Source organism: Ylistrum balloti, unplaced genomic scaffold (assembly GCF_031769215.1).
Source record: "Ylistrum balloti isolate Yb309-2 unplaced genomic scaffold, AGI_CSIRO_Ybal_v1 Utg371770, whole genome shotgun sequence".
NCBI lineage: Eukaryota > Metazoa > Mollusca > Bivalvia > Pectinida > Pectinidae > Ylistrum > Ylistrum balloti.
This window is the reverse complement of record NW_026782886.1, coordinates 429,461-495,049: the sequence shown is the minus strand read 5'-3', so window position 1 is coordinate 495,049 and position 65,589 is coordinate 429,461. Positions and strand designations below refer to the sequence as shown.

General features: G+C 35.5%; 1 protein-coding gene across 1 annotated transcript; it reads right to left on the bottom strand.

Annotated features, from left to right (window-relative positions):
• Window positions 1-6,421: 6,421 nt before the first annotated feature.
• LOC132563570 (uncharacterized) lies at window positions 6,422-27,126 on the bottom strand (the record flags this gene model as incomplete). Its single annotated transcript, XM_060228312.1, has 7 exons — window positions 27,059-27,126; window positions 25,063-25,264; window positions 14,440-14,507; window positions 14,170-14,295; window positions 13,343-13,426; window positions 7,253-7,322; window positions 6,422-6,694 (listed from the first exon to the last, which is right to left on the bottom strand). Coding segments are annotated over exons 2-7 (798 nt in total), but the record flags the coding sequence as incomplete, so codon positions are not given.
• Between the last annotated feature and the right edge of the window lie 38,463 nt (window positions 27,127-65,589).

Below are 65,589 nucleotides of genomic sequence, written 5' to 3'. Positions count from 1 at the left end.
TGGTAAAATCCCTCTATCATCTTGTTTAATCATTATAATATTGAATCTGGAGCTATCACTATATCATCTTGTTTAATCATTATAAAATTGAATCTGGTAAAATCACTATATCATCTTGTTTAATCATTATAATATTGAATCTGGTAAAATCCCTCCATCATCTTGTTTAATCATTATAATATTGAATCTGGTAAAATCACTATATCATCTTGTTTAATAATTATAATATTGAATCTGGTAAAATCCCTCCATCATCTTGTTTAATCATTATAATATTGAATCTGGTAAAATCCCTCCATCATCTTGTTTAATCATTATAATATTGAATCTGGTAAAATCCCTCCCTCATCTTGTTTAATCATTATAATATTGAATCTGGTAAAATCCCTCCATCATCTTGTTTAATCATTATAATATTGAATCTGGAGCTATCACTATATCATCTTGTTTAATCATTATAATATTGAATCTGGTAAAATCACTATATCATCTTGTTTAATCATTATAATATTGAATCTGGTAAAATCCCTCCATCATCTTGTTTAATCATTATAATATTGAATCTGGTAAAATCCCTCCATCATCTTGTTTAATCATTATAATATTGAATCTGGTAAAATCCCTCCATCATCTTATTTAATCATTATAATATTGAATCTGGTAAAATCCCTCCATCATCTTGTTTAATCATTATAATATTGAATCTGGTAAAATCACTATATCATCTTGTTTAATCATTATAATATTGAATCTGGTAAAATCACTATAACATCTTGATAAATCATTATAATATTTAATCTGGTAAAATCCCTCCATCATCTTGTTTAATCATTATAATATTGAATTTGGTAAAATCATCATCTTGTTTAATCATTATAATATTGAATCTGGTAAAATCCCTCCATCATCTTGTTTAATCATTATAATATTGAATCTGGAGCGATCAACATATCCTCTTGTGAAATCATTATAATATTGAATCTCCATCATCTTGTTTAATCATTATAATATTGAATCTGGTAAAATCCCTCCATCATCTTGTTTAATCATTATAATATTGAATCTGGTAAAATCCCTATCTTGTTTAATCATTATATCATCTTGTTTAATCATTATAATATTGAATCTGGTAAAATCACTATATCATCTTGTTTAATCATTATAATATTGAATCTGGTAAAATCCCTCCATCTTGTTTAATCATTATAATATTGAATCTTATAATATTGAATCTGGTAAAATCCCTCCATCATCTTGTTTAATCATTATAATATTGAATCTGGTAAAATCCCTCCATCATCTTGTTTAATCATTATAATATTGAATCTGGTAAAATCCCTCCATCATCTTGTTTAATCATTATAATATTGAATCTGGAGCTATCACTATATCATCTTGTTTAATCATTATAATATTGAATCTGGTAAAATCCCTCTATCATCTTGTTTAATCATTATAATATTGAATCTGGTAAAATCCCTCCATCATCTTGTTTAATCATTATAATATTGAATCTGGTAAAATCCCTATATCATCTTGTTTAATCATTATAATATTGAATCTGGTAAAATCCCTCCATCATCTTGTTTAATCATTATAATATTGAATCTGGTATCATCATCTTGTTTAATCATTATAATATTGAATCTGGTAAAATCCCTCCATCATCTTGTTTAATCATTATAATATTGAATCTGGTAAATCATTATAATATTGAATCTGGTAAAATCCCTCCATCATCTTGTTTAATCATTATAATATTGCTATCAATCATCATCTTGTTTAATCATTATAATATTGAATCTGGTAAAATCCCTCCATCATCTTGTTTAATCATTATAATATTGAATCTGGTAAAATCCTATCATCTTGTTTAATCATTATAATATTGAATCTGGTAAAATCCTTGTTTAATCATTATAATATTGAATCTGGTAAAATCACTATATCATCTTGTTTAATCATTATAATATTGAATCTGGTAAAATCCCTATATCATCTTGTTTAATCATTATAATATTGAATCTGGTAAAATCCCTCCATCATCTTGTTTAATCATTATAATATTGAATCTGGTAAAATCCCTCCATCATCTTGTTTAATCATTATAATATTGAATCTGGTAAAATCACTATATCATCTTGTTTAATCATTATAATATTGAATCTGGTAAAATCCCTATAATCATTATAATATTGAATCTGATAAAATCCCTCCATCATCTTGTTTAATCATTATAATATTGAATCTGGAGCTATCACTATATCATCTTGTTTAATCATTACAATATTGAATCTGGTAAAATCCCTCCATCATCTTGTTTAATCATTATAATATTGAATCTGGTAAAATCCCTCCATCATCTTGTTTAATCATTATAATATTGAATCTGGTAAAATCCCTCCATCATCTTGTTTAATCATTATAATATTGAATCTGGTAAAATCCCTCCATCATCTTGTTTAATCATTATAATATTGAATCTGGTAAAATCACTAAATCATCTTGTTTAATCATTATAATATTGAATCTGGTAAAATCACTATATCATATTGTTTAATCATTATAATATTGAATCTGGTAAAATCCCTCCATCATCTTGTTTAATCATTATAATATTGAATCTGGTAAAATCCCTCCATCATCTTGTTTAATCATTATAATATTGAATCTGGTAAAATCCCTCTATCATCTTGTTTAATCATTATAATATTGAATCTGGTATCAATTGTTTATCATCTTGTTTAATCATTATAATATTGAATCATCTTGTTTAATCATTATAATATTGAATCTGGTAAAATCACTATATCATCTTGTTTAATCATTATAATATTGAATCTGGTAAAATCCCTATCTTGTTTAATCATTATAATATTGAATCTGGTAAAATCACTATATCATCTTGTTTAATCATTATAATATTGAATCTGGTAAAATCACTATATCATCTTGTTTAATCATTATAATATTGAATCTGGTAAAATCCCTATATCATCTTGTTTAATCATTATAATATTGAATCTGGTAAAATCACTATATCATCTTGTTTAATCATTATAATATTGAATCTGGTAAAATCACTATATCATCTTGTTTAATCATTATAATATTGAATCTGGTAAAATCACTATATCATCTTGTTTAATCATTATAATATTGAATCTGGTAAAATCCCTCCATCATCTTGTTTAATCATTATAATATTGAATCTGGTAAAATCCCTCCATCATCTTGTTTAATCATTATAATATTGAATCTGGTAAAATCCCTCCATCATCTTGTTTAATCATTATAATATTGAATCTGGTAAAATCCCTCCATCATCTTGTTTAATCATTATAATATTGAATCTGGTAAAATCACTATATCATCTTGTTTAATCATTATAATATTGAATCTGGTAAAATCCCTCCATCATCTTGTTTAATCATTATAATATTGAATCTGGTAAAATCCCTCCATCATCTTGTTTAATCATTATAATATTGAATCTGGTAAAATCCCTCCATCATCTTGTTTAATCATTATAATATTGAATCTGGTAAAATCCCTCTATCATCTTGTTTAATCATTATAATATTGAATCTGGTAAAATCCCTCTATCATCTTGTTTAATCATTATAATATTGAATTTGGAGCTATCACTATATCATCTTGTTTAATCATTATAATATTGAATCTGGTAAAATCACTATATCATCTTGTTTAATCATTATAATATTGAATCTGGTAAAATCCCTCCATCATCTTGTTTAATCATTATAATATTGAATCTGGTAAAATCCCTCCATCATCTTGTTTAATCATTATAATATTGAATCTGGAGCTATCACTATATCATCTTGTTTAATCATTACAATATTGAATCTGGTAAAATCCCTCATCTTGTTTAATCATTATAATATTGAATCTTGTTTAATCATTATAATATTGAATCTGGTAAAATCCCTCCATCATCTTGTTTAATCATTATAATATTGAATCTGGTAAAATCTGGTTTAATCATTATAATATTGAATCTGGTAAAATCACTATATCCCTTATATCATCTTGTTTAATCATTATAATATTGAATCTGGTAAAATCACTATATCATCTTGTTTAATCATTATAATTTGAATCTGGTAAAATCACTATATCATCTTGTTTAATCATTATAATATTGAATCTGGTAAAATCACTATATCATCTTGTTTAATCATTATAATATTGAATCTGGACCTATCAGTATATCATCTTGTTAATCATTATAATATTGAATCTGGTAAAATCCCTCTATCATCTTGTTTAATCATTATAATATTGAATCTGGTAAAATCCCTCCATCATCTTGTTTAATCATTATAATATTGAATCTGGTAAAATCCCTCCATCTTGTTTAATCATCTGGTATCACTATATCATCTTGTTTAATCATTATAATATTGAATCTGGTAAAATCCCTATATCATCTTGTTTAATCATTATAATATTGAATCTGGTAAAATCCCTCCATCATCTTGTTTAATCATTATAATATTGAATCTGGTAAAATCCCTCCATCATCTTGTTTAATCATTATAATATTGAATCTGGTAAAATCCCTCCATCATCTTGTTTAATCATTATAATATTGAATCTGGTAAAATCCCTCCATCATCTTGTTTAATCATTATAAAATTGAATCTGGTAAAATCACTATATCATCTTGTTTAATCATTATAATATTGAATCTGGAGATATCACTATATCATCTTGTTTAATCATTATAAAATTGAATCTGGTAAAATCACAATATCACCTTGTTTAATCATTATAATATTGAATCTGGTAAAATCCCTCCATCATCTTGTTTAATCATTATAATATTGAATCTGGTAAAATCCCTCTATCATCTTGTTTAATCATTATAATATTGAATCTGGAGCTGCTATCACTATATCATCTTGTTTAATCATTATAATATTGAATCTGGTAAAATCCCTCCATCATCTTGTTTAATCATTATAATATTGAATCTGGTAAAATCCCTCTATCATCTTGTTTAATCATTATAATATTGAATCTGGTAAAATCCCTCCATCATCTTGTTTAATCATTATAATATTGAATCTGGTAAAATCCCTCCATCATCTTGTTTAATCATTATAAAATTGAATCTGGTAAAATCACTATATCATCTTGTTTAATCATTATAATATTGAATCTGGAGCGATCAACATATCATCTTGTGAAATCATTATAAAATTGAATCTGATAAAATCCCTCCATCATCTTGTTTAATCATTATAATATTGAATCTGGTAAAATCCCTCTATCATCTTGTTATATCATTATAATATTGAATCTGGTAAAATCCCTCTATCATCTTGTTTAATCATTATAATATTGAATCTGGAGCTATCACTATATCATCTTGTTTAATCATTATAATATTGAATCTGGTAAAATCCCTCCATCATCTTGTTTAATCATTATAAAATTGAATCTGGTAAAATCACTATATCATCTTGTTTAATCATTATAATATTGAATCTGGTAAAATCCCTCCATCATCTTGTTTAATCATTATAATATTGAATCTGGTAAAATCACTATATCATCTTGTTTAATCATTATAATATTGCTGGTAAAATCCCTCCATCATCTTGTTTAATCATTATAATATTGAATCTGGAGCGATCAACATATCATCTTGTTTAATCATTATAATATTGAATCTGGTAAAATCCCTCCATCATCTTGTTTAATCATTATAATATTGAATCTGGTAAAATCCCTCTATCATCTTGTTTAATCTTAATAATATTGAATCTGGTAAAATCCCTATATTATCTTGTTTAATCATTATAATATTGAACCTTGTAATATCCCTATATTATCTTGTTTAATCATTATAATATTGAATCTGGAGCTATCACTATATCATCTGACAATTCGCGCATCTAAAATAAAAAATTCCATTAAAATCAAGTCCTTTGTATAATATTCATTATCGTTTATGTGGAAACATATCAGTTTTTTTTGCTTCTTTTTTCATTTCGTAAATTTATTCCAGTGACATACATTACTATGAAATACGAATGAACTAAGCACGCAACGTGTTACGTCAATCATATCAAACATGACTTAAAAAGAAACAATAACAATATCAACATGTCAACATAATCATAATTCTAATTCGGGCAAAATATGATAAAAAGAAAGATTTACACGGAGACTACTGACAAAATAAAAGGAAAATAAGACAACGTGTTCAAGAAGAGTAAGCGTCTTCTGCTTCGTTGATGAGACTAGACATGTAAATATTGCTCAATCCAAGTAATTAATGTCACGTTCTCAAATGAGAACAAGTTCTAAAACAACTCAAAGTTCATGATGTAGACATCATAACATATCACATATAAAATCAACTGTTATAGATAAAACTACATAATACCATGTAAAGTGTATAACAGCCAGTCTTTCCCGCGTTTCCTTTGAATAAGCATTGAATATTCCTGGCAAAGTGAAACGTTCTGAAACCCTCAGCAAAGAGAGCTCGTAGGATCTGAAGATGTTCCAGGTAATCGGACGTCTTACTGTCAGCACTGATCCGGTGAAAACTGACAAAGAGCTGATGTACATTCTTCAGTAGACCATTCGTTAACATCCATGACAACAATAACGTCTCGCCTCCTCCTACGTCAACAGCCATGTAGTCAACATTTCCCTGAAAATTCAGTGTCCATCTATCAAATATGATAATTTGTATACCTGATGTGACAATCAGTGTCTATCTATTAAATATGATAATTTTTATACCTGATATGGCAATCAGTGTCTACCTATTAAATATAATAATTTATGTACCTGATGTGACAATCAGTGTCTATCTATTAAATATAATATTTTTATACCTGATGTGACAATCGGTGTCTATCTATTAAATATAATAATTTTATACCTGATGTGACAATCAGTGTCTATCTATTAAATATAATATTTTTATACCTGATAAGGCAATAAGTGTCTATCAAATCTAATCATTTATATACCTAATGTAGACATATCAGACGAATACCTACAAACCATTCGACTATTACAAACCTCATGTAGACACAAATAGCAAATAGCATAACAGACCAGATGTAGCCACAATCAAAGAATATCAATACCGGTAATGCACACTTATCCAAACATAACACAAAAGTACCCTTCGGTTATCCATACACACTAAATACTTGAATAAATAAAGATACACGGTATTGTAACAATAAAGTTAACATACCTTTGATTTCAGTGTCCCGACCGGAGAATTACCTCCTATCTCAGTAGAGCTTTGAGCAGCTGCCATTGTGCTACAAAATATATAACGAATCCATTTGAACAGGTGTGATCAAACATTGGTCTAAATTTCAGGGTTGCAACAAAATCACTCAATACACATTACATATATCAAAATACGTGAGCAAGAAATGAGCAGATAAAAGAAGACCACAACGCCAAAAACTCAATAATAACAACGGTATCGCACATCCATACGTTATACAGATACTCACAACAGTATCGCACGTCCATACGTTATACAGATACTCACAACATTATCGCATGTCCATAAGTTATACGGATACTCACAAGAGTATCGCACGTCCATACGTTATACAGATACTCACAACATTATCGCACGTCCATACGTTATACAGATACTCACAACATTATCGCATGTCCATACGTTATACGGATACTCACAACAGTATCGCACGTCCATACGTTATACAGATACTCACAACAGTATCGCACGTCCATACGTTATACAGATACTCACTACAGTATCGCACGTCCATACGTTATACAGATACTCACAACAGTATCGCACATCCATACGTTATACAGATACTCACAACAGTATCGCACGTCCATACGTTATACAGATATTCACAACATTATCGCATGTCCATACGTTATACGGATACTCACAACAGTATCGCACGTCCATACGTTATACAGATACTCACTACAGTATCGCACGTCCATACGTAATATAGATACTCACGACAGTATCGCACGTCCATACGTTATACAGATACTCATAACAGTATCGCACGTCCATACGTCATACTGATACACAAGACAAGGACACATGTATGTATGTACATAATAAACTAAGTGACATATTAAACTTTCAATTAAGTAAGGATTTACGACGTGTTGCGACAGCTTTTCGACACTTTTTTGTTCAAAGATGTGTTTTGTTACACTAGGAATGGTCTTTATTTATATTTCGTAATCGTTACTCGATAGTCTACCCATCAAATTCAAAATGTATGTTTTGAGAAATATTGTCCTCGTATTATGTGGATTTTTGAAACTTTATTTATCATTATCGTTATTACTACAACTTAACCACTAATACGTATTTATATATTACTGTATTCAAAATGCAGATATGTCTCAGAAATGAGGGGTTTCAAGTATCCTAATATTGGCCAAGGGGTCGGGTGACACATAATACGGAAGTCGTGAAAAAAAAACACAAACAAACAAACAAATGTTTTCTGGGAAACGATTTTTGTAACTTATTTAATATTCACCAGTTCCATCGAAAAAATGTTAGACTCGATGAAAAAAAGGTCTATAAATTGTCCCAGCTGAGCTTCGAACCTACTGCCATAACGGAGTCCCTTGTTAATTTATCAACCGTTTACAAAAGCAGGTAACCTGTAAAGAATCCGGTATTGGGATCTGCACTTGTGAAAAGTCAAAATTTTCTGATGAATAATTTTTTGAAAGTCATATCTAATTTTTTAAGGGGAGAATATAGAGATATCAAAAATGAATAGAAAACGACAGGTCAGTGTGCTTATTTTCTCATCGCATATTGCTGGTCCTTGTTAGTATTCTTGCTGTATTTTAAAGCTTTTTTAATCTAAAACATCGTCGTTTTTCTTATCATTAAAACTATGTGATAATTTATGGTATCCATCATTATCTGTTCCCTTCTGTTTTGATTTCTTAAATAAACAAGCAAAACTCTTTTTTCATCATGAAAGGTTGCATTTTTTTTTAATTAACATCACATAGCTACAATAATTACTGACTTATTTTTCTATACTCAACATCTATAGACATCAAACTTAACTGAAATAAAAACGACGGGTCAGTGATCTACTTTGTTTTACTATTTTAGTTTGATTTACCTCCCTTCAACTAAAAATTAAATTATCAATGTTTTTAGTTTCTCTTTGGTTTAAATCTGACAACCAAAGTTAACAAAGTTATTTGAATGTATAATATAAAATCACAAAATAATCAATAAATGACGAGCATTTGTGATACTCTAAATTTTATCTGCCTAAAAATCATTAAAACACATAATATTTACATAGAGAAGAGTAAAATCACAAAAACATTTTCTGTTAAAAAAGTGTGAATTCTCCTACAAAAGATAATATCTGTATGGTTGAATAAAAAACTACATTGACATTTCAGATGCGATAAGATAAAAATGATAAATTATGTTAATGAAAATAAAATGAATCAAAAGCACATTCACAGGTGTCATTATAAAACTGCTTAAATGCTGAAATGATATCATGAATCCCCTGCCATGAGACAAGCTATAAAAACATTGTTGATGTATGCACAACCTATGGAAATTAAACAATGGAAATTATACTATGGAAATTAAACTATGGAAATTATATACAATAGAAATTATATACAATGGAAATTAAACCATGGAAATTATACAATGGAAATTATATACAATTATATACAATGGAAATTCAATATGCCTGGTTTGCTGGTTTTAACAAACAATGCTTTTAAACAAAAATTTGGGTTTCATGTCTAGCAACCTTGAAATATGGTTGATTTTTTATTTATGAATTCATCGATTAAGTTCAATAAAATTCTACACTGCACTGGATACACAGTAGGCCTAGTTGGGCTGACACTCTATCCGTTTGTAACAAGATGCCAGATAATGTATGGTGATGCTGGTGATATCTTTGATGCAGCAGTCGATATTAGGTATAACATTCCATCGTTCAACTCTGTTTGTGGTTTGTGGTGTCCGAGCTGAAATTAGCAAGAATTGGGGAACTATTGATAATGAAATTATTATAAACCTGATATGTAAAAAGAGAATGCTAAATAACTGGATCACTGACAAGCAATTTCAATGTTTCCAATAAGAATCTATTTCCCTTGTACCTACATTGTATCTTACTAATTTGCTGATATACGATGTACACTCTAGATTTCAATTCCATTTAATTGGTCAGTCAAATAAAGACAACTGCTGTGGGTGAAATAATATGTGCTGTACTTTGAGATTTCTTGACAGTATATATCAATAATGCATCCAGAGATCGATTTAATCTTTTAAAATCAGATTACACAATAAGTGATGATATCTGATGTAAGCTTTATGTATGAGAACCACATCAACATGGGGATAATCCAAGACTAAAGGGTTGGGGCATTACATGTACTAGCTGGCCCAAACAATGAAACGTTGAGAACTTAAATAGTATATATATGTATGTATACTATGCAGATTAGGATGGATGGTTTTGAAGGACCCCACTATATAATCAATTCATACAACAGTATCGTTATATAGAACAAACCAAAGTACTCGTTTAGTCAGTGTTATGCATACAATGTACAACAAATTTTGAAAATAAAATGGGAGAGTGCTTGGCATCATGGCAAATATGTCAATCATATTCTTATTTTATTTACTTATTTTCTAATCAACACGTGTGAATTTGACTACAGGTGATGCAAACATGCTCCTGCATGTTACAGGTAGTATTTCATATAAATTTATGTTTCTCTATAATTAGATAGTAGGCCTACTAATAGGAGGGGGTGAATTTGTGTACCCATAGCCGAAACCCGTACCAGGACTTCAAGATATAATCTATATCTTTTTTTTCTGAGGTTAAAACTTGTACGCCGCACTCAACCGTGAAATTTTCTAACTTTTCGCATATTACAGCTTATTTACGGTTTTGAAATTCGAAACAATAATTGTACCAATTTGACCCAGAAAAGAGGCGTAATTTATATCTTATCTTGCATTTATTCTGACCCCAAGCTAGGAGGAGATCACTCCTTCAGTCTGTACAGAAGAGACTGATTTGTTCTCATCTAAATTAGTGAACAATCTTCATTTTCAGTAGAAATGAACTTGAAATAAAATACTGCAATACCATGTATAGCAAATCTAAGTAAGTCTAGCAAGTCTTGTACACGTGTACTTCTTCTCTTATCTCAATTTTATGATATATTTTACAACAGATAATGTACATTAAACACAGTGTCAATTACCATCACACTTTAATTAGTATTTATTGTATTGCATGGTCACTTGTGTTGTCCGTCTGTTTGATTTTCGGTCTAATAAAAATATATTTTAGTGAAAAAAATCTTTGTTGAATACTGAAAAAAACACTTCTATGGTGATATGATGCTTACTCAAAGCAGAAAAACGATGAAATATTTTTGACAGTCCAAAATTATATTAAACTAACTAAGCGTTTTATCAAACTTTTGCCAGCTACCTGATACATACCTTTATACATACAGGACGTAAGGCGGTATGCCTGTCGGATCGATCTAGACGGCAAACATCTCTCTCCTTTCCATGCTTGGTCAATTTTGTTGTTATTTCTTCTGTATAGTCGCTACATTGAATTGATCTTTAATTGTTGTACAAATGGTCAGATCGATAATATTGACAGTAACCATGGGAATCACGTCGCCATATAAACATTCGACCGGTAATCGCGAGTCTCCAACTGAATAAAGAGGCCAGGACGGTTTCCAGTTCTATAGAACATTGTCAAATGTTCATTTGCATTTCGGACACATATTTCGATATGCTGAAACTGGTATTGGTTATTAACACCTAATTATAGTTTGCGTGTACCCAATTCTTGTAGACATGCCATAGACAGCACTAGCGTGGTTCTGTTTACAGTCGTTGTCTTCCGGTCAAAGGGTGGCTTATGTTGTAAAAATCAATATTTTCCATTATCAAATAGAAAAGGACATTTACTCAGGTAGAGTGATGACTTTAAACATAAAACAAACTTTAAATCAACTTCGCGTTTATGTAACTTGGCTCCTTTGACCCGTCACACCCAAGTTGTTTAGAAACTTTCCAATACAGAACCTTTCTAACGCGCAAATGTTCTAGTTCGTGACGCAACATTGAAATCAAATGGTTGCAAATATGACACACGGACAGCACACATTTTTTGGAATTCAAATGCAACTAATTTGACAAGTAAACCTTGTACAATGCTCACCGGTGGTCAGATCATCTAATTTAGTCAATATGTGTTGGGATCAGTTGTTGTGCATTCTCTGAGGTCATAAACATATAAAGAAGTATTATTATACAAAAAGGCTATCTATCATTTTGTTTTCACAACTTTAATTGTGAAAGGAAACAATCTGCCACGTTTGGATGACTTATTTAAACATTAACCCCTTCATGGCTTACGCGCTTTGTTGAATATACTCATAATGTCCAGGAATGCCAACTAAATATGACAAAATAACATGAGATTTGTACACACACAAGACTTCTGAGAGTTTTATCGCAATTTTTCGAGTCGTAAGTCATATAAGATTGGTGATATATCTTTATCTGATTTTTAAAGATTTGGCAGGTGAAGCTGATGACAATAATTTTATGAAAGACAAAAATACTGATTGTGTGTATCCTGAACTGGATGTAGATTTTGACATCAATGGATTATTGACTGTAATTAAGAGTTTATCTCGGGATAAATCTGCTGGTATTGATATGATTCTCAATGAATATTTCATTGAATATAAAGACATATTTTCACCTATTCTATTAAGGTTATTTAATTCAATGTTATAAACAGGATATTTTCCAGAGTCTTGGGCTCAGAGCGTTATTATTCCTTTACATAAAAAGGGTGATAAAATAATGTTAATAATTACAGGGGAATCACATTAATTAGTCAAACTATTCACGTCATTGTTAAATAATCGTCTATTAAAATGGGGTACACGAGGAAATCTTGTTTCTGATGCTCATTAATGTTAGATTAAAACAATTAATGAGTCAATTTCGCACGCAAGGACACAATCTTAACATTGAATCAGGTCGTTATAATAACATTCCCAGAGAGAATTTGTATTTCTGTCATACTATAATGAATGAAACGTCTGTACATAATTATGTCTTCGAATAGACTTGTCCTCCGCCATCTTGTACATTACTTAAGAATTTGACACGATTAATTATGTATATTTGTATCCTATATGCTGTATTGCATTTGGAATAAATAAACATGTAAACTTGAGAGACATTCAGAACTTGTCTTACCTGTTCATTATTATGTTCCTCTCGCATTGGTAGTCCTGGTTGAGCTCTTTGAAAAAGTTGTTGTTAATACTCTTTTCATTGGATCTGTACAGAATAACAAAAGAAAGCATTATCGTAGAATAGGATATGTATTTAATTTGTTACATTTTAGATAAGATCAAGCTTCATTACCAATTTGTGTATCACATCTTTAAATAACCTCCTTTATTTGCTGACTGTTCAGATTTGTTCTATTGTGAAGAAATAGCTTCCTGGGCCATTGCAACTCGTGACTTGAGAGTGTCAACACTTTAGATTTTAATCTATTTTATAAAATATTGTTTTCACAGGCATTAGAAAAGGTATTTGATTTCTGCGAAAAGCAGAAACTTTGATTCGTTTCCGTTTCATAACCTCCGCAAAGGCTTGATAGAACGGAAAAAACTCAGACTCACTTTATGATTTCTCACTTTATGAATCTCAAATGAATGGAAACTCATATAAGATCCTCTTTTTACAGGACATGTGCAATGAATTATGAAAACAACATATATTACTCATTATTGTTGACTCGAATAAAAGCGCTCAAAGGAGATTCCTGTGGGAGTGTCCCGGGAAACCCACTTAGTTAAGCACGTGACCTCTACACCTTACCATGGTTGCCAATTCCGGAAACAGAAACTACTCCAATTATCTGACAGAAAAAATACTGAGATGTGCAGTGATACTGCAATATATTTGATAATCATCACTTCTGAATAATTTCAAACGAACCACAAATGCAGGTGTATATTCTGGACCATATCACTATTTAGCTATGAATATTCACCAGTGCATGATGTACTCACGCTATCACATAAGACACACATGGTTTAGAGTTGGTTTCCCTCATCACATCACATGTGTACCAACCCGTCTTCACCCCTCCGTAGACCTTTTTCACGGGACAAAATACTTGCAGTGTGTTCACATACCTGTAATTGCAAATAAATACTTCGAAATTATAGTCCTTCCAATAATCAAATCAATTGCTACATTAAGATCATATTTCAAAACTAAAATAAAAACATTTATTTGCTTTATAGTTCAAAGTTAATGTCATTTTTTCGTTTACATACTTGAAGTACAGATCTGATAATTGGTCAAGCGTCCATTGCTGAAGAGTGGATGTGTCTGGTATAGTGTTCTGTAAAGGGAAAATAACAGTTATCGGTTTTATGCTGCAATTCTGTAATTGAACATAAAGACAAACTGAAATGACGATATTACGTTTAAAGTATTGAAAACAAACCGATCTCAAAAATAAGCATTTTCTGAAAATAAGTCTTTAGTTTATTACTTAAATGAACCTTGATGTTTATTGAATTAAGGGCTAGTGTTCCACATTTATCATCCTTTCACTGTGAGTTTTCCTCGGTCGGCTCCTGGGTTTCAAAAATAGGCCATAAGCACACCTGACGGGTCCTAATTGGACGAAACAGCTGTACAATGTAGTTAAACTGTTTTTATTCCTTTTATTGTATTGTAATTTGTGATTAATGGAGCTATTCACTCGTGTGCCTTTTGAATAATCTGATCATTATGATACAACATGAATGAAATAAGAAGAAGTAATAAACAGATATTCCTGTACGCCATAATTACGACTTTGTTGATAAAATGATATAATTTCTAGACGTTATAATTATGATTTAATTGATATGTAACCAGGTGTTCCAGGTTCCTATTGTGCAGTTTTGTGATATCACATGTATTTTTCATGCAAGTGTCTTGCGTACTGAACCGTACTAATTTGAATAAAATGCATTTCTATGCGCATGCTAAACTCCATCGCGGCACGCACTTTAGCGCGGTTTTCAATCAGTTCATATATCGTCGTCGACCAGACTTGACTTACAGAACTCGACAAATCATACACTGCCTTGCCTGGTATGTTCAGTTTGTTTTCTTATTTAAACGTTATTAGTCTGATACGTTTGCATGTATTCAGTTTAGTTATTTTACATCATTATGCACGTGCATTATCACTTGTATTAAGTTCAGTACTTTAGTTTCGTTTTGTTTATCGTTTAGTCACTTGAGTTATGTTCCGTTTTATTGTCTTTGTAGGGTGTCTTTATTCTACGTGTATTTGTTAATACAACTCTGAACTGAACCCAAGCTGCATTGTTTTAATTTCTACAACACCCCAAGTACAGATAGACTGAGATAATTACTAGCCGTTATAATTAGGATCTGTTGATAAACTGATATAATTACTAGTAGTTATAATGAGGACTTTGTTGATAAACTTATTTATCACTAGGCATAAAAACACTAAACAGATTGTTTGTAGTCTGTGTTTTTGTTTAAGTCACTGAATTTAAACGATCCACACAAGTGTGTACATATAAACAGATGTTCCGAACCTAAGTATAATGAAGATTGATCCCCCGAAATGTAGAGTGTTGTCATTGGCTCAGTTATAATCATTGTTAAGTGAGCGAAGCAAGATTTCTTTATTTCCTTCGTAAAATGAAAAGAGAAAATTGATAAATCGAAAAGCTTCATTTTGCGTACAATGAAACAAAATTATATGATTATGAACCAATTAACTCATATGCAACTGATACATTCAATGTTTATCGTCATTAAGATATTCCCTTCGATGATAAACGGATAAAATCACTGTATATGAATGCAAATTAGAATAAAACATGCCAACATATTGTTAATAAAGAGTGAAACTCTAAAATTTATGTCAGAAAAAAGGTATGATAGCACGTATAACATGTATTCAGTGATCACACAACACCCAACAATCTGAGTGTCACATGTAACATGTATTCAGTGATCACACAACACCCCACAATCTGAGTGTCACATGTAACATGTATTCAGTGATCACACAACACCCCACAATCTGAGTGTCACATGTAACATGTATTCAGTGATCACACAACACCCCACAATCTGGGTATCACATGTAACATGTATTCAGTGATCACACAACACCCCACAATCTGAGTGAAACATGTATCATATATTCAGTGATCACACAGCACCCCACAATCTGAGTGTCACGTGTAATATGTATTCAGTGATCACACAACACCCCACAATCTGAGTGTCACATGTAACATGTATTCAGTGATCACACAACACCCCACAATCTGAGTGTCACGTATAACATGTATTCAGTGATCACACAACACCCAACAATCTGTGTGTCACATGTAACATGTATTCAGTGATCACACAACACCCCACAATCTGAGTGTCACATGTAACATGTATTCAGTGATCACACAACACCCCACAATCTGGGTATCACATGTAACATGTATTCAGTGATCACACAACACCCCACAATCTGAGTGAAACATGTATCATATATTCAGTGATCACACAGCACCCCACAATCTGAGTGTCACGTGTAATATGTATTCAGTGATCACACAACACCCCACAATCTGAGTGTCACATGTAACATGTATTCAGTGATCACACAACACCCCACAATCTGAGTGTCACGTATAACATGTATTCAGTGATCACACAACACCCAACAATCTGTGTGTCACATGTAACATGTATTCAGTGATCACACAACACCCCACAATCTGAGGGTCACGTGTAACATGTATTCAGTGATCACACAGCACCCCACAATCTGAGTGTCACGTGTAACATGTATGCAGTAATCACTGAATATCTTAGTGTGCTAGTGTCATATTTAGCAAACAATTATCACAAAGTATCCCAGGGTGTAGTTGTCACAAGAAACATAGTGATTGTATAGTACCTCAGAGTGTAGTTATCACAGGTGACATACAGTGATCACAGGTAACATACAGTAATCATACGGTATCTCAGGGTGTATTTATCACAGGTAACATACAGTAATCATACGGTATCTCAGGGTGTAGTTGTCACAGGTGACATACAGTGATCACAGGTAACATACAGTAATCATACGGTATCTCAGGGTGTATTTATCACAGGTAACATACAGTGATCATAAGGTATCCAAGGGTGTAGTTATCACAGGTAACATACAGTGATCATACGGTATCCAAGGGTGTAGTTATCACAGGTAACATACAGTGACCATACGGTATCCAAGGGTGTAATTATCACAGGTAACATACAGTGACCATACGGTATCCAAGGGTGTATTTATCACAGGTAACATACAGTGATCATACGGTATCCAAGGGTGTAGTTATCACAGGTAACATACAGTGATCATACGGTATCCAAGGGTGTAGTTATCACAGGTAACATACAGTGATCATATGATATCTCCGGGTGTATTTATCACCGGTTACATACAGTAATCATACGGTATCTCAGGGTGTATTTATCACAGGTAACATACAGTGACCATACGGTATCCAAGGGTGTAATTATCACAGGTAACATACAGTGACCATACGGTATCTCAGGGTGTATTTTTCACAGGTAACATACAGTAATCATACGGTATCCAAGGGTGTAGTTATCACAGGTAACATACAGTGATCATACGGTATCCAAGGGTGTAGTTATCACAGGTAACATAGTGATCATACGGTATCCAAGGGTGTAGTTATCACAGGTAACATACAGTAATCATACGGTATCCAAGGGTGTAGTTATCACAGGTAACATATAGTGACCATACGGTATCCAAGGGTGTAGTTATCACAGGTAACATACAGTGATCATACGGTATTCAAGGGTGTAGTTATCACAGGTAACACACAGTGATCATACGATATCTCAGGGTGTATTTATCACTGGTAACATACAGTATTCATACGGTATCTCAGGGTGTATTTATCACAGGTAACATACAGTGACCATACGGTACCCAAGGGTGTAATTATCACAGGTAACATACAGTGACCATACGGTATCCAAGGGTGTATTTATCACAGGTAACATACAGTAATCATACGGTATCCAAGGGTATAGTTATCACAGGTAACATACAGTGACCATACGGTATCTCAGGGTGTATTTATCACAGGTAACATACAGTAATCATACGGTACCTCAGAGTGTAGTTATCACAGGTAACACACAGTGATCATACGGTATCCAAGGCTGTAGTTATCACAGGTAACATACAGTGACCATACGGTATCCAAGGATGTAGTTATCACAGGTAACATACAGTAATCATACGGTATCCAAGGGTGTAGTTATCACAGGTAACACACAGTGATCATACGGTATCCAAGGGTGTTATTATCACAGGTAAGATACAGTGATCATACGGTATCTCAGGGTGTAGTTATCACAGGTGACATACAGTGAGCATACGGTATCTCAGGGTGTAGTTATCACAGGTGACATACAGTGATCACAGGTAACATACAGTAATCATACGGTATCTCAGGGTGTATTTATCACAGGTAACATACAGTAATCATACGGTATCTCAGGGTGTAGTTGTCACAGGTAACATACAGTGATCACAGGTAACATACAGTAATCATACGGTATCTCAGGGTGTATTTATCACAGGTAACATACAGTGATCATACGGTATCCAAGGGTGTAGTTATCACAGGTAACATACAGTGATCATAAGGTATCCAAGGGTGTAGTTATCACAGGTAACATACAGTGATCATACGGTATCCAAGGGTGTAGTTATCACAGGTAACATACAGTGACCATACGGTATCCAAGGGTGTAATTATCACAGGTAACATACAGTGACCATACGGTATCCAAGGGTGTATTTTTCACAGGTAACATACAGTGATCATACGGTATCCAAGGGTGTAGTTATCACAGGTTACATACAGTAATCATACGGTATCCAAGGGTGTAGTTATCACAGGTAACACACAGTGATCATACGGTATCCAAGGGTGTAGTTATCACAGGTAACATACAGTGACCATACGGTATCCAAGGGTGTAGTTATCACAGGTAACATACAGTAATCATACGGTATCCAAGGGTGTAGTTATCACAGGTAACACACAGTGATCATACGGTATCCAAGGGTGTTATTATCACAGGTAACATACAGTGATCATACGGTATCCAAGGGTGTAGTTATCACAGGTAACATACAGTAATCATACGGTATCCAAGGGTGTAGTTATCACAGGTAACATACAGTGATCATACGTTATCCAAGGGTGTAGTTATCACAGGTAACATACAGTAATCATACGGTACCTCAGAGTGTAGTTATCACAGGTAACACACAGTGATCATACGGTATCTCAGGGTGTAGTTATCACAGGTAACATACAGCACATGGCATCCAAGGGTGTAGTTATCACAGGTAACATACAGTGACCATACGGTATCTCAGGGTGTATTTATCACAGGTAACATACAGTAATCATACGGTATCCAAGGGTGTAGTTATCACAGGTAACACACAGTTATCATACGGTATCCAAGGGTGTAGTTATCACAGGTAACATACAGTGACCATACGGTATCCAAGGGTGTAGTTATCACAGGTAAGATACAGTAATCATACGGTACCTCAGAGTGTAGTTATCACAGGTAACACACAGTGATCATACGGTATCTCAGGGTGTAGTTATCACAGGTAACATACAGTGATCACATGGCATCCAAGGGTGTAGTTATCACAGGTAACATACAGTGATCATACGGTATCCAAGGGTGTAGTTATCACAGGTATTATACAGTGTACCAAGGCGTGAGTGTCACTAAGCATCCAAGACTGTGTCACGTGTCAACAGGTATAAGGTTATGAACAGGAATAGATGGGAGGCCTGTATTTTATATTATATATTCTAAACCAGTATTGTATGACCAGTACATACATAGAGGCGGTAATATATGTTGAGTCATCTCCCTGTTTACATATATGTATATATTTGTCAATATAACCAAAAAAATCTATCTACTGTACGATCACCAAGCTTTATCAGTGGTCACATCACCTTAATTTGTGGCTTCTTTGTAAATAACAATAATGCATTTCCGGTGAACTACCTATTAGTTTCCTCGACACCTGAATTCATCATATATGATATGTATCATAAGCTATCAATACTGTTACGTAAGAAACAGAATCCTTTATTTTGTTATTTTGTATGGTAAATATTTTGATGAAAATCCTTGAATGATTAACTGCAAAACATCTTTAAACTCGCAATATATATATGTGTGTGTATATAATGGAAGCCCGGTTGTCATCATACTGGATTGCTGTCATTAAAATTCTTCGGTAATTTCTTATGAAACACAGGAAGTCTGCATGTTTTTTACTTTCAGGAAATGAAGCCTAAGTTTGGAGCGACCTGTGAAGTTGGTGCACGAGAGGAATTCCAATCGCAGTTCACCTACAGACAGTACATATTGAAAATAAAGTTGGTGATGAAATCGGTGACCTGACAGAAACTGTATTTAGCATGATAAAAGAGACTGCTAAGAAAAGATTGACATATATACATCCCTGAAAGACAGACCCGAACATATTTCTCTGCGTCGGAAAAGGCTGACGAAGTGTGTGACTAACGGTGCAGAAGAGTTTCTCCCTTATTCACGTCTCGGTGCACTTGTCCCAATCATGAAATGTGCAAATGCGGGTCTTTGTTGCGTTACAAGAAGTTTTATTTTGAGCAAATCGTCAAATGGTGGTCTCTTAAAAAAAGTAGACGCAATATTCTCTTGATGCAGTAACAAGCATGAAGTCAAAATACATATGAGCAGGACATTTCACAAATGATTGTCCCTGCCAAGTGCGATTAGCACACTTCATGTAGCAGTATAACACCTGATCTTCTTGGCGTGCTTTGTATAAATTCTTTAACGTTACGTTTTGTCACGATAAAGCAGTCTATGTAAAACATAAATTAGAAATTTGATCGAACAAGTGTTGTCGGTAGAGACACCAATGTCGATCTACTTACAACAACCATGCTGTGTTATGACTATAAGGCTGAGGGATTGACTGTAAATTTGTAATCATATCATGCATGTCGGTATATAGGGCTCAAATAAAGTTTTACCGTACAACGCAATATTTTCAGTTTAGCATTTCATAATCAATAGATGTTCTGTAGACATACGTGGATCTAATTTTAGCTGTCGCTGTGAAGTTTGCTGCTATGATAACTCATCTTCCAGTAAGATACAGAATTATATAATACAGAGTATACTATAGTTAATGTCTCAAACTGATTAATCTACAGTCACCAAACTTTATCAGAGTTCAAGTCAGCTTAATGTTTGTTTTCCTACACAACTTCAACCTTCAACAAGGACACAATGACATGTAGAATTACTTTGTAATGAGAGGCTGTAGTTGTGTAAATGTCGCTATGTAAAGGGAAATTTCTGTTTTATTCTGGGTATCATTCAGACAATTCACACACGTGTACAATACCCTTACAGACCAAGCACACATACATCATATTTTTTACGGTATGACAATAAAACGAAATTAAAATTTGCTTCTGATACGATACAAGAAACAGTGTATAAAGCTACAGATCATATCATTATGACTTTATTACGAAAGATTAAGCATTTGAAACACGCGGCGCTTGAAAGTTTTAACTTGTTCAGGAAAAACATAATTATCATTAGTTTCTCTCGGAATTGTGGGGATCAGATTTCGTCAAAAAGTTCGTACTGGTTAGATTTCGTTTACATCGTTCCTGAAGATGCACGCAACCAAGCTAAATGTTTACATAGTTTGTGTAAACGCGCCACTTTTTTTAACTTACAGGTAAGTCACAGCTACAGGATGTTGACACTAATTTAAAAGCCGCACTTTAATTGGATAATTAAATTGTAATTAATAGCCAGAGACCAAGTGTTGGGTGTACGATGAACTACCGATACGTCGTAATTAACTCTGGGTATGTATTAGCCGATTTCGTCAGAAGACGTGCCGATGTTATGACAAAAATTAATTTCGAGACAACGAATGACTTTTCCATTGTTTTCCAATTGAAGGGACTGAAAAATCGCTTCAACTCAACCGATATTTCGACTCAATGAAATTCGAGTCATCCGAACTAAAATTACACAGATATATAAGGAAAAAATCCGGGACTTGAAAATTAATTCGACTCAAACGGAATTTCGATTCAAGCGATTTCGAGACAGCGAGTTTCAACTATTGAGGACATACAGTGTCGCGCATACGCGGATTTCTCGCTCCAGGTGAACGATTTTAACTATAGATTATATAGCAGCATTTCAGAAAAATATTTATATATCGTTTTGTAGATAACATTTCTAAAATGTATACCTCTAATTAGTGAATTTAACATTTCTTCATTACAAATATATATATATTTTTATAAATTTTAAGATGAAAATCAGTTGTGTCATTTTTTTAGTTGAAACTTACACATTAATCTCCTTCAAAGTCTCACCAAATTTTTAACAAAACGATGACTATGACAACTTCAATTTTTGTTAGTCCCATCGCTGTACAAGTAAATAGTACATCAATGTACATGTATCCATGAGTCTTTAAGACGGACTGCTGTTTATATACATAGTAAATACTTATATTGTTTTCTGATCAAAGTACATTTGATATCGTCGAAATAAATTCATACGTCATTAATGAAATGAACAATAAGATATATAAACGAACTTTCCACATAGCGGCAAACCTACAATCACTGGAGTTTATTTCAATGTCTCGATTGTTTTTTCTTCATTTAGTTATCTTTCAGCTTATCACTCTATACATTCCGTTCGTGTATATATATAATGCAATTTTAAAGGCATATGTACAGTTTACGACTGACATTTGTAACCATTGGTGTGAATACATAATGACCGATTCATTTAAAGTAAAAAAAAACAAAACAATAATGACGAATCATGTTAGCATTGTTTAAAAAGTGTACAATGTATATACCTGTGCAAGTTTATAAAAAAAATTGTTTAAGAAATTCTTTTTGTCCTCCTATACAATTCGTTGAATGTTGTATACATGTTTTCTCTGTACATAACCTTTGTAAAGAGAATTATTGTTGACGTTGATACTTACATGTACAATCATATTTAACGAGAGGTTTACGATGATTATACCTCTGTGAAGGGCTTCAACTTCAGTTTTCAACTTTATTTGCATAATTCTCTTTACCTATCAAAGACATTCATTCTTGATTTTGTTTTATATGGGTTTTTTGTTATCCCCTCCCATGAACACAGAGCGTGGACGTACCTGACACAGAGTAATTATTTTTCTCACGACATTGCCATCGTCTGTGCACGGCTGAAGTTTCAGACGTTCGTATACACCACCCCAAAATGGCCCACGTACTACTTAGCTCGTCATCATTAAGTTTACCCGTGTCCTAGACATACGTACTAATTGCTATACGCCCCTGGGCAGTTAACTTTCACGCCGCCTGCAAACTTTTTTATACCCCGCTCCACATCTGTCCTATCAGAAATGACATGATAATGAATGGGCATTTATGAATTCACTAGTAAGGGGGCTGTTACATGTGAAAATTTCCTAATGTCATTATTGCCACATTGTTTCAATCATTTAAGTAAATCACGAATTACCAAGTGGTAAATTTTCCTTCCCAATCAAACCTGGTCAAACAGAGACATATTCAAAATTATAAACAGGCATTTTGCCCACAGACTTTTCAATTTCTGAGGGTAGTGGACACTTCTCTGGTGTTAGTTTAAGTGTTTGTTCATTGAGCCGTGAGTTACCCGTGTCCCGTTCACTACAAAAATTGAATTTTGTTGGCGTCTAGTATCGCATTTAGTACACTGGATATCATTATATCGGCTTGCAAAATAATTAAAAAAAAAAAAACAAAAACAAAAACAAAAAAAACGGACTTGAAAATCAAGAACATGGTTTGATGACTGCTATTTATAAACGAGATTTGCTCTGTACTATGTATTTGATTAGAATAGAAGCATGACCACAGAAGATAAATGTGTCTTTCTGAAAATGCGGTGGTTAATCAATTTCTAATCATTGTCCTTCTTTTCATTAGTTTAATGGGTTACTTTAATCTTCAAATTTTATCGTCAGATTAGAGTCAGTGATGAGAAATCATCCCAAAGAAAGAGATGGTTATAGTTCACACTGTCCAAGTAAACCACAGGGGTTCTTTTTGGGTTGTTTACTGGCGCGTCCTTCGAAATAGCTGACCATGTGCACTCATATAATACATTGTTATGTTTTTATTCAACAGATACCGTTGAACTGCATTGTAACACTCTGATTTTTATAATAATCAATGAAGGTGGTCATTTTTTCTGATTTTGAACATGGATATTTATGCTACCACGGATTTAATTTCGAAATAAATCCGACATGTTATAATGTGAAACCTCTGTGAAGGGCTTCAACTTCAGTTTTCAACTTTATTTGCATAATTCTCTTTACAAAGGTTATGTACAGAGAAAACATGTATACAACATTCAACGAATTGTATAGGAGGACAAATCACAAGACTTTCTTAAACTAAATTTTTATAAACTTGCATATGTTTCGTGAGATTTTGATGTTTGTAGTATTCTAGTAGGCTACAACTGATACCTATATAATCCTGTCTGTACGGGTCTCCGAATAAAATGGTTCCTACTTAGTCTGTAATATAATTTGACCAGATAACTCATCCATGACTGGCCCTATTCTACCCGTGAGCTTTCGTGCCCACGACGCGATAAACGCTAAGGGACGTAACCCATGGTATCCCGTAGAAATAGCTGCATATGCTTCCTCCGTCTGTACAATCGATATAATTGTAAATAATTTATAACATACTCACCTCGTTAGGCCACATCAGGTACTGGACCTTCTTTGGTATGAAGTGGATCACATTCTTTACTGAATCGACAGTACTTTGCTTGAATTTATATACTTGACTGTTGTGCAATATCACCAGGGTGCAGGCCACAATGACGACAGCGAGGATGATAGTTCTCTTTTGAGCGGTGGAAGGCATCGCGTGTATCTTTCAGAATAACGTTCTGTAAAAAGAGTCATGATAAATGTCAAAACGTTACGAATCAGCCAGATATAAATGTACCTGATGGGTTTCATTAACTAAATCGTTAAGGCTTTACTATTGTACAGTGACGATATTTCCAGCTGCATGCAATTGAAAATTCGAATCCCCGATAATTCTCCAGGGAATATTTCGATAGAAGAATTTTCGTCTGAAACGAAAGAGTGAAGACACGAAGTGACTCATAATTCATGTATTCAGGGACGTAAATAACTGTTATCTACGTCACTGGTGTATTGAATGGTCGTCCTTTTACTACATCAATTCAATTACATATGGCTCCTAGTGACAAAGTCATCTTCATGCAAATATAACAAACTTGGCGCATATACAAATTAATCATGGTACTCAAGTTCATCTACAGAAAAGTTATAATACACAAGTTCATCAACAGAATAGTTATGATACACTAGTTCATCAACAGAATAGTTACAGTACACTAGTTCATCAACAGAATAGTTACAGTACACTAGTTCATCAACATAATAGTTACAGTACACTAGTTCACCAACAAAATAGTTACAGTACACTAGTTCACCAACAAAATAGTTACAGTACACTAGTTCATCAACAGAATAGTTACAGTACACTAGTTCATCAACATAATAGTTACAGTACACTAGTTCACCAACACTAGTTCATCAACAGAATAGTTACAGTACACTAGTTCATCAACAGAATAGTTACAGTACACTAGTTCATCAACAAAATAGTTACAGTACACTAGTTCATCAACAGAATAGTTACAATACACTAGTTCATCAACAGAATAGTTACAATACACTAGTTCATCAACAGAATAGTTACAGTACACTAGTTCACCAACAGAATAGTTACAGTACACTAGTTCATCAACAGAATAGTTACAGTACACTAGTTCATCAACAGAATAGTTATAATACACTAGTTCATCAACAGAATAGTTACAGTACACTAGTTCATCAACAGAATAGTTACAGTACACTAGTTCATCAACAGAATAGTTACAGTACACTAGTTCATCAACAGAATAGTTATAATACACTAGTTCATCAACAGAATAGTTACAGTACACTAGTTCATCAACAGAATAAGTACAGTACACTAGTTCATCAACAGAATAGTTACAGTACACTAGTTCATCAACAGAATAGTTACAGTACACTAGTTCACCAACAGAATAGTTACAGTACACTAGTTCATCAACAGAATAGTTATAATACACTAGTTCATCAACAGAATAGTTACAGTACACTAGTTCATCAACAGAATAGTTACAGTACACTAGTTCATCAACAGAATAGTTACAGTACACTAGTTCATCAACAGAATAGTTACAGTACACTAGTTCACCAACAGAATAGTTACAGTACACTAGTCCATCAACAGAATAGTTACAGTATACTAGTTCATCAACAGAATAGTTACAGTACACTAGTTCATCAACGGAATAGTTATATACATTGCACTCTGTCTAAACCGGTCATCAATGGGATCAGATGATTTGTTCGGTTTAGACAAAATCCGGATTGGTCAGAACACATGGTTTTGCGTTGTATTTTTCATTGTGTCGCTTAAAATACCACGTTGTCATTGTGCAGCAGTATATATTGATTTTTGCAATTACATGAATAAATAAATATGGAAATTAAAATATTAACAAATGTCTATTCTATTTACACAAAGAATTAAAAACACAAATACGTATTTCGGTTTGTTGAAGTTGTCATGACTCACAAATCTCAATGAAAGTTAAGGTTACAAAAGTTCTACTTACAGTGATAAAAATCAGTTGTGGTTTTCTGTTTATTTTTGTTTTATAAGTGTCTCTGCGGTGATATGTTTCAAGTCACAAACGTGTTGCAAATACCGGTCATCTTTTTGAACAGTAAATGTGGTCAGTTTTTCAACATGTCATTAACGTCCAAGTATTTCAGTACACTCAACTCAATGGGTTCGTGTTCGTCTTCGATGTCGCTATTGTTGTCATTTGTGTCCGTTAAAAAATATGCACTGAAGAACTTCCCCTATCACCCGAATGCGTGTCTCCTGTCTCCACTAATTCATCGATTTCACTGGCATCGTGAATGTCATCGTATGTGATAAGAACTAACTGTGCAAGTGGTAGCACAGAATCCACATCATTTATGGCCGTTTCCGTTTCTCATGCCTTGTCACAACTGTCCACGTCACAAGACGTCGCCTGTGGTGTTAAAAAGCTTAGGTAATTACCCCGTTTGGAACCCCACGCAACATGTTGCTGTTTTAAGATAACAAGCTTATACAAAGATCAACTGATATGACTGCCCCGACGTAGACGGATCGTATTTAGAATAGGCAAAATACGTATTCTACAAAATGAACACTGGGGTAATTTATAAAGAAAATGCCGGACCCAAATGATTTCGCCGGTATTGACAAACATCCAGATTCATCAATGGCCGGCATTGACAAATTTCATTGTACATGTACATGTATACTTAACCAGAGACGTATATATACGTCTCTGACTTAACCATTACTTAAGGACTGTCGATTTCAGTACAGGCATTTAGTTAGGCTCATTCCCCGAACACCAACTCTGCCAACTTGAAAGGAGGGTGTTTATGAAAGGAATCCTTTGATGTTAAAGTTATAGTCTGTTTCAACTAAGAATGTCAACTTGTCCTTGTAAATAGGATACTTACATATCAATAAGGAAATAGGTAGTTTTTTTTGTTTTACATATATAAATGTAACACATTTTTGTAGTATATGAAGTATTACAAAATAGTTATTAGTATTTAAAATTGTTATTTATGATTTTAATGATTATCATATAAGATTATATTTAATTGATAAATAAAATTAAGTATGTCACAATGATACACTGATGTCTGTTATTAAATTGTATTTGTATTACATATATAATATTGAAACATTATCCACATTTTAGCATTAAATAAATTATTATCTAATATAAATAGTAAACCCCTAAATGAAGCTGAATTAGCACTATGTATGACAATCTAGATATTATGTCCTTTTACAACCTGTAATAATCAAGTAATCCATAAGTCCAGAAAACACAATACACTCTATCCAAGATGCAGAAGCTCGGATGCTGAATCAGCATAGGTCATCAGGTCGATTGTCCCAGTCTGGTAACGGTCCTTCAGTGTGGCCAGGCGTCTGTCAATGTTGGCGTATTTCTTCTTCCGGAGTTGAATGGTGCCTCCTGCGTCTCTCTGAATCCGGCTGATGTCGTTCATGTTCTGTATGTCCTTAAACGTCTGGATGATGGTGTAGATGTTGGGGTGGGCATGCAGTACATTTTCCTTCAGTTTCCCGTGCTAAGCTTCCAGATGGTTGGTAGTCCGGGGTCCTTCGGTTGAGAAGTGGTTCCAGGTGGTACGATCTCCCTCTATCCATTGCTCCGTGACGATATCGGTGAATGGCAACACGGGATGTGGAATGTCAGCATCATCAGCTTCTTGGAGGGTTTGGAACCAGACGTCCTCGATGCGGTCTAAGGGGATCAGTGGTAGAACAGCAGCTTGTCGTACAAGTAGCTTGACGTCGTCGTTGTCACGGTACAGTGTCTGGAGTCCGGTAGACTGGGCCTTTCGCCAAATGCACTGGGTGAAGTGGAAAAAACATCCCTTAATGGTGATACCGTGGAAAACATGTCGGTTTATGTGCAGCTACCACAAAATCGACGAAGGCTGTAGTGGGTCGGAATGGAATGTCGAAGTGTGCCATGTGATCCTGGAGAAGGGTGAAGAAACGGCTGTAGATTGCCTGGCTCTTTCCGGGAAGTAATGCGTATACGACTGGTGTCATGATGCCTTCATTCTGTACATAGACGCTGTAAATCTGATGAAACATTGTCGGACAGGTGTAGAAAGTTCCGTCACAGAAAAAGGTTTTCTGAACAGTTATCAGAATCAGAACTTAATTATATAATTTACCTGTTTTCTGAACAGTTATCAGAATTTACCTGTGCAAGTTACCTGTACTGTAGTACAGGTAACTTGCACAGCCTTTAATCCACTATCATCGCAGTTGACCTCCTATGTAAACATGTTGTCATATACATAGTTGGTGTTCGGGGAAGACCCCTGATAAATCTTATTGCACCTCGGACTAGAATGCATTGATCTGATTGGACGTTGCTTGCCCCCTATAAATCTATAGGGGACAGCTGAATATATAGGGGGCAATGGCCGCCATCCATTATCTCTGAAAGGCGTCACTTCGTAATTTCAAATCACAGATTGGCGATATTCACATTCTGTTCCGTGTCGGAATATTGGCTAGAGTGAATCCTAGAAGTTGCTATTATCTAGTACGAGTTGTTTCCCCTACACGAAGCACCTATTTGACTCGGATCAAAAATGGCTGGGCGGTTCGGGCAGACGACAGCTGCAGACAAGGAAAAAAACGCCTGGCACTTAACGCTGATAAGACGTTAAAAGCTAATAAGTTGGCCGCTAAAGTGTTCAAAGATTATTTGGTGGAAAAGCAGCAAAACCCAGATTTTGAAGATTACGATGTAGTCCGACTGGACGAATGTCTTGGCCATTTTTACATGGATGCCAGGAAATGTGATGGGACGTATTATATATATATTTAAATGGGTCCTTGGTGCAATAAATTCGTTATGTAGTTTGCTAGTGACCCCCTACAGGAATATAGGGGTTCAGTCAGATTGGTAGGGGGTGAGGGCGAAGGGGGTGAGGGCGAAGGGGGTGAGGGCGAAGCCCGAATCCCGAATCCCCCTACCAATCTGACTGAACCCCTATATTCCTGTAGGGGGTCACTAGCAAACTACATAACTAATAATATCGAATCTATGTTTCCTTGTCGATATTACAGTATTACATTCTTTGCAAAACTCCACCATTTAACAATGATAGTAAGTACAAACTATTGGACGTTGTGACAGACGAGCTAACCACGGTAATACGCGACGCGGAAGTAGCGGTCACATGACGTAACTCTCATTCGGACAGCCTCTAGTGTTATTCATACGACAATGATAAAGGTTTCAAGTACACATGCCCAATGGAAATGGCGGTTCACACGATGAAATAGTCATGATATACAGTAGAAATTCAATATTATAATATTTAGCTATTAATTATCATGACAAGGACTATTAAAACTCATTAAAATACGTCTCTGATAATGGGTGCGAAACGTCATCACATAGGGGTAAGGATGCCCTTACACTGTCTTTTAATAATTGACAAATTTTGAACGATTGCTAGGTTTTGGAATGGTTCAATGTTGCATGACATGCAGGCAAGTAGCTACACATTTTATTATTTCTCGGCTAATGCAGAGTCTGAACCAAACCGGGCATGATACTATTGTAAGATAGACAGGGCGAGTCCCATTCTCCACTGCCAACATGATCAGAGGACGTCAATGTTCGCGTAAAGCCGGCATATCGTCAAGACATTTAAAAAATAGGCGACCACGCTTTTAACGACCACTTTAACGTCCTATGTTGACTGGTAGGTACAAAAAGTAAGAATGCATTTGGCACGTAAGTACATGATATGGAATACTGGTTTTTAGCGAAATGTCCACTTGTCCGATGAAACCACGCAGAGCTCGCCTAATGCAAGACTTTCGTCAACCAGAAGTAATAGAGACGTCCCCATGGCCCGAGAGGTCACAGTCATCTAAATTGTGTAGCGCAATCGCGGACAAAAAGTCATGCATGGGATCCAAAACGTAAAACATTAGGAGAATCACGGGCTGCATTGATTCAGGAGCGACAGAGGTTTCGTGAGAACAAGCTTGGAAATGTTTTTTGAGAACGTCCCTTTAAATGATAAAGCAAATTATAAAGTGTATAATTTCCTTAGATACTTGCAGTGTAAAAATATTCCTATAATATATATTCCGTTTAGTTGTCGTTGTTTTCTTAAATACAGCGAACAAAATTAAGCCCAGTCTAAGTAATTGGTGGTCTTTAAGTTATGACAAAGTGTACGGTAAATTCAAGTATGTTTTCTCATTTTCAACGGCTACTTTCTTTACTCAGCTAAGAATATTTCCTGTTTGATAATAGTTTAACACAACGACATTCCCAATGTTTATTCCTATGAGTTAAATCTTTACACAACGACATTCCCAATGGTTATTCCTATGAGTTAAATCTTTACACAACGACATTCCCAATGATTATTCCTGTGAGTTAAATCTTTACACAACGACATTCCCAATGATTATTCCTATGAGTTAAATCTTTACACAACGACATTCCCAATGATTATTCCCGTGAGTTAAATCTTTACACAACGACATTCCCAATGATTATTCCCGTGAGTTAAATCTTTACACAACGACATTCCCAATGATTATTCCTGTGAGTTAAATCTTTACACAACGACATTGATAATAATTATTTCCATGTGATATATCTTTACAAAAAGACATTTTAAGAGTTATTCCTATGTGTTATATTATACACATCGACATTGATAATGGTTTCCCTGTTTAAGGCAATATACGTATTACATATGTAATTTTCTATGTATTTCTCTCAACTACATTAGTAATAAAGAAAATCCATATACGTCACTTTTCTTCTCCAAAACTAAATATAACGAATATATTTGTTCATAATATGTCCAACAGAAAGACCATTACCGACCTATTGCACACAACTTCTATTTTGTGAGGTAGGTAAAACTCACCAATCCTCACTTCCCTCGCCTCCTTGCACGTCACATTTCGTGTGTCTTTGGGACAGGTGTTAGTGACTCATTGTACACCAATCTTTGTGTTTCCTTGGGGTAAGGTGTAAGTGACTCGCTGTACGTCACTCTTTGATTCATTCGGGCAGGTGTAAGTGACTTATTGTACGTCACTCTTTGTGTTTCCTTGGGACACGTGTTAGTGACTCATTGTACACCACTCTGTGTGTTTCCTTGGGACACGTGTTAGTGACTCATTGTACGTCACTCTTTGATTCATTCGGGCAGGTGTAAGTGACTCATTGTACGTCACTCTTTGTGTTTCCTTGGGACACGTGTTAGTGACTCATTGTACACCACTCTGTGTGTTTCCTTGGGACACGTGTTAGTGACTCATTGTACACCACTCTGTGTGTTTCCTTGGGACATGTGTTAGTGACTCATTGTACACCACTCTGTGTGTTTCCTTGGGACACGTGTTAGTGACTCATTGTACACCACTCTGTGTGTTTCCTTGGGACAGGTGTACAATTGATTTGCTGAGGTCATTTAATTGAAAAGAATCTACCATTAACTGTCGCTATTTCCTGTACACTATAGTACAAATATTACCATTAATGATAGTGTAGATGTAGTCCATACTTGTGTCTGTGTAAAAGGGAGTGAATGACGGTGTGTTTATGTATTATACGATGTAAGTTGTGAGTTAATTCCTTTATTGTATTGCATACATTTTTTTTTTTATTTTCTATTTTTTTTTTAATTTTTTCATCGAATGATTTACGTAATCTTCTAGTTGTACAGATCTATGTCGTTCTACTCCAGTAGCCATCATTGGAGAGAATTTATCATGGTGGGTATATAGCAACGTCGTCAATAAATTTCTGGTTATCACAAACCGAAAAAGAATAGAAATGTCGAGAGTTTGTTTCTATCGTCTATATAACGACTTTATGATTGTTAAGCACGCAATAGTTGAGGTGAAACGTTTAATCTGTATTTATCATTTGAAAGTTTTTTGTTGATAAGGCAATCACAATCTAACAAAAGAAACTTATACAATCTACCGGGATCAATTTCGACATGTTTTTTCACGACCAAACTTATGTAGAACATCAGTAATTTAAATAGCTATTACGGATGAGATTACAAAAGAAGTCTAACGGCGTGATCGTTGCTTAGTAATAAACTACAAGACATATAACAATGACACATCCGTCCATTGTCTGCCAAACAATTGAAAAATGTCACTTATCAAGGTATATGAGGATAGTGGTACATATTTGGCATCAAATAACTAGACCATGCATACATTTTCAGATCAACGCCAAATTACTTTATATTTGCATTCTTAATTAGACTGGACAAAATAATCGTTATTTGTATTTTAATGGGCGAGATATTGAAATTCTACACTCACTTTATCACCTGCCTTCCTCGTAATTTAAGTCTAAAGTTGCATTCTAGCTTATAATTCATGTGAAATATGTATGAATATTCGAAGAGATGGTAAGAATTTCGAATACGTAGCTTATTTGTGATACTACAGTAATGTAAAGTTGTGGCGACAAGTCTGTCTTCGTTCGACTTCTGGCAGGACGAAACAGCTGAACGATATAGTAGAATTCTTTAACCGTCACTACTGTATCTACTTGTTAATTTAGTTCCAGAGATAGAACCAACGCCGTTACGTTGATTTAGGTTTGGTTGGCTGTGTTTGTCACTTGCCCGAATACCGTCTGGTACGCAAGGCGATTGAAAAATAGGGAAAACAGCATATAGATTTCAGGTCGCAACCGGCTCTGGACCTTCTACGATAGATAGTGATTCTTGTGCATCAGAAGTACACTCTTGTTAATACAGTTGTTTAAAAAGTAAGAAGCCACACACTAAGTTGAGGTGACAACTGCTAATGTTTAGTGATCGAACAATAGATTAATTTGTTTTAGGGATATTGACAAGCATATATACTGGTATTATATAACATGTAACTTACCGAGAGGAGAATCATCATCCATGCATTTGTTTCAAGAATGGTCCGTACTTATCTGTACTGTACATTACATTGATTATTTGTAGATCACACTAGACTCAAATCATAGCATTTGAACAAGTACATTTTCGAATTTCGAATTTCATACACATTTGTCACATCACAGCTATTTGTTGACGTACAGTACAGTTGACGTGATTTGGTTCCCAAATCCTGCGTGAGCAACGAGCGCAGGACGAGTGGAAGGGATTAAAACCCCGCGATCCCGCCCGAGCGATATCGCGGAAACATCGCTCCCGCAGCAATGACGAGCGATGAAGATTTTAGACGGCTTTTTTTTTTACCTGAGCGATATCACTTTTGGGAGGGGGGGGGAATCAACAATATCTTACCAATTTGATAAACCTGAACATCTTAAAGTTTAGTTTAAATGTATGTTAGCTATAAAGGTGACATTTGGAAATATGCGAAAAGGCTTACACGTATCATGGTACGTGGCGATCGCTTTTATGAAAGGGAAGAAGACTACCATTGAATATTAAGATTTATTATGTGACGTCAGAAAGGGACGCTCCCCGGTCAGCCAGGTGTATTTACACTGTGTTTACCTTATCAAGCGATGTATTTCTTCTTCAATGTAAACTTAGTGAGCGATTTCAATTCGGCGAAGAAAGGTTGTGATGAGCTCATAACTATGGTAGAGGATTTGCAGTGTCGTTCCATGAAAAATAACTTAGTTTTCACTGGTCTCCGAGAACAATATAACGAGAATACTGAGGAAAAACTTCGGGAATTCATATGGAATGAACTTGGAATCCAAACTAATATGGAGTTCGGTAACGTTCACCGATTCAAGAAACGGATACAGGGACGTACACGCCCCATTGTCGCCCGTTTTTTATACTACTCTGACAGACAGGCAGTGAAGGAAAGGGGATATCTACTACATGGTTCTCGCTTCGGTATAAGTGAACAGTTCCCCGCTGCAGTAGAAGAGCGCCGCAAGAAATTGTATCCAATCATGAAACACTACAAGTCGCAGAATTGTAATGTGAAGTTGGTGCGTGATCGTCTCTACATCAACGGCGAGTTGTACAGTGAGTCCGGGGAGGAGATGGAGTCTCGTGATAAAGGACATTTCCCAAGGTTGTACCAAGGGCCATACAGCGGGGCCGTGCAGACTGCGCCATCCCATACCATCGCCAATGGTAACACCCCTAACAGGAATCCTAAGCAAACTCGCCTTACGTCTTCGCCGATGGAGACTACTTCCGGCTCTGCCACATCGCTGAACAATGGTTCCCGTAGGTTTGGGAGTGGAACCACAACAGATAAACAACGTCCTTCAGCTAAACACCGATCATACGAGACAGACGCAGATAGGCATGTGACTTTGGTACACGCAGATGTGCATACACCAAGATTTTCTGGACAGCAGGAGAGCAGTGCCCGACATGAGCAACATGACACACCTAACCATTCCAACACTCTCTCTCGTTCAAATAGAAAGGACATTACCCGCGTGTCTGAGCAATTTCCTGACGACGACGAAGACGCCATTACTTGCCTGGAGACAGGGCCAGATTATCGTTCTGGAAATCAGCGCCATAATGTTACTTGTTATTAGGATAGTGTGGGTAGGTGGGTGGGTGGGTGTGTGTGTGGGGGGGGGGAAGAGAGAGGGGGGAGTCTCAATAATATCTTGTGATAACGACCTATTTGCAATTTTGGAAGAAATGGTCAGTATGTATAAGGGTATTGGAAAAGTGATTGTCATAGGTGACTTTAATAGTAGAACGGCAAGTTAAGATGATTATATCAACAATGATACTATTAGTAATGTGACTGCAAATATGATATCAGATATTTCTAGCTATGTTCCAGATGTTAAACTATGTAAACGTGGAATTTTTAATGTTTATTCAGATCACTCACCTGTGTGTATTACTCTAAGTTCTTCTGTATCAAGTAACCATTTACAGAACAATTGTGAAAGTAATAATACTAGTAAATGTATGAACGTAAAATGGAATAATGAACATACTGAAAGTGATTTAAATATTTTACAAAATAACAGGTATGAGTTATTGAACGCTTGTCAGCAGTGTGACGATAGCCAAGAAGGTATTGATCGATGTGTTGATAATTTTACCAATGCTTTGAACGAATTGTTGTTACCATTTGGTAGTGTTACGTATACCTCTCGGTCAATTAAGAAGCTTAAAACCATGGTTTAATGAAACGTGCAAAAATTCAATACAAGCAAGCACTATTCACTTTTAACTCGCACAAATCTGAGGAAAATCGTAACAAGCTTCTTCATAAAAAACGAACGTACAGAAAACATGAAGGTAAATTGAAACGGGAATATAAGGCCCAGCAAGGAAATATGATGAACTACATGAACTACATGAGAAAACACAACCCAAAAATATTTTACAAAAAGTTCAGAAAAAGAAATAACAGCCTAAAGTGTGATCTAGATGAGCAAGCATTTTTTCAATTATTTCTATGAATTATCTTCCACTGAATTAAGAAGTAACGGAATGGTTACGGAATTCTTAGACAATTATGATGAAAATATTCCTGATACTATGTTTCAAGAATTAGATTGTGATATTACTAGAGAGAAAGTTATTATTGCTATTGGTAAGTTGAACACTGCTAAAGCGTGTGGTCACGATTTGTTAATTAACGAATATCTTATTAAGGGTAAAGATGTGCTTTTGCCCTGTCTCGTTAAATTGTTTAATAATGTTTTTAAATCTGGAAACTATCCGAAGTCTTGGTCAATAGGTAATATAATACCTGTTTTTAAGAAAGGTGATAGGAACAATACTAATAACTATAGAGGTATAACTTCAATAAGTTGTTTAGATAAACTTTTTACATCAATTTTGAATAATAGGTTGATTGATTTTGACACGGTGTATTCAAAACTGAACGATGCTCAGTTTGGATTTAAGAAAAACATGTCAACGGTTGATGTTATATTTGTGCTACAGACTTTAATAAGCAAAACGCTGAAAAATAAGAAAAGGTTATATTGTTGCTTTATTGATTATGAAAAAAGCATTCGACTTTGTAAACAGGCAGAACTAATGGTTTAAACTTATTAAAGAGGGTGTAGAAGGCAAAATGTTAGCTATAATACGTTCACTTTATAATGATGTTAAATGCTGTGTGAAATATAATAATAATATATCAGATTTCTTCGATTGTAAGAATGGATTGTTTCAAGGGGAACGTTTATCCCCGAGAATGTTTTCTATGTATATCAATGACTGCGAGATGAGTTTTTTAACTAATAATTGTCCTGCAATTGAATTACTAACTATTAGTCTTTTCTTACTGATGTATGCAGATGACATGGTGCTTTTAGCTGAGACTGCAGAAGGGCTACAAAAAATTCATTATTGAAATACACAAACGAATGGGGTTTAACAGTAAATACTGATAAAACTAAAGTTTTAGTTTTTGGAAACGGTAGAAAATTAAGAAAAGAAGACAAATGGTTTTATAATGGATGTGCACTAGAAAATGTGGATGAGTTTAATTATTTAGGTGTCTTATTAAATTTCAATGGAAAATTCAGAAAAACGCAAGATAAAATTGCGGAACAGAGTAAGAAAGCGCTTTCTGCAGTATCAAATGTTTGTAAGAAAAAATATTTTAATATAGGAACACAACTTCATATTTTTGATACATATGTAGCTAGTATTTCAACTTATGGATGTGAAGTCTGGGGATTACATAAAGCACCGGACATTGAAAAATTACATTAAATTTTTTGTAAAAAATTGTTAGGTGTAAAAAGAAGCACACCAAATTTCGTGGTTTATTACGAGCTGGGTAGACTACCTTTGAGTTATGTTAGAAATTTAAGAATGTTTAAGTATTGGTTTAAAATAAGAAACTCTGATAATTGTATTTTAAGTGCTTGTTATCAGGAAATGGTTAATAATGGGAATGGGTGGTTTGATTTTATAAGGAATGAATTATTTCAGATGGGATTAGGGTATATGTTGCACAATGGTATTCTAGTAGGTAGGGATATAGATATTATTAAGAGTAGAATGTACGATATGTTTCAGCAAGAATGTAAAGAAAAGATTGAGACTTCTACAAAATGTATTTTGTATAAATATATATGTGATAGATTTTGTTTACAGAATTATTTGACCAAACCAATCGGTTGTAATTATTTGAATGAAATACCTAAAATTCGTATGTCTTCGCATAAGTTGAACATTGAGGTTGGTCGTTTTAGTAATGTTTATCGTAATCATGTACATTATGCAATAGTGGTGATGTTGAAGACGAATATCATTTTATAATAATTTGTGAATGTTTTAAAGATCTGAGAAATTATTTCATCAAAAAATATTATTACCATAGACCAAGTATGTGTAAATTTATTCAATTATTGAGCAGAAATAACAAGAAGGATCTATCAAATTTAGTTAAGTTTATTGCATTATGTAACAAAAGGCGTGAGCGTGTGAATAATATGTCGAATGTGAGATATCTCCCTACATTTTAATTATTATGGAATTGAGAGTGGTATCTGTGTGTTATGGGTAAATGAAGGTTTGTGGGTAAGGGAGAGTGTGTGTGTGTGTGTGGTGTGTGTATGTATGTGTATTTTTGTTGTATATAGTTTGTTCATGTACTGATGGACGAATTGGTTTAAAGTAATAAAGAACTAATTAACGGTCATTGTCACAACTGTGGGTTATGGGTTAGCCCGCTCAAATCCTGTTAAACTGGACGACTTGACCATTCAGCGTGTGGGTGTGGTACTTCATTCCTTGATCATCGTCTGTTTGTATTTCAATAGCCGTTTGAACGACTGACCTCTGGCAGTATCGATGACCACGGGAAATATGTGTCTATCATATTCAGTAAATGTTGATGACAGTGTCCGGAAGTGCCTGTCAGACAAACACCACACCGCGGGGTATATGTTGTAAAGATAAAAACTGGTATCTTGTTATCTTTCAAAACTAAATGTTATCTGTAAGCAAATGTTTCTTAATCGTGCCTCTGAACGACACACGTAATTTATTATTGACATCATCTTATACCGATTTAGATACATGTAACGTATAAGGTTCGGCAGATCGGGTGAGGAAAACCAGAAATCTAAAACCATGATCGGGGAATAAAAACTAGAGAAAATATGTAGTAAGCTGGTGATACTCAAATGGGTACATAAAATAAGTTGTAAGCTGGTGATACTCAAATGGGTACATAAAATAAGTTGTAAGCTGGTGATACTCAAATGGGTACATAAAATAAGTTGTAAGCTGGTGATACTCAATGGGTACATAAAATAAGTTGTAAGCTGGTGATACTCAAATGGGTACATAAAATAAGTTGTAAGCTGGTGACACTCAATGGGTACATAAAATAAGTTGTAAGCTGGTGATACTCAAATGGGTACATAAAATAAGTTGTAAGCTGGTGATACTCAATGGGTACATAAAATAAGTTGTAAGCTGGTGATACTCAAATGGGTACATAAAATAAGTTGTAAGCTGGTGATACTCAAACGGGTACATAAAATAAGTTGTAAGCTGGTGATACTCAAATGGGTACATAAAATAAGTTGTAAGCTGGTGATACTCAAATGGGTACATAAAATAAGTTGTAAGCTGGTGATACTCAAATGGGTACATAAAATAAGTTGTAAGCTGGTGACACTCAATGGGTACATAAAATAAGTTGTAAGCTGGTGATACTCAAATGGGTACATAAAATAAGTTGTAAGCTGGTGATACTCAAATGGGTACATAAAATAAGTTGTAAGCTGGTGATACTCAAATGGGTACATAAAATAAGTTGTAAGCTGGTGATACTCAAATGGGTACATAAAATAAGTTGTAAGCTGGTGATACTCATATGGGTACATAAAATAAGTTGTAAGCTGGTGATACTCAAATGGGTACATTTTCATTGCGATATACACGTATATATAAATCTATTCATATGTTCTTCATTAGACAACGACATAAACAGAAATTGACCCATCATTTTATCTTTATGTAATCTACATATTATCGAATTTCTATTCTATGTACTACTCGACATGCGGTATGTTGTATGTTGACACTTGAAATGTATATCAAAAGTTATAAATGATAATTATCGGCAGAAACGTATCACACTCTAAAATAGCTCTTATTTCATAAAAGCTGAAACCACGGTCTCAGATTGGAAATTTGTTTCGGATGTTAGTTTTACATAAAGACATCGTTACAATTATACACACTTGTTATTACTTTTGATGGCAATATGTTATTTACAGAGAAACCGAGTGGTTGTTTATTTCGTTCCGTACTGGTATTTGAAATAAGAAATCAAGAAGGAAAAGAGCACGGTCAAACAAAGAGGAAACCGATCTTTACAAAAAGAACTAAAAACTTGAAAAACTAAACCAAAGTCCACTACAAGAAGCGTTCGTATCACGACATAATCTAAACGAGTATCAGTCGAGTCGGACAGGTAAACAGTGTCAATGCCATGACCCCCAATCGGTAATAACAATGGTGTACATAAACAACTTTCCCTCCAATTTGAGTCTGGGTAATATTCTCTCCGATAAGATGGACAATCTTTAAAAATACACTTGAATAAATATGACTGAGAAAACCCTATAGAGTTTGGACAACAATTGCATGAGAGTCTTTTGTCGGTCAGAACAGAAGTAAAAAAAAGGGGGCATTAAACCACTAAAAGAAAAGAAAGTCCCAATTGAAAAGTCATATGCTGAAACGGTGGACAGAGAAATCAAGGATTTTAGGTGTGAAATTGAACGTAAAATGGCCGGTCTTGAAGATTAAAACCACTTCAACAGTCATGATAAGTCGCAACTTTACATCAGAAACTCCGGTCGGGGCCACGAAAGGGAAAACCACAACATTGATTCTCGGTGCTGGGAGTCCCGGCCAAAACTTAACTCCAACCAAAACGAGCATTCATCCAGTCATCGCCATAGGAGTGATTACTCGAGTTCCCAACCCCAACTCGTCGCATATGTAACCCACGGTTGGAACTCGGAGAATCCCGCCCGTCCCTCGGTTTCTAGAGTTTGGCAGGCTTATAAATTACTAACGAGGAGAACTTTGCCTGCAGTGAGAGGAAAATACCGAAGAAATCTTACTGTGAGGAGAGAAAAATAGTTGATCGCTTAAATCGAAAATTCAAAAGTCAGTAGCAGATCCAAGAAAAACAGACTACTTAATAAGCTAGTAAGAGAAAATGCAAACGATGTATGGAAAGATATTGGCAAGTTGGGTATAGAAAGCGACTGTGGGAACAAAGGGTGCGGACGGTAACACTGTGATCAGAACGAAGTACTTAAAGCGACTATAATGCTAAAAAACACTACGAGAAAAAGATATAAAACGTTCTATTTTCTAATAGTATGTTACAAAACTAAGACTTTATGTCAATTACTAAAAGCCATTGCAACCATTTTTATTGATATCTAAAAAAATAAAGGATGTAAACATTGCGGTCCTTATCTAATTCATACCTTACCGCTCGTAACCCTGATGCTGCGCATGTGTATAAGCCCAGAAATAAGCAATATGGCGGACGCAAATACGAAAAGGCGACGCGGACCTAAAAGTTACCATACAGAAAGTGCCAGAAAGCGTAAGAGGAAGAAGTCAGACTAGAAAAGAGGACAAACAATTTATATTAGACAGGAGATCGGTAAATGGCGAAAGATGAAGGAGGATCTTGGACTGAATACGGATTCGGAATTAGCTTAACGTCAGCCCTATAATTATAACGTATCCACCTGTCATTGATTATAATCCAATTTCCAGTGTTTGACGCATGATTATTTTATGCACAACAATATTATCAATGTTATTTGATAAATATTGAACGAAAATAGTTGTGTTATTCGCTTGAATTTATCATGACAACGTGTGTTTGTTGTTGACTGCAAGGTGGGGCCCGATTGGGGGTATTCGTTCTATGTGTAAAAATATGACGGTACTGGTGTTACTGTAAGAATAACAACCGTGATGATAAACATAGCCTTCATAATAAACAGTGCAATATCTATTAATGTGTACAGACAAAGTATCAATTCCTGTGCATTTCTGCACAATGACTTTTTTTCTTTACCGATTGTATTTACCCCCTTTTGGGCACCACTAGTTTAGCGCCCGCGATTGACATAGATAATTATCGCACGACAAAGCTAAAACAAAACGAATTACCAATATTGATTGTTAAAAATTATATAACACTTTAGAATCATTTACTGCAAACAAAAATTAGTAGAAAGGCGCAAAAGCAAGTGTCATACATAACACATGTGCGTTTGTTTACCTCGTCATCCATTTTTACTTTGCGACGAATGTAAATAACTTCGTCATGTGACAAGCCATGTGACTCACTCGGCTTTTTTCGTAATAAACCGAGCGTGAACACGTGTATAAACAATAGTCAAGATAAACAATGTTCTGACGCCGAAAATATGTACAAAAACAACAAATTTGACGTTATAGGCGCGTGTATCGCTTTATTATGGATATATTTGATTATTCATAAGCCGAATTCTCCATTTCCCGATGTTGAAATCTAAGGTAATAGCCGCTTTAACGCTGGAAATCTAAATATGCTGTACAACTCTGATTTACTCGATGTTGACTGTTTCGATACGGAACACCTACAAGTTATTAAAAAACAAAAGGATAACAATGTAAGTTGCCCAGAAAGCGTAGACATTTCAGTCCCCGATAACTCGGGACGAGGTTAAAAAAAAAAAGGCTGGCCTGCGGTCGAAATCGGGGAAATCGCCAGGATTTGACAGTATTCCGGTGGATGTACTTGGGAATGATACCTGCATCGATATTCTTTTCAAGATATTCACATTCTGTTTCAATAAGTATCATACCTCGTGACTGGTCCAAAGGAATTGTAAACCCTATTCCAAAATCGGACACTCAGGACTTAATTGACCCACTGACTTACCGCGGGATTTCGCTTTTATCGCTCTCGAGCCAAATTTTTACGGATATTTTAGTTCAACGTCTCAACTCCTTCTTAGAACGGAGTAATATTCTTGCTGATGAACAGAACGTTTAAGGGGAAAACGTAGCTGTCTTGATCACTTACTTACACCCCTTATATACTGCCATTAGTAACAGAAAACTCTCCAAACTTTGAACGTTTGTACATGTATGTTATATTGACGCAAGCCTTTGACACTATTAACAGAGAATGTCTCTGGTTCAACTTAATGTCTATTGGAATAAGCGGTTTGTTTTTGAAAGCAGTGAAATCTCTCAATATCTATGTTAAATGTGTTGTTCGTATTAACAATCACGTTACGGATTGGTTCGACGTCAGAAACGACGTCAAACAAGGCTGTAATATGTCGCCGACACGTATTTCAATTTATGTAAACTATTTGACAACCCATGTTATTTATCTTCATTTTGGAGTTCCATCACAATGAGTTCAACGCCAATAAGACCAAAGTACTCCATTTCAGGAGCAAATCAACAATAATGTCTAATTTCCGATTTCAATGTGGGAATCTACAAATCGGTACTGCTAGTAAATACAATATCTTGGATTGTAGTTAACTGAATTCTTGGATATGAAAATGACAGCGGGTGAACTCGCGAAATCCGCAAGTTGTGAACTAGGGACACTTTATTCCAAATTCAAATTCGCGATTTTGATTATACCAATATGTATATTAAGAACTATGATGTAAATCACAATAAAAATATTGATGGTCAACTTTAACTCCTTAACTCCCAGGAATTTTTAATGACACTAAGGAAAATCTGTCATTTCGCTTCAACCTGAATTGCCACCCTTTTCAAGTCAACGTTTTGGTCAGCAGCACCCACATATTTAGAAACACGGGAATACAGGTTTTCCAAATAGTTTAACAAAAATCATGAATTACGAATAATGACGTTACCCTAGCAACCAGAATTTTAAACATTTGAAAAAAAAAATATCTAAAAAAATACATCCCAATTTCATAGTATTGTTCATTACTGGAGTAGGCACATAAGGATATGTGAATGCCAGAAATTTACTGCTTCATGGTTGTTGCCATGGTTACTAGCTCATTTTTCGAAATTTGTCGTTGTTGTAATTAGCAAATTTCATTTTGGTCAGCCAAAATTTCATCTGATAAAAACTTTGTATAACAGAATTGGCAGTTTAGTATCTAACACCTCTACCATTTCCAGTAAATTTACTGTTACTTGTGTATTGGCCATATCAAACAGTGGTATACAGTTCAAAAGTCAAATATCTTATAATTTAATAAAAAACAAAATAGTAGTGAAAAAAAAAACAAGGAAAATTATTGGTGCAAAGTAAATAATCATTTACTCACATTTAGAGTGAATAATAAATAATCGTTTTCATATCGACGACAATTTTGTTTTACTTTCGATAAACCAGTACAATGACATTCACAAACTGATATATGAAAATCTACAACTTGTAAAATTTTGTTAATGTTGAAACAACAAAATGAATAGTTATACTATTCAATTATGATTATGTTTCTGTTATATAAACCACTAGTGCTCTTCATACATACAGTATATATATCTGTCTATAAAAAATATTTGAACATTTTTTATTTCCTTGCCTTTACTTTTTTCCCCTTTTATACAAGTTCCTAATAGCATGCTTATAACTGACCAGATGAATTATTGGTGTAAGTATTGAGCTAGACTATACTTATTTTTGTCCAGGTAAATACATGAGTGAGAATGAAGCAGACAGGCTTACAAACAAAAAATGCAGATGTCATCCTTTGAAAAGCCAATTGCTATAAACAGGTAAACACAGAAAGATATGTTTTTCATCATATGCAGCACGAGTCTTGCGTTCTATTTCGGAATATATCAAACTAGAATAAGCGGATTGTTTCGATGAGTGTGATATGCGAGACTTTATAAACATGAAAATATTTCATTTATAATTAAGTGACGAATATACATCAATAACGTGATGTATAGAAATCACCGAGGACTGTATGCCGTTAACAATATCATAGATGACATTAACATTCTCATCTAAATTAATAATCATTTTTTTGCTTCGTCATCCGCATTTCTTTGATACCTATTGATGCTGAATTACCATTAACATATGATTATCATCACTTACATGTACTACAGTCCAACTAAAATGTCACGTTCAATTTAAAATCAACTGGAGAATGGCCAGACCATTCATTAATATTAAATTTTCAGTAATCATATCGAAGGACTCTCTTTGTATAAGACGATAATCACTGGACCCCAAATGGTTTTAAAAAGTACATTAACCCGTATTATCACCAGGAGATCTACCGAAATCGAAATAGCATCAATAAAATCCGATTCAACCGATTTATGCTCTTAACCGCGGTTTACATTCATGAAGTGATTTTTTACTGAACGCCTTTCCCTTTGAAATCACTAGAGATGGGATGTTTCCGTCCTATTGGCCGCACCCCAGTGGGGTGGATGTGAAACGCATTCTCCTGTTTTTACGGGAGGCGGACGTAAAATGTCCATTCGCCTGTATTGTGCCACTGAATGAGGCCGAATCCCTGTCACGTTCGATACGCATGTCGACGTGACGACCACGTGGGACATACAATTTTCCCTCAATATACAGTTTGTCGCGAACCATTTTGGTTTTTAGGTTGTCAGCCTTCGCCTTCTTTTTAATAGGATACAGCAAACGGTTCCTTTTCTCGATTTCGTCGGGAAACTATTCATTAACACTGAATGGCCTCCCTTGAAGATGGAGCACACGAGCAAGGTCCTTATAGAATCTAAACCGTTCAACTATGGACCTCGGCTTACCAGGTGTAGACTCGCCGCTGCGGTGAACATTACCTTACTCGATGTGGCATTCAATACCTAGTTTAAAATGAAGGTCTCTGAGCTTGTGCTCAGTATTGCAATCAGAAGTTGTATATCGATACCAAATGTGTAAACCGGGAGTATATTTCTTCACGCATCAAATTTGTAAACGTCTGCAGTTGTGCGTATATCCTTAAGTACATATATCCTTATACATACATTTAAAAAATCCATTCTCGTGACACAATATTGAAGTTTTTGAAAATCAGACCAATGAAAATGAATTTACAATTAATTTACTCCCGGCTCCTGTCCTCATCTTAGGAAAGTCGATAAGTATCCGGAGTAAGATCTATACTGATGAATAATGCATTTAAAAACCGAATATTTCGCTGCGATAAAAACAAAAACCAAACAATCTGGTACAATTTGCGAATGTGTGTGTATATAAGAAGCCGTTATATGTGAATGCTGCTTGTTAAAATATATGTAATTGTTAATCTCTGATTGTGTATTCATGAAATAGATACGGGATGTGATTTCCAAGAATTAGAAAATTCCGATGTTGGAATATTCATGATATGTTATACCAGAAGTGTTGGATTACGTGTACATGTATAAGTTAGATTAGTAACCAATAAGACTACACTGACTTTATTGACACACCATATGCTAAACGATGTTTCTGAGGTCCTCTCTTCAGCTTCTCGCCTATTTGCAGACGATACTTCCCTTATGTCCATTTCATCTTCTTGTCATGAGATCCAAACTTGGTTAAACCGAGACCTAGAGTCTCTAAATATATGGGCAAAAAAGTGGCTAGTTGATATTAATCCAAGTAAAACAGATGTACTTTTTGTTTCTAATGTTGATGACTTTGAATTACAATTTGATAATGAATTTCTTAATTTTAGTGAATGTCATAAACATAAACGTTTAATTTCAAAGGAAAATGGAATGACCATACTGGTAATATATATAAGTCAGTTATGAAAAAAGTTAATGTTTTACGTAAACTGAAATATACGCTTAAGCGTAACACACTACTTAAGATTTATAAGTGCTTTTTATTACCTATTTTTGAGTTGGCTTGCGAAGTATGGGATGGCTGTACTGTATATGAATCCAATTTATTAGAGAAAGCTCAACGTGAGGCTATGCGTATTATTACAGGATTACCATCTTTTGCAAATATCGACTCTTTATATGCTGAATCTGGATTAGAACCACTTTCTGAAAGAAGGCAACGACGAAAACTCTATCTTTTATATAAGATAAAAAATTATTTAAGTCCAGAATTTCTAAATTCCATCCTGCCACACTGTTGGTCAAGACATCCCGTATCCATTACGAAATCGGTCCAACTTTTCAATTCCCAACTTTCTAGTACAAATTCCTCCTTCCTTCCCTCAGGTCTTCGTGCTTGGAACGAACTGGACATATCAGTCAGATCATCCCCTACTTTAAGTAGTTTTAAACATTCTATCAAGTCAAACCAACACCAGCCCCCCCCCCCTCCCGTATATTATAATTTTGGAGACAGGAAACTAAATAAAGTTCACACTAAATCTCACAGAAAGCCCAGAGTGTGGTTGTGGTCATTCATGTGAGAATGCTTATCACTTCTTTTTTAGTTGTGTAAATTATTGTAATCAGCGGCAAATTCTATTTCAAAGTTTAAACACACTGGATACAAACATCGATTTTAATCTAAATATCCTCCTTTGTGGAGATCAACACTTACCCGTTGACTTTAATGTGGAAATATTTAGAAATGTACACATCTTCATCAAAACCAGCAATAGATTTTAATTTAAGTGAATAATTTAATGTTCATTTTGATTGAACGAGGAGAGCGACCTCAGGTCAGGACTTAAAATATGTATGTTTTGTGTTTTGCCTTAAATTTTACTTGTTATAATGTGTGGAGAGGGCTTAAATAATGTTGTAATAACTTGTGCCCGATCCGTTTGGTTGTTTGTTGGCAATAAAATATGTTTAAACTAAGTATATTGACCAACTTTTGGTTAATTGCGTCGTCAGTGATCAGGGACGGATGGGTGTATGTCTAGTCAGTGATCCGAGGACGTATGGGTGTGGGTCTAGACAGTGATCAGGGGACAGATTGGTGTGGGTCTAGTCTGTAATCAGGGGACAGATGGATGTAGATCTAGTCAGTGATCAGGGGACAGATGAGGTAGGTCTAGTCAGTGATCAGGGGATAGATGGCTGTAGATCTAGTCAGTGATCAGAGACGGATGGGTGTAGGTCTAGTCAGTGATCAGGGACAGGTGGACGTAGATCAAGTCAGTGATCAGGGACAGATTGGTGTAGGACTAGTCAGTGATCAGAGGACAGATGGGTGTAGATCTAGTCAGTGATCAGGGGACAGATGGGTGAAGGTCTAGTCAGTGATCAGGGGACAGATGGGTGTAGGTCTAGTTAGTGATCAGGGGACGGATGAGTGAAAGTCTAGTCAGTGATCAGGGAACAGATGGGTGTAGGTCTAGTCAGTGATCAGGGGACAGGTGGGTGTAGATCTAGTCAGTGATCAGGGGACAGATGGGTGTTGGTCTAGTCAGTGATCAGGGGACAGATGGGTGTAAGTCTAGTCAGTGATCAGAGACGGATGGGTGTAGGTCTAGTCAGTGATCAGGGACAGGTGGACGTAGATCTAGTCAGTGATCAGGGACAGATTGGTGTAGGACTAGTCAGTGATCAGAGGACAGATGGGTGTAGATCTAGTCAGTGATCAGGGGACAGATGGTAGTATGTCTAGTCAGTGATCAGGGGACAGATGGGTGTAGATCTAGTCAGTGATCAGGGGACAGATGGTAGTATGTCTAGTCAGTGATCAGGGGACAGATGGGTGTAGATCTAGTCAGTGATCAGGGGACAGATGGTAGTATGTCTAGTCAGTGATCAGGGGACAGATGGGTGTAGGTCTAGTCAGTGATCAGGGGACAGATGGGTGTAGGTCTAGTCAGTGATCAGGGGACAGATGGGTGTAGGTCTAGTCAGTGATCAGGGGACGGATGGGTGTTGATCTAGTCAGTGATCAGGGGACACATGGGTGTAGGTCTAGTTAGTAATCAGGGGAGAGATGGTTGTAGATCTAGTCAGTGATCAGGGGACAGATGGCTGTAGGTCTAGTCAGTGATCAGGGGACAGATGGGTGTAGGACTAGTCAGTGATCAGGGGACGGATGGGTGTAGGTCTAGTCAGTGATCAGGGGACAGATGGGTGTAGATCTAGTCAGTGATCAGGGGACAGATGGGTGTAGGTCTAGTCAGTGATCAGGGGACAGATGGGTGTAGGTCTAGTCAGTGATCAGGGGACAGATGGGTGTAGGTCTAGTCAGTGATCAGGGGACAGATGGGTGTAGATCTAGTCAGTGATCAGGGGACAGATGGTGTAGGTCTAGTCAGTGATCAGGGGACAGATGGGTGTAGTTCTAGTCAGTGATCAGGGGACAGATGGTGTAGTGTCTAGTCAGTGATCAGGGGACAGATGGGTGTAGGTCTAGTCAGTGATCAGGGGACAGATGGGTGTAGGTCTAGTCAGTGATCAGGGGACAGATGGGTGTAGGTCTAGTCAGTGATCAGGGGACAGAGTCAGTGATCAGTGGGTGTATCTAGTCAGTGATCAGGGGACAGATGGGTGTAGGAGTCAGTCAGTGATCAGGGGACAGATGGGTGTAGGTCTAGTCAGTGATCAGGGGACAGATGGGTGTAGGTCTAGGCAGTGATCAGGGGACAGATGGGTGTAGGTCTAGTCAGTGATCAGGGGACAGTTGGCTGTAGGTCTAGTCAGTGAATAGGGGACAGATGGGTGTAGGTCTAGTCAGTGATCAGGGGACAGATGGGTGTAGGTCTAGTCAGTGATCAGGGGACAGATGGGTGTAGGTCTAGTCAGTGATCAGGGGACGGATGGGTGTAGGTCTAGTCAGTGATCAGGGGACAGATGGTAGTATGTCTAGTCAGTGATCAGGGGACAGATGGGTGTAGGTCTAGTCAGTGATCAGGGGACTGATGGGTGTAGTTCTAGTCAGTGATCAGGGGACAGATGGTTGTAGGTCTAGTCAGTGATCAGGGGACAGATGGGTGTAGGTCTAGTCAGTCTAGTCAGTGATCAGTGATCAGGGGACAGGAGGACAGATGGGTGTAGGTCTAGTCAGTGATCAGGGGACAGATGGGTGTAGTCAGTGATCAGGGGACAGATGGGTGTAGGACTAGTCAGTGATCAGGGGACAGATGGGTGTAGTTCTAGTCAGTGATCAGGGGACAGATGGTAGTAGGTCTAGTCAGTGATCAGGGGACAGATGGGTGTAGGTCTAGTCAGTGATCAGGGGACAGATGGGTGTAGGTCTAGTCAGTGATCAGGGGACAGATGGGTGTAGGTCTAGTCAGTGATCAGGGGACGGATCTAGTCAGTGATCAGGGGACAGATGGGTGTAGGTCTAGTCAGTGATCAGGGGACAGATGGGTGTAGGACTAGTCAGTGATCAGGGGACGGATGGGTGTAGGTCTAGGCAGTTATCAGGGGACAGATGGGTGTAGGACTAGTCAGTGATCAGGGGACGGATGGGTGTAGGTCTAGTCAGTGATCAGGGGACAGATGGGTGTAGATCTAGTCAGTGATCAGGGGACAGATGGGTGTAGGTCTAGTCAGTGATCAGGGGACAGATGGGTGTAGGTCTAGTCTCAGTGTGATCAGGGGACAGATGGGTGTAGGTCTAGTCAGTGATCAGGGGACAGATGGTAGTATGTCTAGTCAGTGATCAGGGGACAGATGGGTGTAGGTCTAGTCAGTGATCAGGGGACAGATGGGTGTAGGTCAGTGATCAGGGGAGAGATGGACGGATGGGTGTAGATCTAGTCAGTGATCAGGGGACAGATGGGTGTAGGTCTAGTCAGTGATCAGGGGACAGATGGTAGTATGTCTAGTCAGTGATCAGGGGACAGATGGGTGTAGGTCTAGTCAGTGATCAGGGGACAGATGGGTGTAGGACTAGTCAGTGAGGACTAGGTCTAGTCAGTGATCAGGGGACAGATGGGTGTAGGACTAGTCAGTGATCAGGGGACGGATGGGTGTAGGTCTAGTCAGTGATCAGGGGACAGATGGGTGTAGGTCTAGTCAGTGATCAGGGGACAGATGGGTGTAGGTCTAGTCAGTGATCAGGGGACAGATGGGTGTAGGTCTAGTCAGTGATCAGGGGACAGATGGGTGTAGGTCTAGTCAGTGATCAGGGGACAGATGGGTGTAGGTCTAGTCAGTGATCAGGGGACAGTGGTGTAGGTGTAGATCTAGTCAGTGATCAGGGGACAGATGGGTGTAGGACTAGTCAGTGATCAGGGGACAGATGGGTGTAGGTCTAGTTAGTAATCAGGGGAGAGATGGTTGTAGATCTAGTCAGTGATCAGGGGACAGATGGGTGTAGGACTAGTCAGTGATCAGGGGACGGATGGGTGTAGGTCTAGTCAGTGATCAGGGGACAGATGGGTGTAGGTCTAGTCAGTGATCAGGGGACAGATGGGTGTAGGTCTAGTCAGTGATCAGGGGACAGATGGGTGTAGGTCTAGTCAGTGATCAGGGGACGGATGGGTGTTGATCTAGTCAGTGATCAGGGGACACATGGGTGTAGGTCTAGTTAGTAATCAGGGGAGAGATGGTTGTAGATCTAGTCAGTGATCAGGGGACAGATGGGTGTAGGTCTAGTCAGTGATCAGGGGACAGATGGGTGTAGGTCTAGTCAGTGATCAGGGGACAGATGGGTGTAGGTCTAGTCAGTGATCAGAGGACAGATGGGTGTAGGACTAGTCAGTGATCAGGGGATGGATGGGTGTAGATCTAGTTAGTGATCAGGGGACGGATGGGTGTAGGTCTAGGCAGTTATCAGGGGACAGATGGGTGTAGGACTAGTCAGTGATCAGGGGACGGATGGGTGTAGATCTAGTCAGTGATCAGGGGACAGATGGGTGTAGGACTAGTCAGTGATCAGGGGACAGATGGGTGTAGGACTAGTCAGTGATCAGGGGACGGATGGGTGTAGGTCTAGTCAGTGATCAGAGGACAGATGGGTGTAGGACTAGTCAGTGATCAGAGGACAGATGGGTGTAGTTCTAGTCAGTGATCAGGGGATGGATAGGTGTAGGTCTAGTTAGTAAGATTTCAGATTTTATTTCTCACTCATACATATATAATATGTTACAAGAGGTCAACATTAATAGCATATAAAAACGTTTGCACTTAGAGATACATCCGTTATAGGACCAGAACCCCTTTATATCTGGCGATTCTCGATATTTCAGTTACAGAAACTAAGAACAAAGAACTAATAACTGATATCACCCGGGAACCCGTGAAAGTAGAGGAAACATGAAGATTTTTTATGTTTAGATTTCTGTCATGCCACAAAATGACATGAAGATTGTTAATGTTTTTACTTCCTTGCTATCACAAAAACATTTTTAGTTTTAAATGCCTTTGATATAACGTTATGTAAAAACTGGAGAAACAACTTTATTCTACTTTATCCCCAAAGGAAGTATATTTTCCGTATATAAACCTAATAGTAATGGCATGATTTCAGTGATATATGTGTGGCCTCTCTTCCCATATTACCGAAAGAGTAACCCAGTACACAATACACAATTTCATTCTTCACTCGGAAAACGACTCAGGTGAAGCCAGAAATTATGGAGTTTTTCGTCAAAAAATCACTTTCTAAATGTGACATCATATTGAAATAAAAATCCACAAGCGTTTACCATATCTACACACTAGGTTAGCAAAGCAATACAATGGACATCCTGTTACATGTATACTAGCAGGAAGTAATTTAACAAACTGACATCCTTAACTCGTGCTGAGTAGAAATATTTCGTAACACATTTATATGCAGTAAATTAACACCTAGTCATTGTAGAGAGTGATTTACTGCTTTCAGTCAAGATCTTACATATTAAAGCAGATGAATTTTATTTCACCTAAATCCAACCAACTTTACAGTTGCTTCCATACCATGAAATAGAAAAGAGAGAACGTCGATCAATCATTAGAAAGAAAAAAATCAATATAAACAAGTTGTAATAAAAAAATCGAAACCGACCATGTTTATGTATAAATTTGAGTCACTAGGGTTAGCAATGGGATTTTTCGAACTCGGCAAGATACATGTCCTTATCTGACATTCGTTTTGTGTAATTCCAGATAGAACGTTTCCGTACAGGAGTCTGTCTAGGACTCTATCTACATTGACAATTGATATATTGATATGTATCGTGAGTCTAGAGTCTAACTAAAACACGTTGAGACATATCAATTACTGATATACCGCGGCAATCAATTACTAGACAATGATAGAATGTTTAAATACCGACATCCATCGTCCAGTTTCCACGGGTAGATTTGTATTAAACGTTCTAAATTTAACAATAATCTGTCTTTCTTTTGGTTTTAGTTTCGAAAAGTATTTTTCCATCTTGAAATTTGACTTCATTATATAATATGTACTTCCACGAGAGGAATTTTCAATATCATTAAACCATTTTTGAATAAAGTGATCTTGTAATTTTGTTTTATATAATCTCGCTTAAATGTACACGTGTTTTGATAATCCCAGAGAAAATTTACACCAGTGTCTATCAATATTTTGTGTACGTTTTTTGTAACCATTTGAATTCCACATTACTTCTGATTTGTAAATTTTACATCGAATTGTACATAAGACTGGACAAATTATTACATGTTATTAACTTATACACATTTATTCTTAATTTAACTTCAATAGACAAAGGAAATCTGCAAATCTCTCAATAGATCATAAAATTTGGTGTGCTTCGTTCACAAAATTGCAAATGAACTTTCTCTATAGAGCTCAAGTTTTCAAAGCCCCATACCTCTACTGCATAAAGAAGTATAGGTACTACTAGTGAATCAAATATTTTAGATTGAAGGGCAACAGATAATGGAATATTTCTGAATTTCTTATGAACTGCATACATAGCTTTTTAGACTGTTACATTAATGGTGTTCTAGATTTGAAATAATTTCTATTATAATTTACTAAAACACCAACATAAGAAAATGTTCAAAAACATGATTTTTTTAAAGGGGAGTGTAATACCACTACACCATTACATAATATCAGTACATGTGAAAATTGTGTCTATCTACCCAGTAAATGGCCCGAGCCCGATACTCCCTGTGATAGCTGTACAACGTCTGACTAGTCACGCCTACAAAAGCATCACACACACTATTGGAAATATGGGAGTGTAAAGTCGAGTGGGAGAAAACTATATTATATCAAACAGAAAAACAATTTTGTTAATCATTTTTATTCATGGATGGTTGACTTAACTTTGCCTGGCGACGATGTTTATGCTATTAGCTTTCAACCACCTAGCCTTAAACTTGTAAGACTTGTAAACATATATATAGTTTTAAGTAGTAGATTTCATTGTAACTGCAGTGTTTCAAGTAATGATAAAAGGGTTTTTTGAAGTACTTTATTAAGTTTTTGAGTATTGAGTAGCTATACTAAGGGATGGTCACGCGTAAGGAGTAGTTTTTTTTTAATTTGCTGTAACATGCTGTTGTGCACTGACATGTTTGCAAAGAAGTGTGATTGATTACAATTACCTTTTGTGTTTGACAGTAGTTTCATTTTGGTCACACAATAAGCCTATAAATTGTACAATATATAGTTATCTTGGGCTTATTAATGATTAATACAGAACATGTAGACAAGTTTCAAGTTTCAAGTTTTATTAATCACTCCAGACACACCATAAGTGTGTAACAGGAGGTCAATCATCAGATACAATCAGATACATTGTTACCTATTGTCTACAAATAATCAGATACATTTATACATAGTGAAATGTGCATACATACCAGCATACATGTAATGCTGCGTGCATACATACATGCACATGCACATACATACACATATACCTACATATATACATACGTACATACGTACATGCAAACACTTATACATACATACGTGTACATACATGCCCATACATACTTACATATAATTTTAGATACATACAATTAATTCAGAAATTACTAAGTATTTTTTCTAGTTTTTGTATAAATTTTGTTACTTTCCGAAGTAAAGGGGCATTACAAATAGTGAACATTCCTTTCATTTTCAAAACACTTGGTTGTTGGTAATAGTATTTAGGTAAGTATTTTTGACGTATTTCTTTAATATAGTCGTTTTCACATTGATAAAGGTAATGATACTCATCGCCAATATTTATATTACATAATAAACAAATTATTTCCTGGCGAGGTACACCTGTCCATCTACCAGTTTCGATTGGTAACTTACAATTAGATGTTCTAAATCTACACAATGTTTTTCTATCTTCTGGGTTTAGTTTAATTAAATAAGTCTCTAATTCCCATTTGCTTTTAAAGATTGAGTAAGTTTCTCCACGTGAAGAAATATCAGTGTCATGGTACCACTTCTGAATAAACTGATCAATTAATCTTTGTTTAACTTTAGACTTCAAAAAGATTCTATCAACAGTATATATATGTTGGTTATTCCATACACTGCTATATATCCAGTGTTATCTAGTATTGACTTTATGGACTTCAACCATTTGAAATCGATTTGATCTTGTGACTGAAGTTTGTTCATTAAATTATAGAGTACACATGATAATTTATTCTCATCTGTAATAATTCTATGCTAAAAAGTCACCATTCGAGTCTTAATATCAATTTCTAGTGGATAACGACCAAGTTCCCCATATATCATATTATTTGGGGTATTACTTCTCAGTTTAAGAATTCTTTTACAAAATTGTAGATGTATTTTTTCAACGCTAGTTACATTCTCGAATCCCCATATTTCACATGCATATAATAGAATAGGTGACACAAGTGAATCAAATAGTTTAAGTTGGATATCAACAGGTAATGGAATATTTCTTATTTTTAATAAGTACCTCTACTTTTTCTTTTCTCAAATATGACGACTTTAGTCTTTTGAGTATTGACAGTCAGTTTCCATGTTTCACAGTATTTTTGAAAGCAATTTAAAGCATTTTGAAGACTAGTTTTTGTCTCAGCCATCATCACAATGTCATCAGCATACAATATAATGAACAATTTCAGATACAAACCAATATGTCTCAGGCATGTTGTTTCTATTTCTTGTAGAGGATTAACATTATTTTCGATAAAAAAATCGTTCTAGATCATTTAAGTATAATGAAAACAAAAATGGCGATAAATTCTCACCTTGTTTCAATCCGACATTGCAAATAAAAAAATCTGATGACTCACTTCCGTTTTTGACACAGGATTTAGTATTTAAGTATAGATTGTTAATGACTTTTAAAACTTTCCCACATACATTAGACGCAATAAGTTTCTTCCATAATCCTACTCGCCAAATGGTATCAAATGCTTTTTTAAAATCAATGAATGTGCAAAAAAGTTTTTTTCTTTGTGAGAAGTATAAGGAAATTAATGCATGTAGAACAAATATATTCTCTGTCGTTGAGTAACCTTTTCTAAATCCTGCCTGTGTATTCGATATAAGGTTGGTTTCATCAGCATATTTATTTAATCTTTTATTAATTATTGCAGTAAATAATTTTCCAAGACAGGAAACAGGCGTAATAGCTCGGTAATTATCTGGATTGGTGTCATCACCTGTGTTTTTATAGATTGGTTTAATTACACCAACTGTCCAGGATTCCGGGACTATTCCGGTATTTTTAGTATTACGTTAAACAATTTCACATATACAGGTAAAAGAATATGGCTAGTATTTTTAATATACTCATTCAAAATACCGTCAATACCACTCGATTCATTATTTTTTAAATTTTGAATAGACTTCTGAACTTCTTTCCCTGAGATAGGCTCATTAAAACTTGAAAGATTGATCGCCTTGTATAATACTAAAATCAAAATTGTCATCTTGATTTGGAGTTGTGCTAAGATTTTTGAAATATTCATATAGCTCATTAATTGTAATATTTGCCTTTTGCGAATTTTTGGACCCATTGAGTTTACTAAGGGCATCCCATAATTTTTTAGGATTGTCTCTAAAAGCTTCTCTTAATTCATTTTCACTACGAAATTGATAAGCTTTATAGCATTTATTCAATTCTTGTTTATACCTTTTACTACATCGTTTTAGTGCATTCCTATTAAATGAACTTTTGACAATGTGATATTTCTTTTTTGCCTCGTGAGATTCTTTTCTTCGCTTGGCACAGCCATTAGTAAACCAGGGTTTGTTAGTATTTCTTCTATTTTGCTTATAGGTACTCGTATGGACATGTTTAACACCAAACGCTAAATTCGCTGACGACGTGAATAAATCACTTCAGTACTGGTTACGTCATCATTTGTTTAAACGTCCATCTATATCAGACAATTTTCCTTCATTGTCATTTTTAATAGTAGATATATAAAGTTGTTTGTTATCATTTTTCCATTTTACAGGTATCTGTGTAGCAACAGAATCTGTATTTTCTTTAAATTTGTTTTGATTTGTACAACAAATGGAAAATTTTACTCTACAATGAATATAAGAGAATAGTGGATTGAATTCGACTATTTCGAAGTCAGATACAATATAAAAAAGATACGATGAAAAGACGAGATAATCAATCACAGTTGCATCCTTACAGGTTTTTTCCCAATGAACTTATCTTTTCCAATTCGTCCATTTGGTATATATAAATTGTTTTGTTTACAGAGATCAAGTAACTTAATAACATATGTATTAACTCTAGCATTACACTCACTATATCTTATCAATGGTATATCATACAATCTCAAGTTTTCATAGTCATACATAAATTGATAGTATAACTCATTGTCCGTGTCTATGTCGAGCACATCAGATAGAGTATTATCAGGCTCAATGTAATCAGCACGTTTTTGTGTTTTAGCATTAAAATCTCCCATAAGGGCAACATGACAGTTATTTTTAGAAATAATGACATCTCATTTTCAATTTCTGAAAACGCATTACGCGAAGAAAATTTGGAGTTTTCAAGGGGTATATAAATACACCCAATTAATAGATGACGATCAATTTTTGAAAGAGTAAACCACTGAACATATTCTGATTCAGTTTTATGAAAAGTTAATTTTGACTTTAATTCCTCCAGATTTTCTGACACATTTCTGTCTATTTTTGACATAATAAGAATAGTTAGCTGGCATATTAAGAACATCTAGATCATCGGTTTTGCTTTCTACACAAACAATAATGTCACATGACTGAATAAGCTCCTGAAATTCAGGAAGTATAAGCTTTTGTTTCAAACCACAAACATTAATAAATGAAAAGTTCAGTTCAGAACTACTGTAACTACCACATAAGGGTAGACCTTCTGTAACGCTGTCCTAGGGACGAACTGTCGGTGGACCTCCGGCATTACCTTGAGTCTTTACAGTTTTGCTGCTAGGATGCTGCCCGGCGATCGGTGTGGTACAGCTGTCATGCTGCTCCTTTGGCGCGAGTGTATCGTAGCTGCGATTTGATGGTGGGGCGCGATAGTGGCTTTGACTAGGACGCGGAGCGCGATCGTAGCTGTGGTTAGGTGGTGGTGGGGCGCGGTCGAAGCTATAGTCTGGTGTTGGGGCGCGACGTGAGTAGCTCGAATGCAGCTGCTGGGGTGGCTGGTACTGACGACCGTCGATATAGAGCTTGTCAGCTTTAAGTCTGGCCTGGCGATTATTTCTCTTAGCCTCCTTAAACACTGGATATAGCACACGACGTCATTCATTTATTTCCGGGGGGAACTGGTCGTTAACACTGAACTGACGTTTTGATGAAAGCTTAACGGGGGCAGCCGTAAGGACTCGTTCACGGTCCTTCCTACTGACAAATTTAGCAACTACTGACCTCGGCCTACCATCCATTCTCTTACGTAGCCTATGAACAACATGGAAGCCGGTTCTCCTCAATTTCGAGCTCTGATTTAATGAATTCCTTAACAACCTGCTCGGGGTCCTCCCCCACCCCAGACAGAAGACATGATTTGTTGATTGGTTTGTGGTATCAGTGCTGCATATGTGGAGAGTGTATACTTTGTATTTGACTGGTGCAATATGGGACTTAAGATAAAGTAGTTTGCACTTCAAGCAAGGTCAGTAACAAGGACTGTAGAACAGTTCAGGACAATCCTACAGCTATATAGGTAATTCTTACAACAGTACAGATGGCCTGTATAAAACGTACAGGAGATTCAGATAGACTTGCAAGTTTCCAAAGTTCGTGTGAAGAGCACAAGAGATTCGTACAACAGTACATGTAATTCTCACAGCAAAACAGGCGCAAAGTACAGTAGTAAAGGCAATTAAAACAGCAATGCAGGTGACCAGTACAGGTAATTTAAATCTAGTAATTATACGGAAAAGTATGCCTCTAGTATTATGGATTTCAGATATAGACAGGCTCTAGCGAGACTTCGTAGCGGTAAAGCTTAATATTGAAACAGGTCGGTATTCTCGTCCTAAAATACCATTAGAAAATAGAATTTGTACATTGTGCGATTTAAATTGTATTGAGGACGAATGTCATTTTTTAGTTGTATGTGATTTTTATTCAGATATCAGAGTTCATCTTCTTACAATAGCTGAACTGTATCGTCCAGGTTTTAACTATTTAAACAGTACGCAGAAGCTCAATGTTTTAATGAATGAACCCAATTTGCAATACCTTGTAGCAAGTACTGTACACAAGATGTACTTTTAATACTTTGTTTTCTTACGATATTCATGTAGCTATACATTGTACTAGTTTAGCCATGTTGGTACCATATTTCATACTATACAGTGTCTCATAAGCCTTAATAGACTGGGTGTCAGTTTTATAAATGTGGTTAATTCTAGATAATATTTGTTTTATTTTATATGTGATGTGAATTGACATGTGACACTTCTTAATAAAATATTATTGTTGATTGTTGTTGTTGTTGGTAATTCTTACTACAGTACTAGTGATCTTATAAAACAGTGGAGGATATTCTTATAGCAGTACAGGTAGTCCATATAGTAATACCGTTGAACTGTACAACAGGACAGTTAATTCGAACAGCAGTACCGGTAATTCATACAACAGGAGATCCGTACAACAGTACATGTGATTATTAAAATAGTACGGGATATTAATACAACTTACAAATGATTTGTACAACGATTACATGATATTCAGACAAACGTACAGGTAATTCTTACAGCTGTACTGGTGATCTATAGAACATTACAGGATATTCAGACAGAAGTACAGGTAATTCTTACAGCAGTACAGATGATCTATAGAACATTACAGGATATTCAGACAGACGTACAGGTAATTCTTACAGCAGTACAGATGATCTATAGAACATTACAGGATATTCAGACAGAAGTACAGGTAATTCTTACAGTAGTAAAGGTGATCTATAGAACATTACAGGATATTCAGACAGACGTACAGGTAATTCTTACAGCTGTACAGGTGATCTATAGAACATTACAGGATATTCAGACAGACGTACAGGTAATTCTTACAGCTGTACTGGTGATCTATAGAACATTACAGGATATTCAGACAGACGTACAGGTAATTCTTACAGCTGTACATGTGATCTATAGAACATTACAGGATATTCAGACAGACGTACAGGTAATTCTTACAGCTGTACTGGTGATCTATAGAACATTACAGGATATTCAGACAGACGTACAGGTAATTCTTACAGCAGTACAGGTGATCTATAGAACATTACATGATATTCAGACAAACGTACAGGTAATTCTTACAGCTGTACTGGTGATCTATAGAACATTACAGGATATTCAGACAGACGTACAGGTAATTCTTACAGCAGTAAAGGTGATCTATAGAACATTACAGGATATTCAGACAGACGTACAGGTAATTCTTACAGCTGTACAGGTGATCTATAGAACATTACAGGATATTCAGACAGAAGTGCAGGTTATCAATTCAACAATTTATTCAACAGCAGATGGTTTCTATGGCGATACAGATAATACAGCAGTACAGGTGATTGGTACAGCAGTAAAGTTGATTGGTACAGCAGTACAGGTAATTGGTACAGCAGTACATGTGATTGGTACAGCAGTACATGTGATTGGTACAGCAGTAAAGGTGACTGGTATAGCAGTAAAGGTGATTGGTACAGCAGAACATGTGATTGGTACAGCAGTACATGTGATTGGTACAGCAGTACAGGTATTTCTTACAACAGTATATTTAATCTGCACAATAGTACAGATAATTCTGACTACAGTACAGATGATCTGTACAACATTACAGGGTATTACAGCTCATTCGTATAGCAGTACAGGTAAATCTTAACACAATACAGGTAATCTGTAACAGTGCAAGAGATTCGTTCGGCAGAATTCGTGAATTTTACAAAATAGTTTCGACGATACAACTCGTCTTAACAACGGTACGGGTGATCCAAACAACGGCAAAGTTGATTCGTAAAGAGGTACAGGAAGTTCTTACAACAGTGCGTGTGATCTGTATAATAGTACAGGAGATTCGTACAGCAGTACATGTAATTTTAGAGAAACACAAGTGATCTGTCTAACAGTAAAGATTATTCGAACAGCAGGGAAGGTCAATCATAGAGCAGTACCGGTGATTTGCACCTCAGTGCAGGTGATTCGTACAGTACATGTAATTATTACAGAAGTACGTGATCAGTAGAAAAGCACAGGATATTTGCACAGTATTGCTGATGGTCCTTTCAATGGTATTGGTGTTTTGTTACAGCAGTGTATGTGATTCCTACAATTCCGATAATTCTTAAATCAGTTCATGTTATTCTTAAAACAGTACAGATGCCCTGTACAGCTGTATAGAGGAGACGTACAATAGTAAATGTATTTCAACAGTACATGTATGATTCAAACAACAGTACATGTAATTATTACATCGGTATATGGCATTATGATGTGTACAACAGTACAGGAAATTCATACAGTAATGCAGACCATTCTTACAGTAGTACAGGTGATTCGGATATTTGTGCAGGTGATTCATTCAGGAGTCCCGATAATTTACACTATGTACAGGTAATCTGTATAACGGTATAGGAGATTCGTTCACCAGTATCGATGATTCTTACAACAGTGTACATGTGACCTTAGAACCAAGTTCAAGTATTTTATTCCTTAAGTCTTTCGACTTATCAGAAGCAAATATTGCATTCATATTACATTAAAATACACAAAGCAGCAACACGATACACAGAGAAAAATATTACATGACGTCATTTCCATACCAATGTTACATAAAATAACAATAATATATATGACGTCATTCTTACCATACATAACATTATACTTATGAAAATAAGGGCTACCAGCATGATGGTATTGATGTACTCGTTGTTAATATTACCAAACTGTACAACACTATATAAGATTCGTTCAGCGATACTGATAACCATTACAATAGTTAAGGTGACTCGTACAACAGTACAGAAGATTAGGACAATAGTTCAGGTACAGGTGTGGGACAAGGCTTGTATATATTATATAATCGAATCAAATGACGATTTGACCGGGCGAATGGCGATCGGGATATGCCTTTCATGCACTTTCAGTAAATGTAGGTTTACTTGGTTTACCTAAAATCACTGCTGCTCCACCACCACACTATTTTTGTTGTTATCGGGTGATTTATTTGTGAAGTTGTAAGAAATTAGCTGATTCAAAAAGACATTGTAATTTACAAATCTATGCTTATTTCTGAGTACATGTATATCTATCTGTGACGGTTCCGGTCGGAACAAATAATCTAGGGTATCATTTCAATATAACATTAGCAGATATGTGTGCTATGCCTTTATCACCGTATATCTCTTGTCAGAATTTAAAACGTCCAGATATCTGTTTGAAAGGATATCATTTTTATATAAAATAAGATAGAAATCGAAACCATACACAACTCGAGGCTACACTAACTATCCTATTTATGTGCCGCCTAGCTAACCTCTATAATATATTTGATTTGCAGATTCCTTGTCCACTGTGAATGCTTCATTGGATCAAGTCATTTGCAGAATCAATAATTCCAAAGCCAGCTATCGTCTAAGAAGGTTTAGAATGTGTAAAATCACTCATTAAGAATCTTATCAATCAAAAGTATCCCACCTACCTTCGAGCAGACGACGAACCGGAAATGCAGCACAAACGGTTACCAAGCAGAATGTTCCGGGGGATGAAATGATGAAAAAGGGATTTCGTTTTGAAACTGATTCTCACCTGTAAAATATTGTGTTAAAAAACATTAAAAGCAATTTTGTCTTTCTATGAAAACTTAAAAACAATGATATTAAAACGACAATAATTTTATTTACTCGACTTTTAAAGCTTTCATACCATTTTTTTTTAAATTATTTATTTGTATTGTGTCTGTTGCTATTTCCGGGTCACACTTCTGAACGCACAGTTTGGGTAGTGTGTTGAAATATGAAAGGAAGTCACGGTACCAATTTAATGAAATACGAGATTTTGCATCAGGTAACCTAAGAAAGTAATTTTCTTATATAAGCAGTAATAACACGTATCGTCTCCCTAAATGAAGAATTGAGACGCTGGTGTCATAAATTGTCTGTCAATATCTGAATCGGTTTGACCTCTCATAGACCTGCCTGTTTCACGCGATGTTTTCAACTTTGAGGAGGCTACCTTAGGCTTTATTAAAGGAAGTCCAGTATAGCTTTACAATTGATGCAGTGATCAGATAAATATTTGATGATGCTCAACAATATCCTGGTAACTATTAATGATTTGAAGAAAAAGGATGCAAGACTAACACACATTTAGCACTAAAATTGACATGATTCGTACCAAGATATAACTTGCTCGTGTTAAAAGACAACATGCTTAGATATAAATTCATGATACGATACATCACTGGGGGAAAATTACGTCAGAAAATTAAAAACTTTAAAGTGAAGCCTCATCTGATCAAAGTCCCCTACTCTCACGCATTTTTACTGTTTCTATGGAGACACGCCAGTTGTCAATTTTTGGTGTTACAATATTCGCATTTTATAGAATTGTGTGTATATTACCATGAAATTCAGAAATTTACCTGTGTTGTAGATCTCTGGACACTGCAGTGAACGTGGAAGGTACTCACTAATCGATCCTTCTTTCAGGGAAAACAGAGACGTTTCGATCAATGTCTGAATATACTGGTTACTTTTAACGCCATCTCACAAATAAATGCTAATAATAAGAGAAGATTTTCCCCCGAAGTTCTCCAACAGTTGATAAAATGAGTTTTGATCCTTTCCTCGACTTTCCTATAGGGAAAAAGCACGTGAGGTTTCCTTACCCAACCGGAAATGTTTGAACCACATATATTCGCCGCGTTGGCCACTTGAGCTGTTACAATACTACAAACGAATAGTCGTAGTTGCTAAATTTGTGTACATTTACATTCCACGTAGATGTATGCTCGAAAGAGTTCCCATTTCAACAACCACGCGTCGGTTTTAGCCTCGTGTTGAGCTTGACTATTTCCCGCTCCACTGCCCCTATTCAATACTGGGATTATGATGCCGTATTTCATTCAGTCAGTTCGACAACGCCCGGCTGATTGAATTCCACTTCGGTAATCTATGATCCTCAAGGCTTATACGGAAAAGACATGACCAGTGTCTTAAATTGTAAGCTGTATTTTAGTGAAGGTTGTTACAAACAAGATATTATCCAAGGTCATAGGCTCAATGCGTTGTTATTCATTTACATACAGAGAGAGTGACATAATCAATGTCAATAATTGTCGACGATTATATTAATTAGCCATTTAGCCAAAATGTTTACGTCTACAAAAATGGAGTACAGGTCTATCTTATTCGGTCTGGTAAATGATACTGGCATCTACAATCGAATAGATAAGGAAGTACTTCTTATTATTAAATCTTATATCTATAGAACCAGAACTGTACATAGTACATTATCGGTAATGGCTTTAGTTAATGTTATAAAAGAAAATTATACTGTCCAAAAGTCCATTTCAACTGGTAAAGGTTGAATGGAGTAAATGGAAAAAACTAATAGATATTGCTTAAAACTCGGCAGTTTTCAGGCTGATGACTTCTTCATCTATCCCATTTTTTTATATACATAAACTCAATACCTTCCATATCATGCGTGTTCTAATTTCTCCTCTGTCGTTCTTCTCAATGCCTTCCTCCTGTCTTCTGCTCTTATACTTGTCACTGCTAACTCATACTTCTCTTCCATTTTCTTTTTCTTTTTTTTCTTTCTTGTATGCTTTGCAACACAGTTGCTTTGTTGTGGAAGTATTTGATTATTTCCATGGGTTGCGGAAGCCCTCCTCTTAGATAAATATCTCAGAATATTTGATAACTTATTTTTTTCTCTCTTACTCTAATCTATTCTTTCACTTTCTTCTTCCTCTAAAAAACCAATACAATGTACTGTAACTCTGCTATACCTCCTCACAACAACATTTCTCTATGATAATATTATAAATGTAAGTATGCCGATATAGCTAATATGATTAACCACTTTAGAAGTGGTTTGCTGGTTTTGGTATTTATACACCTGTAATATATAGTTGTATACCTACACTGTATTTGATTTACGGGTGTGGTTGTAGGTACATGTACGTAAGCTTGTATGTGCGAGTGCGGTGTATGTACATGATGCATATGTATGTTTATTAATTTGCTGTTAGGTGTACGGTGCACGTATGCTTTACGTGTAC